Source organism: Sceloporus occidentalis, unplaced genomic scaffold (genome assembly GCF_023333645.1).
Source record: "Sceloporus occidentalis isolate IW3139 unplaced genomic scaffold, rSceOcc1.0.p SCAF_110, whole genome shotgun sequence".
Classification (NCBI taxonomy): Eukaryota; Metazoa; Chordata; class Lepidosauria; order Squamata; family Phrynosomatidae; genus Sceloporus; species Sceloporus occidentalis.
Genome location: NW_028317090.1, coordinates 1,387,992 through 1,443,140, shown reverse-complemented (window position 1 = coordinate 1,443,140; position 55,149 = coordinate 1,387,992). Strand labels below are relative to the sequence as shown.

Sequence of the window (55,149 nt, the reverse complement as noted above, 5' to 3'; positions counted from 1 at the left end):
ATGCAATCTGAAATATATTGTATGGAGTTGTAGCATAATTGCCATATCGTTTTCGTCACTTTGCATTTGATTTTATACACATAGTTGTTTAACCCCTTCGCGACCTTTGCCGGTTCAGGACTGAACCGTCAAAAAGTAAAATAAGCTTAGAAAGTGATCAACGATCACCTTCTTCGCTTAAATGGCGTTACTGTAATGCCTCGATGTCGAGGCATTCAGCAAGGCCGAGATCGGCATCGGGGGCCATGTCTGGCCCCTCCCCGAGGCGTCAACAGCCGCCATACATTGTATGGCGGCGGACGCCCGTTTTAAAAGCGTTTAGGAGGCAAGTCAATGGAACCATCCAGTACCAGCAAAATGTGTTAAAAAATATATAAAAAAAAAAAAGTATTAAAAAATAAAATAAAAAAATAAAGTTTATTATTTTGAGCAAGTGCTAAAATTTCTCAAAAATCTCAACAAAGAGTTAAAATGAAAGCACTTCAAATACCCGAGGGGTGTCTAATATAAAAAAAAAATGGCTGATGGGGTAAATTGGAGTGGCTGAGCTCAAAGATAGGGCATAGGTACAGACTTTCCAAAATGGACAAAAAAAGCGCACTTCCCAAATGTGGCATTTTAAATCTCAAACAACACGACAAATCCATGCATGTCGGGTATCACTGCACTCAGGAGATGTTCCTGAACACACATTGGGGTGTTGTTTGACAGTGGCATATACCAGGACCTGTATATCTATAACTAAAGTACAATTTGTGTGAAAAAAAATAAAAAAAAATTACTATTACAAAGTTTGACAAAGTGTAGTTGTATAATTGGTGCATGGAAAGGGTTAAAATAACAGCATCTGGAATACCCTGGGGTATCTAGTTTTCTAAAATATATGGTTTGAATTGGTTAAATTGAGTTAACCGGCTTCAAAGATGTTCCAAAGAGGAGATGGAGGCAGACTGACCAGATTTGTTAACCCCTTAAGGACCAGGCTGTGTTTTACCTTTTGTACCATTGGGACCGAGGCTGTTTTAATACTTTTGCGGTGTTCGTGTTTAGATGTAATTTTCTCTTCACTCATTTAGTGAACCCACACAAATTATATGTTGTTTTTTTCAGGACAAGAAGGGCTTTCTTCAGATACCATTGTTTTAATCATATTATCTAATTTCCCATAAAAAAAGTAATAAAATATGATGAAAAATGTAAAAAAAACCCACATTTTCTGACTTTTACCCCAAAAATCTTTTACTCATCCAAAAAAGCTAATGAAAAACCCTACTAAATATATTCTACTATTTGTCCTGAGTTTAGAAATACCCAATGTTTTTATGTTTTTTTGCTTTTTTCTGCACGTTATGGAGCATTAAGTACAGGTAGCGTTTTGCTATTTCAAAACCATTTTTTCCAAATCTGGTAATTCTTCCCCCCATGTGCCATTTCGGGTATCTTTGAAGCCGGCCAATGCAAATCATATATTTTTGAAAACTAGACACCCCAAGGTATTTCAAATGCTAGTATTTTAACCCTTTCCATGCATGAGATTCTACCACCAGCCTTTGCCACACTTTGTGTTAGTATTTTTTTGGTATTTTTTTTTACACAAATTGTACTTTGGGTATACATTTATAGCTCCAGGTATACGTCACTATCAAACAACACCCTAATATGTGTTCAATAACATCTCTCGAGTACAGTGATACCACCCATGCATGGGTTTGACTGCTGTTTGGGGTTAAAAGGCCACATTTGGGAAGTGCGCTTTTTTTCCCCTATTTTGGTTAGTCTGTGCCTATGCCCTATCTTTGAGCCTGGCCACTACAATTTACCTCATAAAACCATATATTTTTGAAAACTAGACACCCCAAGGTACTTAAAATAGTAGTATTTAACCCTTTCCATGCATCAGATTCTACCACCAGCCTTTGCCACACTTTGTGGTAGTATTTTTTTTTTATTTTTTTTTCACACAAATTGTATTTTGGGTATAAATTTATAGCTCCAGGTATACGTCACTATCAAACAAAACCCTAATATGTGTTCAGGAACATCTCCCGAGTTCAGTCATACCCCACATGTATGGGTTTGTCTGGTGTTTGAGGTTAAAATGCCACATTTTGGAAGTGCGCTTTTTTTCCCCCCCATTTCGGTCAGTCTGTGCCTATGCCCTATCTTTGAGCCCGGCCACTCCAATTTACCCCATCAAACCATTCATTTTTTTAAATTAGACACCCCTTGGGTATTTGAAATGCTTTTATTTAAATTTTTCCACGTCAGGATTTTTGGGAAGATACAGCGCTAATTTTAGCACTTGCTCATAATAATAAACTTTATTTTTTAATTTTATTTATTTTACTCTTTTTGGACTTTTTTTTTACATTTTGCTGGAACTGGATAGTTCCTCTAAAGCATAATAATTTTTAAATGTTACCATGTTTTTTTTAAGCTTTTTCTTTTTTTCTTTTTTTTTTTTTTAATTTTTTTTTTACTAATCACATAGTGATTAGAAAGCTGGCCTCCATTGACTTGTATGGTTGAATGCAGTACCTGTATTCAACCAGCAAGTGGAGGCAGAGTTCTCTAGAAGGTCAGGAGACCGTCTAGCGAACTTTTTCAACTTTATTATTTTTTTTCCCGGGCCGCCGCCATCTTGCGGATGGTGAAGACTGCGTGCAGCTGCGGCTGTGACCGCTCTCCGGAGCGGTCACAGTCCATCAAGAGGTAAGTGTTTGGTGTCGCTGGATGCCTCCTGATCGAGGCATTCCAGCGACACCATTGAAGTTTAGGAGGTGATCATTGATCGCCTCCTAAACGCTTTTAAAACGGGCGTCCGCCGCCATACAATGTATGGCTGCTGTTGACGCCCCGGGGAGGGGCCAGACATGGCCCATCATGCCGATCTCGGTGTTGCTGAATGCCTCGACATCGAGGCATTACAGCAACACCGTTTAAGCTTAGAAAGTGATCATTGATCACTTTCTAAGCTTGTTTAAGTCTGATGACGTGTCAGGCACGTCATAGGTCGTTAAGTGACCGTTTTGCATGACGTGCCTGACCCGGCAATGGACGTTAAGGGGTTAAAAAAGATTTGGAAATCATAAAACGCTGCTTGTACTTATTGCCCTATAACTTACAAAAAACAGCAAAAAAACATAAAAACATTGGGTATTTCTAAACTCAGGACAAGTAGTAGAATCTATTTAGCTAGTTTTTTTACTTGCTTTTTTAGGTGAGTAAAAGATTTTTCAAATAAAAGTCATAAAATGTGTTTTTTTTCAATTTTTCACCATGTTTTTTTAATTTTTTTTTTATAGTAAATAAGATGATACGATCAAAATAATGGTATCTGAAGAAAGCCCATCTTGTCCTGAAAAAAACAATATATAACTTATGTGGGTACACTAAATGGGTGAGGAGAAAATTACAGCTGAACACAAGCACCACAAAAGTATTAAAACAGCCTCGGTCCCACAGGGTACAAAACGAAAAATGAGCCCGGTCCTTAAGGGGTTAAACTTAATTACTCTTATAATTAGTATAATCTATACACAAAAACATATACACATTAACTTAATTACAAACAAGCAACTATTTTACTGTGTGAAGAGGCAAAGGGAAAGAATTATGGCTTAAACCTAGAGATCCGGCTTATTGTGGCCTCTTTGTAGATGGCTTGCTATTTTTTTATACAAGGCGAAATGGGTACTTGATGTGCTTATTACTTTCTCCATTTCTATGTGATGTTTAAGTTGTTTTTTGAGTGCAGGCCATGTAGGACAGATGTGTGATTTCCAATTTCTCGCAATTGAGATCTTGGCTGCCAGAAAGGTATGAACTATTAAAGAATATTCTTCTTTTTTGTATCTGGACCAGTCTAGCAAAGTAAGAAGCGTAGCTTCTGGTGTTCGGATTATCAATATTTTAAGTTGCCTGTCCAGCCAGTCAAACATAGTTTTCCATAAATTATTTAGTTCCGCGCATCCCCACCATATGTGGAGATAGCTACCTTGGGACTTGTCACATCGCCAGCATATCGACGGGATGGCTGGATACATCTTTTGCAGTCTTGTTGCCAGTGGTTTACCTGTTTAGTTTTTTGAAGCGATCTGCACCATTCCTCAAGGGTTATTATTATTCCCAAATCTTTTTCCCATGAAGTCTTTGCAGGGAAATCTTTTGGTTGTTTAGATGACCTCAGTAGTTTTGGTTATGAGGAATTTTTGGGGATTGTTGTTGAATATTTTGGCTAATAAACAAAACATTTTTGGGTTCTCTTTCCATAAATATTTGTCTAAATAGGATTCAATCCTAAGGAATGTAAAGTGTTCGTTATTTGTGAGATTGAATTCACTTTTCAAGTCTTCAAATCCCTTCAGGGATCGCAGGGTAATTAGATGTGCAATAGTATTGATGCCTTTTTGTTTCCGGTTATTTAGATTTAGATCTTGGATATTTAATTCCAGAGTATCTATATTGGCAAAGGGTGGAATCTTGTTCTCCAGGCCTATTTCTTTTCTTATTTTTTTCCATGAATATACCAGGTGGGATAGGATTAGGAGTTGCGGGGATTTGTTATCTTTGAGAGGCACGGTGGACCATGATAGTTGTTCCAGAGATGTTTATCCCATGTACTCCAATTCTAGTCTATAGCAGAGCAGGGTGATCTTGTGGGCACTGCAGGATTTCAGTCCTTTATGGCGTAGTGTGTTACCAATTCTTTTCTTGGTGATTATGGTCCCAGCTACCTTGAGATCATTGACAAGATCCACCCATGTAGGTCTGTCTTGATTCCTCACCGTTCTCATGATCATTGAAACTCCACGAGGTGAGATCTTGCATGGAGCCCCAGACCAAGGGAGATTGACAGTTATTTTGTGTTTTTTTCATTTGCAAATTACTGTTGTTCTATGTGATGTTTAAGTTGTTTTTTGAGTGCAGGCCATGTAGGACAGATGTGTGATTTCCAATTTCTCGCAATTGAGATCTTGGCTGCCAGAAAGGTATGAACTATTAAAGAATATTCTTCTTTTTTGTATCTGGACCAGTCTAGCAAAGTAAGAAGCAAAGTCCTTTATGGCGTAGTGTGTTACCAATTCTTTTCTTGGTGATTATGGTCCCAGCTACCTTGAGATCATTGACAAGATCCACCCATGTAGTTCTGTCTTGATTCCTCACCGTTCTCAAGATCATTGAAACTCCACGAGGTGAGATCTTGCATGGAGCCCCAGACCAAGGGAGATTGACAGTTATTTTGTGTTTTTTTCATTTGCAAATTACTGTTGTTCTATGTGATGTTTAAGTTGTTTTTTGAGTGCAGGCCATGTACCCTTCCCACCAAGCTGCTTGCCGATGGTTTTGTAGCCCATTCCAGCCTTGTGTAGGTCTACAATCTTGTCCCTGACATCCTTGGACAGCTCTTTGGTTTGACCATGGTGGAGAGTTTGGAATCCGATTGATTGATTGCTTCTGTGGACAGGTGTCTTTTATACAGGTAACTAACTGAGATTAGGAGCACTCCCTTTAACAGAGTGCTCCTAATCTCAGTTTGTTACCTGTATAAAAGTCACCTGGGAGCCAGACATCTTGCTGATCAAATATTTATTTCACTAAGTAAAATGGAAATCAATTTATAATCTATTTGAAATGCATTATTCTGGATTGTTTTGTTGTTATTCTGTATATCACTGTTCAAATAAACCTACCATTAACATTATAGACTGATCATGTCTTTCCTTCACTGTAGTGATTAAAACTGAATAGCTTCAAGGTTTCAGAAAGAGTTAGATAGATATACAGCGCAAGTACATGATACCCCCACATTGTCACTGGTATTTATTATTTTTTACAATAAATATGTATTGTGCTGCATAGTATATTTTTGGTAAAATTTTGTTTTGGATTTTTTGTACACTCAGTTTACATTCTCTTGCATATTCAAGCTTCATTGACTTCTCTCCGATCACTGTAGCATATCATCTCACTGGCAAGCACTTTTTTGTATCTAATTTTTTATACTTGTCTATAAAACTATACGAAAGCTGATATATACTTAAAATTGTAAAAGAACGAATTGAAAAAAAACTGAATAACTTTTAGTTTTATCTTTTTTTAAATTTATTTAAAATAACCATTAGTTGCTGTTTCATATTCAGAAAATAAAGTCACAGACCAACTATTAAAAAGACTTTAAAATATATTTCAAGTTACATGCTTCCACCATCTAATCACCATCACTCAGCAGTTGTCATATACCTTGTGATAAAACTAGGAATTCAAGTATTAGTGCTAGTGCTTCTACTGTATGGTTTTGTAAACATAATAACAACATAAAGCAGAAAAAAACAAAAAGCATTACATTGCAAAGATCAACCTTAGCAGTGTAAATGTAAAGGTTTCATTTTTCATATTCTCGTTACAGCGATACAAAAGCCATATGGGCATTTAGAACAGTACATGCTTTATTTGGAAACAAGACGCCACAAAAAGTATGCTTTGGCTCTCAGTCTTTAGTATAGCTTTTATGTGTGTGGTCTTGGTTCAAAGCCAATGATTACAAGTTTCTCTCCATTGTGTAGCTAGGTTTTAAAGATTACTGTAAGAGAATAATCTTTTTTATGTTAGCATTTATTAGAATAGGTGTTGGATACAATATTAACTCTAGGTTAAAAGAAAAAGGTTACTGCTTAGCAGCAGAAAAGAGAATGTAAAGAGGACTTTGGGCATTAAATAGCATATATATTGTTTTTTCTGGTTGTGGCTAGGACATTGTAAGTTTAATCAGATCATTGTAAGACTATATTCAATTAAAAATAACATTCAGCAAAATAGATGAAAATTATTAATCTGCACAATTCTAAGTTACAGAATAAAGAAATAAATTTAAAAATATTAACTAATATACTAAAATTATAGCAATACAGGGTATATTCTAGAAAAATGTCTAAATAAGAAACCACGCTTGACTACAGTCTTAAGGTAACTGGAAGGATTTGTGTTACCAGTTGCATGGTGTTTTACAGCTTGAAGAGTGGATTGTGAATATAGATAGGAAGTGCCTGGCTAAAATTACCAACTGTTAAGACCAGACTGATAAATATAATGTGGTATATCTCTTAGCATGTTTATAAAATATGAGCAAAGTGACAAAACTAATGTGAGTTATAAAAGTCAAACAAGTCCCTGTCCTTGTCCGGCTGGCCCGACAATGGAGCCGAGTGGGGCAACTGCTCCAGGCGGCACTTTTGAAAGGGCGGCACTTTGCCGCCCCAAGCCCCCCTTTTTTTTTTTTTTATTAAAGCGGGAGAGAGAGGGGCCCCGAGTGGTTTTCGCTTACCAAGTTGTCAGAACCTGGTCGGGGCGCCTCTCTCTCTCCTCTGCGGTGAGTCTCCCTGATGACGTCATTTCCGGCGCTCAGCATTACAAGCCGGCACCGAGACCGAACAGGGAGACTTGCCGCAGGACTGCTGAAAGGTAAGTACAGGGGGGGTAAGGGTAGATAATAGGGAGGGAGAGTAAGGGTAGATAATAGGGAGGGAGAGTAAGGGTAGATAATGGGAGGGCGGCAGGGACCGAGGGAGAGGAAGGGTAGATAATGGGGGGGGCAGCATTTTAAACTTCGCCCCAGGCGGCATTTTGTCTTGGGCCGGCCCTGCCTGTCCTGCAATACTTATACTAGTGTGGCTGGTCACAGTGGCACTTGTGTAATACACCATAACTCCCTCTAGTTTGTAAGCTTGTTTTAGCAGGGCCATCCTCAGCTTTTGTTCTGTATTATATGGCATTATATGAAACAATAAATAATATTGATAACACTGTAAAATGTAAATGCGGGCCATTTTTACAACTGTCCTTACCGCCTTGTTCATTGAAAACATGATTATAGGGTATACAAGGATCCCTCTATATTAACAGCAAGAACCATATTATTACTGAATTTAGATACATTTTACAAAATTATATTTTGCAAAGATGCTGTAATTTTTATGTACTTTCATAGCATATTGTACCCTTTTTTTTATCTGTTAGCTTCTTGAAAGGACATATTGCAGATCTGATGGCACAAATCCACGTAATGCTAATGCTTGTATCAAGTAAAAGTCCTTTTTTTCATTCTAGATCTTTGTAATTGTCTCTGCTTTTCAAGTTCTTCAGCTTTGCGTAGCTCTTCTTCCTCTGCTTTCTTCCTTTGTTCCTTCAGTTCCTTGTACCTCCATTTTGGAATCTCTAAGAAAATGTTGCTTCGATTGTTGCTTTTCCGTACCTTTTCAGGATAATATGTAGGTGTGGAAGCTTTAGTAATACGGACTTTAGGAATAACATATCCTGGCCTTACACTACTTCTTCTTAGCAGATTTACAGGAAGAAGGCTTGTTCTCCTTGTGTCTGTTATAATAGCTCTGTTTGATAAGTTAGTTTGAAGGCTAGCTTTTCTGTCTTTTTTCTTTGGTACCACAGTAACTCTAGAATTCTGGAAAAGTTTTTCATAACTTTTCGTATGGTTTTGGTCTAAAGCTTTTATTTCATGGGCTCTTTGTTTTTTGAGGATTTCCTGTACAGAGTATCGATGCTTCCCCACACATGGTGGACTTCTTGGACATATAGTCTGACAAGTTACAGCAACAAATGGGCTATGCATACTTGTGGTTATTTTTACCATATGATCAATGACTCCATCCTCTTGAGGCTCATTGAAATAATTAAAAGTAAATGCTGACTTCATACAATCTGACATGCGTTGCACACATGACTTGGGTTCTGCAGCTTTGGCTAAAAGCTCCTTCATCTTAGGCCATTCCATATTAAACCCCTCAATGAATTGCTCTGGAGACGGTTTGTCTAGTAATTTGTGCATAAGGTACGCGGTGTCATATCGTCCTGTAAACCTTGCCCATTCTCTTGGAGTGTAACCCCGACTTGGATCCACTGCATGGATATCTGCCCCTGAAAAAAGAAAGCATGGTGATCTTTTATGAGTTGTAGAACGTTGTTGCATAAATTCTTGCACAAGATAAACATCAAGCACCCAACCTCTTTAAAGGCTGTTACCTTAAAATCTATTTTAATTGTTTCAATTGAATATTATATAATATGCTGCTCTTTTACAGCATCCTCCTCAGATATTGTTAGTTGAGAATGATGCACAGCATTCATATTTAACCCTGTAGGTGCCAAAATAAATGAACATTCCAGGCAAATAAGGTGTTTCCAAAAACAGGACAAATACCTAAATACACTTTTGGAGTGTATTTGAATATTTTTCACTTGGGAGCATTTTTTATACAGAAATTGGCATTTTATGTATATATTTGTATATTTATTAAAAGTATCCATTACGATTTGACTCTATCATTTTGGGTTTGATTCGATTGATTTGATTTATCACAATGGTGGAGACTTTGGTGGAGTTTTCTGGAGTACATTGTATTTGAATTTATGTTTCAGCACAATTGTTTTGTGCATCACTCATTTACTTATTTATATTTTGTTCCAATATATATATGTGTATATATATATATAATTTCATATTTTCATAAGCATATATTTAGCTAAAATTGTGTAAAGAAAAAGTGCTATACAACTCTGAGTTTCGGCAGAGTAGTTGGATGCCATGATATGTCTTAATGAGATAGGTTTAAACAATAATAAACTCTCTACAGCTTACAGACAACTGTGGGCAAGAGTACAATACCATTCCTCCCAACCTTCCCATTTCCCCCAGGACAGTCCTGATTTTCTTTGCGAGCTGGCCCATTTGCAGGCAATGGCAATCATACGACACCTGGGGAGATCCTGTGATAGGTGGATGTACTCAAATAAAGAAATTATTGGTTTTATTTTGTGGAGAAATAAAGATGTACTTTTAATCTAGTCTCCATGTAGCTAGAGGAAGCATACTATATCATTTATCTGATTTCTTGGCTAGCCTACACTATTATTGTTTAGAACTTAAAATAAATATACACTTTTACATATAATTTTTCTAATATCACTCATTGTGTTATGCTCTAAACCTTGAAATAGAAACTAGAAAACATCTATCATTTAGAAAGCCATGCCTCACATAATAGATAAGTCAATCTGAAGCCTCTATGATCCAATTCTTTACGTTTTGCATGCTAAAGAAATTTTCATGGATTTTTAGGCCTAAAAGAGATATATTTTTATTATCATCTGGGAAACATTCTCTTTACCAGTAGAGCATAATGCTGCATTTATCATTTTGCAGACAACCCCACTTACCTGCTAGCATTAAAGCTCTGACACATTCTGTTCTGCCCTGAATCGCTGCTTTCATTAATGCTGTAAAGCCATGGACATTTCTCCTTTCAAGGTCCAGACCAGCATAGTAATTCAGCAAATAGTTTGTGATAGTAATATGTCCTAACATACAGAAACAAAGTAAAACACTTAAAATACTTATTTTATTTTTTTTAAACTGGATGCTCAACATTTGCAACACCTGAGATACGTCTACTAAACTTTAATTATGTCTCACAGTCTAAGAAAAGCCTAATTTCGTCATTTCATAAAACATAGGAAAAAGTAGTACGATTGTTATTGTTATAAGCACACTGGATGCCGTAAGCACCAGTCTGTTCTAACTGTTAACTATTGAAATGGCCATCTAGTCCTGTCTACAGATCTTCCCACCTGTGTTTTCCCTTTTTATTGAGTGCCTGTCACTGTAGCAGACACTTGGCATGCGCCCCCGCAAGTGTAGCTTGTGGAGGCATATGGTTGGACTTCTCGACGTCCTATAAGCCCACATCTCCAAATGGACTTTTCTATCCATTTAATATATCCATATGTTTTCCTTTTCTTCTCCCAGTCCTTTTTCCATTCTATTGTGTTTTATTCTTGTCATTCTACTGTATTTTGTATTCTGAGAAATTTTGTCTGTATGAGTAGACATCGATGTGTGGTAGCTTAAGATTTTTACTGAGTAGGACACTTGAGCGAATATAGTAAGAAGTGTCATTCAAATATGTAACCTTGAAGATGAATATTATTTACCTGCTTGTGCTGCTGTTATTAGAGCAGTGTTTCCTTCATTATCCTGCCAATTCACATCAATGTGAGGGCACTGAGATAAGGCGACAACTATGTCCACATAACCTTGATAGCATGCAACAAGAAGGCCAGTCTGAAAAGAAAAAGCTAAATAATTACATTTAGCGTTCTGTTCTGGCAAAAAGCTCCAATTATAAAAGTTAAGCATACACGGAACAATTTTATTGTGTACAAAGATAACAATAAACTTCTTTATTATGAAGCAGGGAATATTTTTCATTTTTTCCCAATTGTAAAATAAATTAAATCACATAGGCAATGTTGAAAACAGGCCAAATAATGTAAGTAACATAGCAAAACAAAAGGCAAAAAGTCAGAGGCATACTAAGATTTCCAATGTCCCAAACTGAGGCATGTGTACCTGTTATATGTGGGAATCATCGTGTCCAAATTCTTCACCCAATTTTTTGATGGGCAGAGTTGTGAAGTCAATAGGCATTCCATGTAGGTGAAAAACGCCCTGCAGAACAGAACACTTATACCTGATCTACTTGTGTACTTTTGATATTTTGATAAACTAGTGGTCGTGGCTGACCCCCCTGTTTAATTACCTGTCTCTTACATCTACACCAACAACCATGCCATGTTCAAAAATACGTAAATCCCCTTTATTCCCCATTCTGATGATTGGTTTGAACTTCAGCAAGTTGTCTTGACCACGTCTACATGCCTAAATGCATTAAGTTGAGCTGAGATGCGATTGGCTGATTAGCTATTTGTGTTAACAAGCAATTGAACAGGTGTACCTAATAAAGTGGCCAGTGAGTGTGTGTGTGTATATATATTGTGGCATTAAAAAGTGTGTATTCAGCACCAAGAATAATACATAGTTTTTACCCTGCAGGGTGTGAATTCACAGCCCCAAGGATATTTAAGGTTCTTGTATCTTGCAATCATCAAGTGTGTATTTTGGGTCCCTTCCCCTGGGGCGTTCCTGCTGACGTCAGTGGGAGTTCCCGCTGACATCAGTGGGCATTCTCGCTGACGGCAGCGGAAAACACACCCATTTAAAGGGAAAATGGGCGGGGAGCAGGGCGTGTCAAGACCCCGCTCTTGCGACCGTTAGGATTCGGGTCTTGACCCGGAGAACAGGAGAAGTGGTCCAACCCGGAGAGTTACCAGGTATGTTAATCATACAGGCTTCAGGTGATGGAGGGAGCCTGGGATATAATGCCTGTTGATTAGGTCAAGTACCTACAGTAAACCAGTAAACCAAACAGCAAGCTGTGGAAAAGAGTTCAACTTCATGCAGACCTCTTAAAGGGGCGGCCTCCCCTGGCAGTTTGCAGGGCTGGGGCCAAATCATGACAAGAGGCCCAAAAACTGAGCCCTGAGAGACACCAACAGACAACAAGTACCAGAAAAGGAGACAGTAAATGCACGGTCAGAAAAGTATGTTGCCCCTGCAACAAAGTGAGGTCGTACTGGTGTGTCTTAAGGGCAATCTTGCCACAGCATTTGTGGACATATCTGTATGTCTATGGGGTAATTAAGGGGTTACTTTGTTAATATGATTATTTGGTGGATCATTAGCTAATAAGTAAGTTCCGGTTTCCGGTAAGTTAATACGTGTGAAATTTCATTACATTAACAGAATTTGTTATAATATTTGGTGTCACGCCCCATCCAGGCTGCATATCTCTGGTTTCCCCTGTTTTGCTACAGTTCCGCTGTCTCACTATACTCCATTCCTGGATTCCCCCATGCTCTATACTGATTTCTGATTCTTTGATTCCAGTACCGCTCTTAGCTTCAGCTTCTGTTTCCTTTATAAGTTGTGCCCCACCCGTTCTGTTTGTTTCAGTCTGCAGTCTTTCTCTGATACGTGTTTAGATTAAATGTTTAGTTTGTTTATTAGTAATTCGGTAGGCATGGTTTAGTGTTAGGACCCACTGATATATTGGAGTACTTTGGCGTAGGGTGGGCTAAGCATGCTATGGCCATAATACGTGACGGAATCTCCAATCTTATCTTAGAAAGGGGTTCTATTCATGTCCTTATATTTTAAGTGTCTAGTCTATCCTGTTTAGTCCTGTTATTTCTGTATAGTCTTGTCATGTGTAACGTGGTCAGTCTTGTCAGCCCTGTCCTAGTATGTATCCATAGCTCCCAACACTTCAAAATGTGAAAGAAATACAGTTTTAAAAAAACCAAACAAAACAATACAAGCAATTGCACTTTACAATGTCACACTTGCATCTCCACTTAAAATACGCTTCATTTTTGTCAGCACAGTCATGCATATTAAAAATAATCAAGATATTGAATTGAATTCCATGAGGCTCAGCCAGACATACTGTTTCAATGCTGGCTGAGCATCATAGAAAGTGCAGTGAACAGTAAAGCTACAGATGCTAGCTGTGAACTACAATTCCCATGATTCTCAGCCAGCCAGGTGTCCCCCCATAATGCTGGCTGAGTATCATTGGAAGTGTAGTCCACAGGACCCTTACACACTGCCTTTACACACACCTGACCATAAACACACATATACACATACACTGCCTTTACACATATACATACATACACATACACTTCCCTTACACACCAGCTTACAAATACCTAAACAGCCACTTTTTCCAATCATAGAATCTATTCCATTTTTAGTCTTACATCAGTGCATTAGACACATGTAAGACTGTTTAAATGTAGTACATGAAATATTGGAAAATATTGGTGAATATAGAATAGTCTTACTTGCACTGCTTATTAGAATGTTTGTTCTTTATTATGATCCTTGGAAATACACCCTACAACACATTTTTAGCATCAATGGTTAAAGTGGTTTCTCAAAGCAAGTCTTTCTATATTTAAACATATATATTCTGGCGCTTTCGCACCAGAAAAGTGTGGAGCGCTAAAATAAATGTTTTTTTAAAACTCACCGTTTATAAGTAGTCGCTGGGTGGTAACATGTAACAGAAAAAAATGGAATCCAGATTCCAGATTGATAAAGCCAGAAGGTGAAACGCGTATTTGGAGGACTACCAGGACTTTTAAAGTACACACTATTTTATTGTATACTTTGTTGGGTTGATTTTAACATAAGTTTACAAAATAAATGTGATTTTACTGCATCCTGGGATTTCCAAACATTTGGTGTGCTACAGCTGCTACCTGCTTCAAATAAGGGTCTGCCTACCCTGTATTAGGCACAAGCCACAACACTCAGAGCCAGGTAATTTTATGGCTCAGAGCAAGGGAGGAAAAAAACACAGAAAGACGTTTAGGTGAAGTGCCGGCTTAAAGGCACAGTCATTCTATATACAGACATACTGCACTATTATTTTTGTATTTCTGTTTTTTCCGTTACATGTTACCACCCAGCGACTACTTATAAAGGGTGAGTTTTTTAAAAATATTTATTTTAGCGCTCCACACTTTTCTGGTGCGAAAGCGCCAGAATATATATGTTTGCACTTTGTCACTTTGTGGAATAGGGGGTCATTCCACGTGTGTTTTTTGAGCTGCTATCTTCTAAACCTTGCACCACCATCACTACTGTTTGCTTTCTTTCTATATTTAATTGTGATTACATTTACCATAAAGTAAATATTTTAAAACCGACACATTATTTTTCACTCAAATACTCATTTTTTCCTTTAGGAAATGATATAAATATCTCAATGATGTGACTGGCAGAAAAGGCACTGATTTGATTTAAAAGGATTAGGTTAGCCTAATATACAGCTCTGTGTGTAAATCACACGGCAAATAAATGGCTTTAAGCGAAGTACACCAGCCATGTGAAGACTATTGATTTGTATCTTAAAACAGAATCTATAATAGTTTACAATGTAAAATTCAGTTCCAAAATGTAACATTTTAAGTGGCATTAAAAACACTATAGATATAGCGATGAGTGATCACGTTTTTTGGAATGGTTGGCAGCAATTACAAGATGGGGTCATACAGGCTTAAAACGAGCCCAAAAAATCTGACAGGTGTTGCTTATTAAGTATTGGCAAATACAAACTCCTGAGGAAACAATCAAGGATCCTTGCTTAGCCAATTTTTCCTGCTTCTAACACATCAACATGACATGTTCACTTGCTGCCTAATATCTCCCACCTACTGACAGGTGCCATGATAACATGATTATAGGTTTTATTAACTTTGCCTGTCAGTGGTCATAATGTCACGGCTGATCGGTGTACATTGTTTAGATATTAAATGTATTAAAATATAAACACTTAACCAGGGGCTCCATAAGAAAATGGCTGGGGTACCACCTTCAATGTTTGCCTTAGTATATAATGATAACAGTTATGCTGTACCAATGTCAATGTTTGCCTCAGTATATAATGATAGCAGTTATGCTGTACCACTGTCAATGTTTGCTTCAGTATATAATGATAGCAGTTATGCAGTACCACCGTCAATGTTTGCCTCAGTATATAATGATAACAGTTATGCTGTACCACCATTAATGTTTTCCTCAGTATATTATGATAGCAGTTATGCTGTACCACGGTCAATGTCTACCTCAGTATATAGTAATAGGTGTCTTGTAACAAACAACTAGTTTTAATTAAGGATTATTTATGTGCAAGTGCAAACAAGTACGATAATATATAACTGGAAACACTGTTAACAATAATACACATTACCATGAAAAAACAGCTCATCTTTGTAACACATTTCTTTTTTAAATATTAAAAAAATTGGAGCATAGAAAGCATTTACTTGGGCCCCGCTCCACGCTCCCTAGCACACAATCACTCCCTCCACTCCCGCATCAAATTTTTTTATTTTTTTTTGCTGGCATAGATCAATTGAAAATGACATGTTAACTCAGCATTGAGGGTATAGATCAAATAAACAGAATCAGACATACAAATCCTGAATGTGCAGGTATACAATAATAATGTATGGAAACATAGGATATCAGATACAGATCAACAGAATAACACAAAAACCCAGCTTTGCAAGTATAAATCAATTGGAAATCACATATAAACATTATATATCACATTATAATCACATATCACATTACAGGTATATAAAAAACCTAAATTAAAGACATAGATCACAGGTTGCACACTCCAAAAGCCAGCCCTGGTGTCCACATAGAACTTGACCAGCACCCAGATTACACACAAAAATTACAGTCCAGCCTGAGCCAAAACAGCCCAGCATAAACATCTTTGTCCGCAAACATCTTTGTCCCATAAACACCCTGCAGGGGCGGGCTGGGCCGGGGGGCAGGGGGGCAATTGCCCCCCAGGCCGCCCTGAATCCGGGCCGGTAGCGTACCTGGCGGGGGCGGCCTGAGGGGTGACAGCGCGGCAACTGTGGCTGTGCGCCGGGATTTGAAGCCACGCCCACCATCTTCCGCACCGGAAGGACAGGACAGAGAAGAAAGGAAGAACGAAGAGGAGGAGGAAAGTGACAGTGACAGAAGAAAGGTAGGACAAGATTCAGGGAGAGTGGATAGTGTGTGAGAGTGATGGGTGTTATGCTGAATGTTTGTGAATGAGGGTTTCAGATAGCATGGATGTGTAAGTGTTGGGTGATAGCATGGCATAGGGAGGCTGTAATCACATTCCTTTCATGCCCAGAAATGATAGGAGTGTGATTGCTGTTATCAATTTTTTTTTTTGGTCCAACTTTGGTGTGTTAACACTTTTATTGGACAGAATAATTATATATATATATATATATATATATATATATATATATATATATTGCAAACAGCAGTCACACTCCTATCATGCTAAGTCAGCCAGCACATGCTAGAACCTGGGCATGATAGGATTGTGATTGCTGTTAATTATATATATATATATATATATATATATATATATATATATATATATATATATATATATAAATTAATTAATATTGTTGTTGATTTTTTTTTAGTCTAATTTTGGTGAGTTGCTTTTAATAAAGTATTTTAAAGTTTTTTTTGTTTTTTTTTTGTTTTTGGCCAAGTGAACGCTGAATTTTCAGTTTAGGTCCAGAATTTTCATTTCTGTGCATCCCTACTATATACTAAGCCAGTTACTGACGTGGTAGGCCTACACCACATCAATATTTGGCTTAGTATATAGTGATAGGGGTTGTAGTACAGTATTGTCAGTGTTTGGCTCAATGTATAGTGATAGGCACGCATTGACGTCAATGTGTGCCTCAGTATATAATAGTTATGCTGTACCCCTGTCAATGTTTGCCTAACCATAGAAACTATGCAGTTTTAAAGTGTGTGTGGGGGGGTGCCACATACAGTATATGCCACAGGTGCCAAATACTCTCGGTACGCCCCTGCGTCATGCGGCAGTCAGACCCAATGGCTGTGCCTCAGCTCTTTGTCCCACATCTTAAAAGGGGTGGGATGAAGAGATGAGGCACAGCCATTGGGCGGTGCGTGCACGCCGGCCGCTTTGATTTCATTAAGCGCCGGTGGAGTGACTGCCGCACGACAGCCGCTTTCAATGTCGCTCGCAGCCGCTTTGGTGGTGCAATGGGCCAGTTGACTAGACTTGCCCCCCAGGCCTTGGGCTGCCAGCCCTCCCCTGCCTGCATGTGCCATCTTTGCCCATCCCCAAATCACTTAAACATCCATGATACACACACGTATACAGTCTACCTACTCTGCCCACTTTTCACTATCTATTCCCACTTTCTCACTATGTACCCCCCTCCCCACTTCTCACTATCCACTCCCCCTTATAGTTCACTTACCTTGATGAAGTCTTGTGGTGGGAGCGCATGGCCTCTGTCTTGCTGCTCTGCTCCAGCTTCACTGCTGAGCGCCGGGATTTGTTGTCAGTCAGGACAGCGACGACACAGGTGGCGGTAGGGAGCGGAGGTGATAGAGGGGCGCCGAGTTGTTGCTGAAAACTTTTTCATGAGCGACCGCTCGGTGCCCCTCTCTCGCCTCCGCTCCCTGCTGCCTGGGTGCACACCATGCATCCGCCTCAGCACGGCCCTGGCTTTGGTAATAGGACGGCGCCTGACGCCTAACGTGACCACATTTTACTTCTGCTATTCAGGGACACACTATGAAGTGCATGAGATTACACACAAAGGTGTGTAGATATATATATATATATATATATATATGCATTAGACATGCATTTTTAACTACATAATATGTACTTATCTCTTTGAAGTAAAGACCGTGATTGAAATATGATTTCAAAATAACAGCTGAATTGGCAGTTTCTTTAATATTAGCCCCTGCTGCCAATATATATTAATATTAGACCCTGCTGCCGATATATATTAATATTAGCCCCTGCTGCCGATATATAAATATATTAGACCCTGCTGCCAAAATATATATTTATATATATATAAATATTAGCCCCTGCTGCCGATATATGTAAATATTAACCCCTCTGCCGGTATATATAAATATTAGACCCTGCTGCTGATGTATATATATAAATATTAGACCCTGCTCTCACTCATTCACACACATCATCCACACACTAATTAATTCATTCTCTCACTAATTCTCACTATTTATTTCAATATTCTTACTACCCTCTTTCTCACTATCTACCCCCCCTTTCTGAATATCTACCCCCTCTCCCCCTTTCTAACTATCTACTCCCTCTCCCCCTTTCTGACTATGTGACCCCTCTCCCCCCATTTTGTAGTTCATTTACCTTCCAGAAGTCATGTGGTGGGATTGCGAGGCCTCTGTCTTCCTGCTCTGCCATGGTGCGCTCTGCTTCACTGCTGAGCACCGGAATATGACATCATATTCTGGCGCTCAGCTTGACATGCTGGCACCGCAACCGAGCCAGATGTCTCGCGGAGGAGAACAGAGGGGTGCCAACCGTTTCCTGAAAACTTCATGAGCGAAAACCACTCGGCACCCCTCTCTGTCCTCCGCGTCAATAAGGCTGCACGGAATCCAGGCAATCCGGAACATGCAGTCACCTAGTGGCGCCCCTGCTGCCATGGTGCCCTGTGCTGCAGCACGTTGCGCACACCCCAAAGGCCGGCCCTGAATACCACAAATATTCCATTTCTTATTAGAATCCTTTGAAAGCAAAGTGGCAATTCAATGAATTAAATATATATATAATAATTATATGGTATAGCGTTTATATGTTATGTTACAACAACTACATCCCTTTTATGTGTATAAACTACTATTAAGTAAAGTCCAAGTCATTAGTTAATTACTATTCATCTATAAAGTGGCTGAGATTTGATAAATGTCAAGCGAGCAAAGAATGGTTCAGTTCAACATATTAAGAAAAATATATTGAAAGCCCAAAGCTGGGTTAAGAAAGGGTCATAATATTAATTTAAAATGTCTAAAATTGGACTCGAGGCATTTTGTGAAGTAACAGGATTAATAAAGACTCAAGACTCATTCATTATCCTCACATGTTGCTGTACCTATTAATAGAATCTCCTTAGCTTGCATGCTTAAGCTAAGTGAACCATAGAATTGTAACAGAGTTGCAAAACAAAGGACTCATCATACGCATAATACAAGACTCAATTGTGCAACCACCTCCGCATCGCTAATATAAATGTAGTTGAGAATGCAGGCCCAATCCCAGGCCAAATGACACTCAAAACAAAGAGTATCTTTTGAGCCCCCACCCATCATAATATACTACCGGGATTTACAGTACCATGCAGCCTCACCAAAAAAATTTCACTACTTTCTTGGAGAGTATAGTGCATGTACACAGTGACAAGCAGAAGCGTTTGACCAAACGCATCTCCTATAAGCAAAGAAACTTGTGGAGAATGAGTCATATGCTTGGGGGGATTTTTTTTGAGTTTCAGTACATCCACAGGCACTTACAAACCAGAACACAAAGCTAACATTTTTTGTGAACATAGTTTCTGGGGTGCACAAAAGGTTACCCAATATGGAAGCACGGTATCTATCAGGCCCAGGAGGATTCTGGTGCTCTGCTTCTTGATGGGACGGTTATAAGAGATTCTCCCAACTGGCCCATTTTGCACTATGAAAGACTCTGCCTAATTGGCACCCGTCCATAGAACTATGGTGCCACCCATACATAAGAGGTAGGGTGCCAGGATATGATGTCATATCTCAGGGCTTAAAAGTAATCAAAGGGTCAACTGGGTGGTTTGGGTCAGCGTCTAACATAAAAAATATGTAAATGTGTTACGGTCAGGTAGACGATGGATCCAACAATGCAGGTAAGCACAGCTAAAGAAAGTCCAGAACACAGTCCGAGGTCGAGGGCAACAGCAGGCAGCAAGGTCAAAAACAATCCGAGGTCAGGGCTGGTAGATCAGGTGCAAAACGGTAAACAGGTCCGGGTTCGTAGGCAGGCAGAGAAGAATCGTGGTCGTATAAACAGGCAAGAGGTTGGTACACAAGGCAGAAATCAAAATAGAATGAAACCTATAGCACACCCAACGCTAGAGAACGTTTAGAACGGGCAAAGACGAGGCAAACGAATGGGGTTTAAATAGAAAAGGAAACACTCACGTCATCAGCCGCGCCGTAGAGCGTGTCGCGCCCTAAATTGATTTTAGGTGCGTTATCTGGAACCACCACCAGATGACGCACTTCCGCCGTGTTCCTGGCGTGTGCGCGCGGCGACGCGTCTGGAGCGTGAGCGGGTGCGCGCGCCCGACGAAGAAGGACCGCAAGCCCCCCGAGAGACCGCGGCAGCACCGGAGGCGGAGCCGCCGACGTCGGGGGACCCAGCGTGAGCGGCCAAGGTACGTGCAGCGGCGCGTGTAACCCGTCGGCAACCCGCGTGCGGGACGGAGGTGGGGTTGCCGACGCCCGGCGAGCCGGCGTTAGCAGCCGGAGAGGGAGCCGCGGCGGCGCGCGTAACAGTACCCCCCCCTCCAGGAGCGCGCACCGAGCGCGACGGAGCGGGACGAAGGGGGCAAAGCGCATGAAAGCGAGCGACGCAACGGGGAGCGTGAACGAAGCGAGCAGGCACCCACGTCCGCTCCTCAGGACCGTACCCCTTCCAGGCAACAAGGTACTGGAGACCGTTCCGCACGCGACGGGAATCGAGGATCCGGTCGACGACGTACTCGTCATGGCCCCGGACGACAAGGGGAGCAGGATGCTGGAATGGAACGGAGTGACGGTTGGAGACGAAAGGCTTGAGCAGGGAGACGTGAAAGGAACGAGGAATCCGCATGGAAGGGGGGAGGTCAAGGGACACGGACACGTCATTAAGACGTTTACTGATGCGAAAGGGCCCGATGTAATGGGGTCCCAAGGACCTGGACGGTTGGCGCAAGCGGATGTTGCGAGTCGACAACCATACCCTGTCACCCACTTTGTATTCCGGGGGAGACGATCGTTTGGCGTCGGCCGCTCGCTTGCAGCGATGCTGGGCACTGGAGAGAACGTTGCGAAGGGAACTCCAATGTTTCCGCATGTCAGCCACTCGACGGTCGACTGCCGGCACAGAAGAGGAGGAACGAGAAGACGGAGGAGGCAGGATCACCGGGTGGTAACCCAACGCAGCAAAGAACGGGGTACTGCCGATGGATTCGTGCAGGGACCCGTTGTACGTCATCTCAGCGAGGGGAAGGAGAGATGCCCAGTTGTCTTGACGGACATTGCTGTACATCCTCAGGTATTGCTTGAGGGTTTGGTTCGTTCTCTCCGTTTGCCCATTGGTCTGTGGGTGGTAGGCAGACGACAAGTGGTGTTGTATGCCGAGCTTACGGCAAAGGTGTTTCCAATAGCTGGATACGAACTGCTTCCCCCGATCGGACACCATGTGTAGAGGAAGACCATGTATGCGGACAATGTCTTTGATGAAGATGTCGGCTAGTTGCATAGAGGAAGGCAGGCGCGGCAAAGGGATAAAGTGGGCCTGCTTGGAGAAGCGGTCAACAACCACCAGGATGGTGGTGTTTCCTTGGGACCTAGGTAGATCCACGACAAAGTCCAGAGAGACGTGTGTCCAGGGAGCCGTAGGAACGGGAAGTGGATGCAGGAGACCCTGTGGACGCGTCCGGGGGGACTTCTGTCGTGCACATGTATGACAGGCAGCGAGATAGGACTGGACATCCCTGGCCAGGGACGGCCACCAGAAGGAACGACGGATGAGGAACATCGTTTTCCGGAAGCCAGAGTGACCCGCCAGCAGGGAATCGTGACCCCAGCGAAGGACGTCCGTGCGATATTTGGGAGGCACATGGAGACGACCTGGAGGAGGACGTTCATTGGCCGGGATGGTCCTTTGGGACATACGGATTCGGCTCATCGTGTGGGTAGACAAGCTGGCGATGAGCCGCGTGGAGGGTATGATGGGGTCGTCGCAGCGCCGATCGTTTTGATAATCAAATTGACGGGATAGAGCGTCAGCCTTGATGTTCTTTGTTCCTGGCCTGTAGGTGATGTAGTAGTTAAAACGTGTGAAAAAGAGCGACCACCGTGCCTGGCGAGGACATAACCGTTTAGCACCTTCAATGTATGCAAGGTTCTTGTGGTCTGTCATAACGACCACGGGTTGTTCGGTACCTTCTAGTAAGTGACGCCACTCCTCAAATGCCATTTTGATGGCCAGGAGCTCACGGTTGCCGACGTCATAGTTTTGTTCGGCTGCGGAAAAGCGCTTGGAGAAGAAGGCACAGGGATGGTATTTTGTGGTTTGTTCTTTGCGTTGTGACAATATAGCCCCAGCACCGGTTTCAGAGGCATCGACTTCCAGGAGATACTGTTTTGCTGGATCCGGACGTAGAAGGACAGGAGCCGAGATGAAGGCTTGTTTCAGGTTGTCAAACGCCTTTCTGGCTTCTTGAGTCCATAGGGTAGGATCAACTCCCTTTTTTGTCATGGCGGTGATGGGAGCCGCTATGGTGGAGTAGTTCCGGATGAAGCGCCGATAGTAATTGGCAAAGCCAAGGAACCGTTGGATGGCTTTGAGTGTACGAGGGAGAGGCCATGCTGTGATGGTCTCGAGTTTAGCCGGATCCATGTGGAGACCGTCGGAAGAGACGATATATCCAAGGAAGGGCAGACTGGTTTTTTCGAAGGCGCATTTCTCGGCCTTGGCGTACAGGCCGTTCTCCCGTAGTCTCTGTAACACGGCCCTCAGATGAAGTCGATGGGATTCAAGCGTAGGAGAATACACAAGGATATCGTCTAAGTACACGATGACGTAGGACAGGAGCATATCCCTGAAAACGTCATTGACGAAGGCCTGAAATATAGCAGGGGCGTTGCATAACCCGAAGGGCATAACGGTGTATTCGTAATGCCCGAATCTGGTGTTGAACGCCGTCTTCCATTCGTCCCCAGACTTGACACGGATTAAATTGTACGCACCCCTGAGATCCAACTTGGTGAAGATCTTCGCTCCTTTTAGGAGGTCATAGATCTCTGTGATGAGGGGAAGCGGGTAACGATTCTTTATAGTGATGCGATTCAATCCCCGGTAGTCGATGCACGGCCGCAATGAGCCTTCCTTTTTGGCCACGAAGAAAAACCCGGCACCAGCAGGGGATGAGGACGGACGAATGAAGCCTTTTTCCAGGCTTTCTTTGATGTACTGTTCTAATGCCTTGTTCTCAGGTTCAGACAGCGGATAGGTGCGGCCCCGTGGTGGATCGGAGCCTGGCAACAGGTTGATGGCGCAATCGTAGGCCCGATGTGGAGGTAGTCTCTCCGCGTCTTTTTTGGAGAACACATCCAAATAGTCCCAGTAGTGTCTTGGGACGAGAGACCTGGGGTCAGTAGGAGCGATCTCGAGTATGAGATTGAGGCGTCGACAGGGTATGATGCAGTGCTTGTGACACAGGTGGCTCCATGATAGGATCTCGCCTCTTTGCCAGTCTATGATCGGGTTGTGGTGACGGAACCACGGATATCCCAGGATAAGAGGGGCGTGAGGTGATTTGATCAACTCAAACGTGAGTCGTTCCTGGTGTGTGACCCCTACTTGCAGGGTCAATGGTTCGGTCTCTTGAGTGACGATCCCTGTTCCCAAAAGAGAGCCGTCGACAGAAGCCACCAGAGAGGGTGCTTCCTTGGTGCGGAGTGGTATGCGATGTGTCAGTGCCCATTGCTGGTCCATAAACACGCCAGCCGCTCCGGAATCGAGGAAGGCCCGTGTGGCCATGGAGTGGTTCTCCCAACGGAGCGTTATGGGTACTGTCATGCGTGTGTTGGGAGGAATAGGGAAACGGCATGCGCTTAGGGAGCTTCCTCCTGTGATCCCTAAGCGTTCTCTTTTACCGGTCTGAGAGGACAGGTAGGCAACAGGTGATCGGCTTGACCACAATAGAGACAGAGTCCTTGTATTCTTCTGCATCTTTTCTCGGCCTCTGAGAGTTTGCGGACGGTTCCTATTTCCATGGGCTCATCCGAAGCGGAGACGGACGGAAGAGGAGACGAAGAAGGTCTTGTGGGGCCTGGGATGCAGGACCCAGGTCTTTTTCCTCTGTTGTGTTCTGATGTCCTTTCCTGGATCCGTTTGTCCACCCTGAGACAGAGGGCGATGTACTCTTCGAGATCCATAGGTGTGTCGTGGTACACTAGGGCGTCTTTGATTTTGTCGTTGAGTCCTTTTCTGTAGGCGGCCTTGAGGGCACCTTCTTCCCAGTTGGTCTCATGGGCTAGGGTGCGAAACTCCACGGTGTATTGGGCCAAGGTTTTACGGCCTTGCTGGAGTTCAAGCAGAGAGGACTCGGCGGTCTCCTTACGACCCGGAGCATCAAAAACAGTTCGTATGGCTTCCATAAAAGCGGGACAGTCCTCAAGCAGATAGGATTCTTGCTCCACCAGAGGCGAGGCCCATAGCAAAGCATCACCCTTAAGTAGGGATATGATGAATGATACCCTCTTGGATGATGTTTGGAACGCCTGGGGATGGTTTCGGAAGTGGAGCATGCACTGGTTGAGGAATCCGCGACATTCCTTCGGGTCCCCGGAATACTTCTCGGGTAGCGGGAACCTAGCAACAGCCCCCATGCCCTCGTGGGAGACCTCCCTATGAACCGACGGGAGGGCGGTCAGAGAACGCAGAAGATCGGTCATGGCGTCGACCTTTTGTTCCAGCGTTTGGAGCTGTGTAGACTGCGCAGCAAGACGCTGGTCTTGGAGATCCTGCCGAGCTTGCAGCCGTGCCATATCCGCGGGATCCATGTATGGCCCGTTCTACTGTTACGGTCAGGTAGACGAGGGATCCAACAATGCAGGTAAGCACAGCTAAAGAAAGTCCAGAACACAGTCCGAGGTCGAGGGCAACAGCAGGCAGCAAGGTCAAAAACAATCCGAGGTCAGGGCTGGTAGATCAGGTGCAAAACGGTAAACAGGTCCGGGTTCGTAGGCAGGCAGAGAAGAATCGTGGTCGTATAAACAGGCAAGAGGTCGGTACACAAGGCAGAAATCAAAATAGAATGAAACCTGTAGCACACCCAACGCTAGAGAACACTTAGAACGGGCAAAGACGAGGCAAACAAATGGGGTTTAAATAGAAAAGGAAACACTCACGTCATCAGCCGCGCCGTAGAGCGTGTCACGCCCTAAATTGATTTTAGGTGCGTTATCTGGAACCACCACCATATGACGCACTTCCGCCGTGTTCCTGGCGTGTGCGCGCGGCGACGCGTCTGGAGCGTGAGCGGGTGCGCGCGCCCGACGAAGAAGGACCGCAAGCCCCCCGAGAGACCGCGGCAGCACCGGAGGCGGAGCCGCCGACGTCGGGGGACCCAGCGTGAGCGGCCAAGGTACGTGCAGCGGCGCGTGTAACCCGTCGGCATTCCGCGTGCGGGACGGAGGTGGGGTTGCCGACGCCCGGCGAGCCGGCGTTAGCAGCCGGAGAGGGAGCCGCGGCGGCGCGCGTAACAAAATGGAGGCTCAATTACTATGACACTGTTCGTCATCCCCATTTTTCTGCAGGTTTCACTCCTCCTCAATCTATTTCAGTTTCCTGTTCCACTACCATCTGTATTTAAGTGTGCTGGCACAGGGTTATCATAGATCAAATGACCTGTTGTGAGCCCTGTCAAATGGTATAATGTGCTACCAGACACTTATCAAAAGCTTCTGTCAACAACAGTGCAGACACATCTTTGCTGTGCTAATGCCACTTGCTCAACATATACCTTTGGTGTTATATGCCAGCCTGTATCTAATCTAATGAACTAACACAATGAACATTATGACCATGTGTGATTATTAAAGATAATGTTGTAGCTTTCAAATCTTCAGGTAACTTGCCTGTAGCCTCTAAGTAGCTCACTTTAACCTGCTGTTATCTTCCCCAGGGAGGCCAATGCACTCCATAAATGAAAGGGAGATGTGTGATTATACCTGTTGTTAAATATCTAAATGGAAAAAAGTTAAAGGTAGAGAATGTTGGTCCTTTATTATCTGAAACCGGAAACTTGATTAGTTTGGACAGAGAGAAAGCCGACGTCGTAAATACCTTTTTTTCTTCTGTTTATGCCAAGGAAGAACCAATGATGGAGCCCCTGTTGCTTTTTATAAGGAACCATTAGAGCAAACATGGGATTGGCTGACACAAGAAAAAGTGCTCAAGCAATTAAATGCTGTAGACAAGGCCCCTGAACCGGATGGTATACACCCAAAGATACATAAGGAGCTAAGCCTAATTCTGGCCCAACCATTATTACTGATCTTTAGGGATTCTTTCAGTTCAGGCATTGTTCCATTAGATTGGCGCAAGGCGGATGTTGTGCCCAAATTTAAAAAGGGATCAAAATCTCAACCGGGCAATTACAGGCCAGTATGCTTAACATTGGTAGTGGGGAAATTATTTGAAGGGTTGCTCATTCAAGAACATATCTTGATCCAGAATCCAATTAGTAGAAGTCAACATGGATTTGTGAAAGACAGGTCTTGTCAAACCAACCTACTAGCATTCTATGAAGAAGAATGCTAGTAAGTTGGTTTGACAAATATAGATCTGAGTGTGGCTGTAGATGTGACTTATCTGAACTTTGCTAAGGCATTTGATACGGTTCCACATAAAAGGTTACTCTACAAATTAACAGAAATAGGCTTAGGGGCAAACGTCTGTATTTGGATCGGAAATTGGCTAAAAGATAGGATATAGAGAGTTGTTGTGAATGGATGTTTCTCAGACTGTAAACACAGGTATTAAGTGGAGTGCCTTTAGGGGTCTGTCCCGGGTCCTCTTCTTTTTAATTTATTTATAACTGATCTCCCAATCTGCATTGAGAGCCATGTCACAGTTATTGCTGATGACACAAAATTAGGAAAGGTAATTCAGACTAATTTTGATGTTTCTGTTTGCAGGAGGATTTAGACAGAGTTGGGGACTGGGCATGCAAGTGGCAGATGAGGTTTAACATATATAATTGCAAAGATATGCATTGTGGTAAAAATAATAAAAATGCATAAACAGTGCACAATGCCAGCAAGCAGCTGCAAGGGCCAGTAAATGCCTCTTTACAGGTCAATGGTAAGACCTCACCTTGAATATGTGGTACAATTCTGGGCACCGGTCCTTAAAAAGGACATTATGGAACTAGAAAAAGTGCAAAAGAGGGCTACAAAATTAATAAGGGGATTGGAAGATACTAGTTATGAAGAGAGACAAAAAAAAGGTAAAATTATATATACTAGAAAAACAGGATTTAAGAGGGGATATGATAACAATATATAAATATATGCACTGCCAGTATAATGAGCTCTTCAGTGACCTGTTTATTAACAGAAATGTACAAAGAAAAAGAGGTCACCCTCTGAGATTGGAAGAGCGGAGATTTCATAGGACAATATGAAAGGTATGGAATTCACTGCCAAGGGAGGTGGTGTTATCAAATAACCTTCAAAACAGATACCTTCAAAAGGGGTCTGGATATTTTTTTTAGAAAGGCATGACATACAGGGCTATAAATAGAATTAATATTTTAGAGATTCTTGATCCAAGGAGAAATCCGATTTCCTTTTGGAGTCAAGAATGAAAATTTTCCCCCTGATGGCAGAATTCAAAGTAGCTTAATTAGGGTTTTTTTTCCCTTCTTTTGGATCAAGAGTAGGAAGGTTAGGTAGAAGGGTTGAACTTGATGGACTTTTGGTCTTTTTTCAACCTCATGTACTCGGAAGCTAAAGACATATTCAAAAACTCAAAACATAAATCAAGATTACATTTAAAAAGTAGAAGTAACTTTGCAAGATTTTCATTAGTCAAATATGGGTCTCATCATGAAAAGATTGGCCTAGACCAGGAATGTCAAACTCAACACCTCGAGCACCAGAACCAGTTCAGATTTTGTGGATATCCCAGCAGCGGCAGCTCAATTGTAATGGTTGTAACTAATTAACTCACTTGTATTCAGAAGAAGGGTTTACCTAATTCCTGATCTGTTTGTCACCCTTGAGTTAAACACCCCTGGACTGGGACGGGAATTTTGAGGCAGCAGCAGGCAGTCCAAAAAACAAATGTCAATAATCAGTCCAGTAAGTCAAGGGCAGTCAGTACAGGATCACAAAGGGTTAGCAAGTTTAGGTCATGGAGCAGGAGATAGTCAGGCAAACTGTGTAACAAGCAGAAGGTCAAAAGACAGGAGGTCATGCGAGATCAAGCAGGTTCAAGTAGGGTAACATGAAAACGAACACGAAGAGTGCGTTTTCGTGTTCATTCCGAAGACACGCCGAAGAGAAGACAGCGGCGGTAAAACGTAGGCGAAGACGAAGACACACACCACGAAGATCTTCGTGATCGTCTTCGTCTTCGTCTACCATTCTCCCCCCTTCTAACTTACCTTGTCTTCGCGGCATCGCAGCAGTTCCCGGAAATCCGCAGTGGAAATCCGCAGGTTCGCCGTCATTTAACTAATTGAACAGGGAGGGAGACCAGTGGGATGTGCCGGGTAAGTTGCAGCATTGAGGTTTTAAAACCCCCATGCTGCAACTTACCCTGCAGATGCCACTGGTCTTTAACTAATTGAACAGGGAGGGAGACCAGTGGGATGTGCCGGGTAAGTTGCAGCATTGAGGTTTTAAAACCCCAATGCTGCAACTTACCCTGCAGATGCCACTGGTATCCCTCCCTGTTCAATTAGTTAAAGACCAGTGGCATCTGCAGGGTAAGTTGCAGCATTGGGGTTTTAAAACCCCAATGCTGCAACTTACCCGGCACATCCCACTGGTCTCCCTCCCTGTTCAATTAGTTAAATGTCCGTACGAGCGACCAATAAAGTCGCTCGTACAGACATTTAACTAATTGAACAGGGAGGGAGACCAGTGGCATCTGCAGGGTAAGTTGCAGCATTGGGGTTTTAAAAGTCTGCACGAGCGACTCTGTTGGTCGCTCGTACAGACTTTTAAAATCCCAATGCTACAACTTACCAGGCACATCCCACTGGTCTCCCTCCCTGTTCAATTCGTTAAATGTCCGTACGAGCGACTTTATTGGTCGCTCGTATGGACATTTAACTAATTGAACAGGGAGGGAGACCAGTGGGATGTGCCGGGTAAGTTACGGCACCAGGAGTTTAACAGTCTGTACGAGTGACCCTATTGGTCGCCAGCAGGGGGCTCGTCTGCCATCAACCAATGGCAGACGAGCCCCCTGCTGACGACCAATAGAGTTGCTCATACGTACATTTAAACTCCTGGCGCCAGAGCTGCGTTAACCCCGTATTAACCCCTTAACCGGGAAAACGAAGAAAAACCGAACATGAAGAATGTCCACGAATATTCGCCCGAAGAGAAGACAGGAACAGGCGAATATTCGCAGAATACGAAGATTTTTTTCCCCCCGAAGACGAGCACGAAGACGAACACGAAGAGCCCCCTGGTGCCCAAGTCTAATAATCATTCAATCTTGAGAACATGGAGTTAAGTTACTCGCGTGGCAGGACATATTTTCCACAAGTTCCCAACCTGACTCATATTAGAAATAATCTGACAAGAGTCGTGCTGGAAATACTGGAATATATATACATATATATACTTGTGAATCATTTAAAGATGAATGGGTATATCCATAAAAGTTGGCTTCCTTCGCTACTCCAACTGTTGAACCTCTCGCTTACTATAGGACAATGTCATAATATCGGCCGCTAACGCGTTGCCCTAAAGAGACATCAGCCGAGACTAGTTGCTTCAGGGTAAAATCAGGAACTTTGGTAATTGGGGGAACATGGCACTCTGTACCAGGGGGAACTAGTCCCAAGGACCCCTTGTACCCATCTCCCCAAAAACAAAATCTCTTCCAAGGCCAGTGTACAGGTGGCCTCACCAATCTACCTATGAATGACTAAATATATACATATAGCTGTATATAGATACATGCTGTGCATTAGCAGGCCATTGGCTGCTCAATGAAGCTCAATTAATACATTGCCATTCTACAGTTCACCCATAAACAGTCACAGCACTATTCAGCCTAGGAATGGAAAACTCCAGACAGTCCAGGACTAAGATTCAACAAAAGCACAACAATTTTATGTTTGAAGGTATGTACTCCAAATTCTTAGTATGGCAATGGACACCTGTTTTGTCCCTCATATATAAACATTTACACGGGATACTGGAAAGATCACCATGCGTTTGCAGACAGTAACTCTTATGCCGAAGGGTTTTTCAGTAGGGTAAATACATTGATGACCTGTTGTTCATGTGGAAGAGTAATGCAGGTCTCAGTGGTTTTGTTTGATATGTGAATGAAAACGATATGAAGCTTATATTTACATACACAACACATCCAAATTTCTTTTTGGACTTGTTATTAACTTCTAATGAACAACAGGCAGCTGGCAACACTCTCCTGCATGCCTCTTCGTGCCATCCTTTCCATACTATAAGAGCGTTCCAGTGGGCAAATTTATTAGCCTAAGGCACAATTCCACAACATTACATTAACAAAAAACAGGCAATTTTGTTAAAGGGAAGTCTTACTATTACTGTTAACAATGCATACTATCTGGCAGGAGTACTCTGGTTCAGGATAATTATCCAGCACATGGGAGCTCGGATCATGGGAATGTTACCTTTGTTACCTCCTATAGTACTGAGTTTTAGCATATTAAGAAAAGAATCTAAAAACATGAATATCTTACAAACTGAAATGTGTAAATTCTTCAACAACACAATCCTTTCGTTTCAAGGAGAGACAACGCTACAGGGCAAAGGATATCTCTCTATGCTATATGCTAACACAGTCCCTAAAAGAATGTGGCTCAACAATATAGTTGGAATGTTTCCTTGTGGCAATTGGGTTTGCAAATGTTGTAAACACGTTATTAAATCTAGTGACTAGATCTTCAGTTACTGGCAATACATATAATATAAGACAATTTATCACTGTACTAATGTAATCTATTTAATATACAAAATGTGGGGTTCAATACGCGGGGTGTACCACAAGACCCTAAAAAGATTTTATACATGAGTATATTTTGGACATACAAAATTATAACAAGGCAGTTTCCAGTTCATTAGCCGCACCAATGACAGGGAAAAACCAGAAGGTTTCTCCTATTGCTAGGCACTTTTTGCCCTAGTAGTAATTTGGACCTTTTACTTTTTAAGTCATTGAAAAGATAAGTCCACCACGGCAAGGAGGTGATACCTTCAACGTATAATGCCAGAGAGAAACCTACTGGATTTTCAATTTAAACACACAGTCCTACATTATAATTATGATGTAACACTTCTTTTAAGCCCTCGATTGGGGCCTGATTCACCCACAGGGACTCCAGACAACAGTATAAAACTTAATGTCTTTTTGGTTCTTATTAAATTTGGAATAGGATAAGAAGGCCCTAGTAACAAATACATTTATTTACAATAAATAGTTAAGGATAGGCTCTTGTTATATGTACAATTTACATGATTTCAGGCCACAGTAACAAATAACTATAAGAATATATTAGAATATTTATTATGGGTTTTTCTGCAAACAAGTATCCTCTTATCACATTTTATTATTATTATTTTTGCTCTCTTTGATCAACTCTAACTGCAATCTAGGCAAGGGTCATTTTAGATTATTTATACCAATGGTCTCAGGATCCAGAGTTCTATATTTTGGCATATTAATTTGAATACCCTTACTAGGCTCATCAAATATCATCCTCACATTTGTTTATACTTTGGGTCTTTTACTTTGGGTCTTTCATTCCTTATGTTAGTTTTTATACACTATGTTATTATTACTACAAATAACTATTATATTAGTTTAATATGAATTACACATTGACCGTGTCACTGAAATATTTACTTATTTAATTTAATATATTATTATAACTATTATACTAGTCAAATATAGATTGCACAATTAAATTAAATTTTTTATTGATTAATTTTAATATCCACTAGCTCAAGATCACGCCATACAAATAAGACCCGTCATATTACCGTATTTGCTCGATTATAAGACTTTTTTCAGAGCAAATGCTCTTATATTCAATGTTGTCTTCTAATCAGATCTCAAATAGAGGTCTGACTACAAAACTAAGATCTAGATCCCCTGCAGCGCTGCAGGGGACCTAGATCCTCCTCTCCGGCAGTGGAGGTCTGTGCGATGCACACAGGCAACCTCCGCTGCTGCCGGGTTTTTGGTCCAATCTCAGGGTCTCAGGATGAAGAGACAGCTTCTCAGGGTCATGCAGGCTGGAGCTGACTCATTCATATACTACTGTGATCTGATGATATCTAAATTGCCTGATTGGTGCGTTTCTACCAAAATTTCATGGATGATATCCCTGTTTTAATGCATGTTAAGTTAAGTGTTAAGTGCATCTTTAAACAATGACAAGTCAAAGTTTCCATGAGGACAGGTATTAAGAGTCGCTTGATTAACATATTTCATAAGATGCTACATAGAATCTGCATGATGGGCCATGAAATGGGTAACATTTCAAGAGTTTCAGGTCAGCTCATTTAGAAAGTTCCCAGGTATGGTGAGTCACCGTCTGGGCTCCCACATCACCCAGTACAAGAGGTACTGTATGCATGCTGTGCAATGTAGACACATTTAAAAATTACACTGCAAGTAACACCAAGTGGGGGCCCTTGTCACCAGGGGTCTTAGGGCAATTGCTGCATTGTAGCAGGTTATCCATAAGATAGGGGCATAACACAGGTCCTTGCAGCAGCAGGGGGACATCAGGTTTTAGGGCACCTTAATGTTTTAGATAGAAAATCTACCCTTCTGGTGAAAACAAGGTAAAGATTTAATGGAAAAAGGGGAAAAATCAAGGTGTTTACTCACCCTGTTGTTCCGGTCTGTCTCTTCAACTTCATCCTTATTTAAGCCTTGTCGCATAAGGGCCTTAAGAATAATCGTATTGTTACTGCTGCAGGCCTTGAACAAAGTAAATGGTTCAGGGTTCTCAGTACTATCCCAGCTTTTAAAACTGTCATCATCAAACCCTTCACTTTCATCGTCTTCTCCATCCTCGCCATACACCCACCTCCCCTGGGTCTCCAGATCAGGTGGGTAGAAGGAATCATCCGATGCAATGCTTCTGGTATCTGGCAGTATTGAAAAATCATCATACTCCTCACATTCTTCTTCCTCAAGGCTGGGTACAACTGCAAGAAGTTGCGGTAGGGGGTCAGCAGAACCCCCTAACTGAAGTCTGTCCTGTTCAAAAATAATATTTCCTGCTTCTGCCCCCAGATCTGGAACATCCTTCATTGGATTGTTTTCACTTACTACATCTTCAGTAGAGTGAATATCTCCTTTCCCCTTTCCACCCCTAGAGTCTCCTCCTGTATTCTTTGAACCAGAGAGAAGCACCATGATTCAGGTCTAGATCAAAACAATTAATAAAACATTACTAACCACAATACAATTTTAAGATGAAAAAAAATTGTAAAATCTATTTGGAAAAAACGTCTTAAGTGATTTGATTTGCATAACGCACCATGATATCTTAACTTCTTGCTTTCTTTTTTTTTTTTAACCAAAACAAGAATCAATTTTTTTGTATTCAAATTTCAATTTCGTGTGCCCAGATCTATTCACAAACAAGACAATAAAATGTTAAAGATGCATTTCTTTAAGCAGTTATGGAACATTCTGTTTTTCTTCCTTCCTTTTAAGCTACATGACCCCCTTAACTGTGCCGTTGTTAAAAAAAAAAAGTTTTGTTGTAAACTTTACCACAAATTAGAGGACAGAAATGAAGGCAATTCGTAACCAGACACCAGGCATTCTTAAAACAAACAGTCTTCATCAAGGATCAAAAGAAAAAGAATAATGTAACAGAAAATAAAAAAGCAAGTAAATCTGAAAATAATATAAAATGGTTTGGCTGGTTTTTCAATCCAGCAGTTTTGTTTTTCAAATGTCTAATGCTTTTAAATTGTATTCCAAATGGGACTTTCCTTCAGAAAAAATTCTTGAAAGGCCCTTCATTTAAAAAAAAAAAAAATTAACACAAATAATCTAACATACTGAATCCTTGTTTCAAGACTGGCATGTAATCCTCAGATGAGCGCAAAGGTCTTGTGTGTATATTCAAGCAAGAATTTGTAGAGTCATCTAACATTTCAAATGACTGTTTTTCCTCTTCTCGAAATTAAAAATATCAAAAAGCTGTGGAATAAAAAAATATTGATTTAGATTTAGGAAAAAAAACCAACATTGTGCATGGAGTACAAAAGAGGTCCTTGGCATCTGATGTAGATTGAGAGAAAGACATTTGGAAAACTCCTACTCTCTAATCCGATCATCATTTTCTAAGAAGATTGAGGAGCCAGCTTAGTGTGTTGACATCAGGGGCACATTTTAAAAAGAGATTTAAATGGGAAATGTACAGCTGTCAATGTTAGTTCTTGCAAAACAGAGACATAATCACGCACAACTAGCAGGTGAGAATTTGCTTTCTTTTTTTGGTAAACATTGTGACATGCATTGTATTGTGAATCTAAAACAGGAGTTTGCAGAAATTAATTATGTGTTCTGTTTAAATAGGGACATAAAATGTGTATACCATGTAAGTATGCGTGGATTTAATAATTATATTTATTAATTTGTTTTTTGTCTATGGTAGTTTATTTTTTTATATAAATCTAGAAATAATATTTTCAGTCTGCTTGTAAAGTGTGAGTTTTACTTCAGTAATTAAACATGTTCACTTGCATTTAAATTTATATGAAACTATAGAGTATCCTATGCTAAAAGTAGAATAAAGTTACAAAGGTCACTGAAGTCGTTTTGTGTAATTAGCAACTGAAAGATTTAATGTAATAGAGTTATGTAAAATTGTTAACTGTGCATGTTATCTGTTTCTCAAGATCGAAGGAGACAAAAAAACCTTTAAGCATCAGTAATTCTTATTTGGTACCTATACTTCACCCCATTTTCAACACAGCCTGTACCGCTTTTTGTTAGACTCAATGTTGAATGCTTTTTTTATACCTAAAATATTCAGTTCATTATATCAATTTTGACAAAGTATGGCAGAAATTATATTTTAATAATATCATTTAAACAATATCATTGGTTTGTCATAAAGACTCCACACAAAAGAGAAAAAGAACAGGCCAAGTCACATTAATATTTTATGTTAATTTATGTCATACTTGTAATAGTGCTACAGCATTTGCTAATATTTTGTTTACCAAATAATAAAAATAACTTTTAATTATCTTTTCTTTTTGATGATGTTAGATTCTTTACTTATTTCATTGTTTGTGGAATAATACTTATTATGTAATATGAGATAGAAGAATGTATATCATGATACTTGTCTGTCTATAAAATCAAAAACTTTTTTCAATAAAGAAGAATTAAAAATATATATATATATCTTTTCTTTTTCAGTTATTTCACAGTTTGCCGGGGTTTCCTAACCAAAGGTGTACCAAGCGTAGACAGAATTTGACTGGTTCTGCAGGTGCTAACAAAAAAGGGTATAGACCTGTTGAGTGTTTTCTATCTATTATGACCTTGTGATAACAATCTAAGATTTGCTTTTTCTAGTAGGACAAAATTGTTCTTTCACCAAGGGGCATTTGCATCGTTAGGATGAAAAATAAGAAGATAAAATAGTGTAGATAGTTTTGTTACAACAGAAAAGACAATGTATATAATTTATGCACACACAAGTCAATAAATGAAAACAGGCTCTTCTCATGAGATGAATCCTTTACTTCCACAATATCTAAAATCAAAAAGAGAGGACACCATGGCACAGTACCCTCACAGCCAGAAAGGGGAATAAAAGCCAAAACACTTACAAGAAGTATTGCACATAGCATGTAATGTGCAAACAGAAAAGTTATGATACTCAAAGTCCTTATAAAGTGTGTGACGAAGTGTGTGACGGAACTGTCCATCACTGGGGCCCCTGGAGAGGACTGAAAGCAAGCCCGCTACCCACAGATTATGGACCCTGTCTTCCTGGTCCATGGTGAGTAGGACTGTTGTCCTCGCCTGGGACCCGAACTCCCCAGTCTTCAAGTGCACCCCAGTACTGGTTAGTGGGACAGGTGCCTCTTGCCAGCTCCCCTGCATCCACAACTCTAGGAGCGAAGGAGCTGTACTCCCAGACTGAACTGGTTGCAGACCCGGTTGGGGACCCAGTTCAGTCTTCTTTTTAAAGGGGAGATATGTGACAGAATCACCTGTCATACAGGGCCCCCAAGGTATTCAGAGATGACTCCAGCCTGGCTGCAAAACAAAGATAGCACAGGTAGGAACTCCATTGTTTAACTAATCCCATTAATAAGATTGCTGCCAGGGGAATTAAAGGTTGGGTTTTATACATGTATCTGTTTATCTATGTTAATGCAATTCTGTGGATAGATGAGGCTATGCTCTACAACAATAAAATGTTAATTCTTGCGGTACTCAATTAAAGGTAGTTGTGTCTACTTATTGGGTACACGTGGCAGGGTTCCAAGGTATGCATGCTGACTGCTGCTGGAAGTGATTTCAGGGACAACAGGAGGATACATCTGGGAGTGACTACAGCTCTCTTGGTGAACCCGTTACAAGGGGCTTTTCAGAAAAGGGCTTCTTAGAGTGCTTTAATAATCCAAGGTGCTGTGTGCCAAATCCAAAAATTGAATCCACCTATTGATGCCTTTAGCTGCAAAGGCATATAATATAAATAAATGCAAATAAATATAAATATGACATTAAAACAAAAAAAAAGAATAAATATCTCGCAATGAAAAGGTCCTATGATAGTCCTTAATGTGTTTCCCCAATTGTGTGGCTTCTGCAGGAGGAAAATATATTTGAAATGAATATAGCCAAATAATAGCCAAAAAATAGGCAAAACTATCTTATTGCAAGATATTTATTCTTTTTTCTTTTTTTTATTCTCATATTTCAGTCACATGTTCAGAAAAGAATATAACATCTATAATTCATTAATTTTAGATGTGACAGAATTGCAAAATATAGTAAGTCACTAGCCTCCAGACTTACCGTATTTGCTCAATTATAAGACGACCCTGATTATAAGACGACCCCTCAAAATCTGAATATCAATTTATGAAAAAAAGAAAAAGCCTGAATATAAGATGACCCTATAGGGAAAAGTTTTACCACTAAATGTTAATTCATGTAAACTATGTGAACATTTTTTTTTAAATAAAAGCTATGATTGAGAAAAATATTTTGTTTTTATTTCCTTTTTTTTTTTTCAACCTGCCCCCCCAGTTATGCACATCTGCCCCCTGGCTTGCCACTCTGCCCCAGAAATGCCTTATACCCCCTATATGCCACTGTGCTCCATGATATGCCTTTTGACCCCCTATGTGCCACTCTGCTTCCAGAATTGCCTTATACCCCTATATGCCACACTGGCATTTAGGGGGTTAAAGGGCATATTATGGGGCAGAGTGGCATATAGGGAGCTATAAGGCATTTCAGGAGGCAGAGTGACGTATAGAGGGTTAAAAGACATTTCTGGAGGCAGAGTGGCATTAAGGGGATTAAAAGGCATTTCACAGAGCACTCTGTCTCCAGAAATGCCTTATGCCCCCCATTTAACACTCCCTCCCTCCTCCAAACTTACCGGAGCTTCTGAGTCCCCGGTGCGTAGTCCGGGCAGTGTGTAGAGCTCTACGTGATTCGCGTAGACAACTTCCGCTGCAGCCGGGAGGAGGTGCGGTTAGTGGAGGGGGTTGTCTGCGTCCATCGCGCAGACCTTCCCCGGCTCTCAGAGATCACGGGGAACTCTGATCTCTGACAGCCTGGGAAGGTCTGCTCGATAGACGCAGACAACCCCCGCCGCTAACCGCACCTCCTACCGGCTGCCGCGGAGGTTGTGTACACGAATCGCGTAGAGCTCTACACGCTGCCCGGACTACGCAACGGGGACTCAGAAGTACCGGTAAGTGGGGTAGGGGGGTGGGTAGACAGGAGGATCCAGGTCCCCTGCATTGCTGCGGGGGATCTGGATCTTAGTCTCATAGTCAGACCTAGTTGAGGTCTGATTATAAGACGACCCCGATTATAAAACGAGGGGTCTTTTTCAGAGCATTTGCCAACAGACATTATTTGCATGTGGAAATATCCATGCTAATATAGCGGGAACATAATATCATCTATTTATAACTTTATAGTGAGTTTCTATTATAGATAGATCGTGTACCCACTTTATGGGTTTCTCAAATAAGGTGTACCATTCTTCCTGTGATATCGAAAGATTTTGTTCTTTTTCCCATTTTGCTATTGTCATGCCACTCTCACCCTTACCTGCTCTCCCCTGCTGTCCTCCGTTACAGCATCCCATCCACAAGCTCCTGCAATCGCGATCGCGGTAGCGCGGTAGGCCGAAACCGCGGCCTAAAGTTTCAGCAAACCCCAGGAATGACTTCCAGGTGTTGCCCAAGCATTAACACAATGCAGTACACCTGTAGCAGGGTGGTAACACCAGTAATCCCCATTAAGCATCCACCAATGAAGGCCACATACAACACTAAGGAATCAGGTGCTATGGATTTACCCCTGCCTAGCAACCAATCCAGTAAGGAGCTTGTTCAGCCCAGGGGAAGAGTAGATACCTGCCGCACTATAAAAACCCCTCCAATTGTGAACACTTTACTCCAGTGTTCCAGAACTTTGGTTCCTGTATGTCCATGGACTTCAGCTTCCTGTTCTCCTGCTACAGACACTCTATTGGATTCTTCGTTACCTGACCTTCGGGTTCCCTATTGGACTACCCCGTTTGCCTGTTACCTGACCCTTGCCTGGACTACCGTTTATTCTGCTCGCCGCCTGCCCTTGACCTATTGCTTGTTTACTGACACCGCCTTGGACAATCCTCTGCTCTTACGCTCCCAGCCCAATCCTGACAGCTATATTTAGATTTGTTGGTAGAGGGATATCTTTTAAGGTTATACACTTAACACACCTGGCATATGTTTTTTTGATATAGGGTTTTTGAAAAAAATGTAAGAATTCTTCTTTCAGTTCTCCACCAGAGGAATCCAGATGATTATTTAAACATGTTTTTACCCTAAAATACTTAAATATGTTTGAAATAGGGAGATTATAAGGCTTACATTTAAAAAGATTACTTATGATTAATAAACAATTTCAAACACCTCTAAAAAATAACATGTTGGGGATTGTTTTTTTTTTATTTATTTTGTTTTTTTAAATTAGCTTTTCTTCTATGGGTTGGTTCTGCTACAATAACTCCATACACAGTTACATCTAAGCATGAGATGAGCAGGTTGCATGAGAGCTACTCAGCTTGTGAGCTACCTGTTGGAGACCCCTGTAGTGAATGAATAAAAAAGTATTCATTATTTACTCCTTTTTTATCGTTGACATATTTTTGATTACATTTCCTTCTCCAATGACAACTTTATTCTGTAGATATGCAATTGAAGATCATGTATAAATAAAAATTATATAGACCTTTCACAATCTGTTTGGTTTCTTAAGGCACACTTTTAGCAGAGTAAAATGAGAAAATAAACCACTTAGCCACACAAGCCATTTCAGCTCGATCCGATTATCCATCTGCTAAAGCAGACAGTTCAGGCTTCACCAATGTCAGATTAAGGTCAAAGAACAATCACTTTATCCAAGCAATATTTTCTATTTACATTTATGTTTTTCTCTATGCATACACTAAATAGATGGATGTTTTAATATTTATTATCAACTAATAGTTACCCTGTATGTATTCCTATATAAGACATCATAAAATCCAGATTTCAGGACTTGAAAAATGTTCTAATTAGATAGTAGGGCTTTATGTAATTCCTATGCCTAGATAAATATGTGGGATCATTCATTTTATGTCATTCCTGGTAGCATATCGAGATCCACCTAAATCATTTACTAAGTTCCCGACCATACTCTAGATGTTTTTTCATCCCCTTGGTTAGGAAAGCAAGTCTCCCTCTGCACCACTTTCATTGTATTCTAAGAGGCCCTTGTAGCCTTTTGCCCCATATTCTTGTCCAATGTGAGTTAAGAGTTTTGGTCCCTAATTTTATTTTGGGAGGGATGTTTAGCCATAGCACAAAATATATATATAACGTAGAGTGCACAACCTAAAAAGGCATAAAAGGCATATACATTCAGATTCCTAGGTTGCTGCTAGAATAATAATGGGCAATAAGTACACAAAACAAAGCAAGATTTTAATTTCTACCCAGCGAGTACCATCTTAAATATTGGGGATTGGTTTGTTTTAGGGGTGTTTAACCACCATGGATTATTGCTCTCTCCCACTCTGTCACTCTCTCTCTCACACTCTCTCATGCTCTCTGTCAATGTCTCCCTATCTTCTCCATCAAACACACCCTTTTCCGCAGCTGCCTCTTCTCTTGCCTCTTCTTGTTCTTCAGCCTTCTTTCTTAATCGCTTTTCCCTGGTCTAACGTACATTAAACAGGCCTCCCAGAGTGCTTTTCTTCAAAAGGGCAGAACCTCCATGCACACCCTCTTCCCTGATTGCAGGAAAAGGGAGAAGATGTCCTCCCATTTGGAGCAAATTTGGTCCTATGGCGGTGCTACATTGATGACATTATCTTTGTTCGGATGGGTTCAGAAACAGAATTGGAACTTTTTAAATCTTATTTGAACTCTAATGACAAAAACATTGCTCTCACCTTCCAGTTTCATGCCAACACTATACATTTTTTAGATGTTACTCTTTATATTGAAGACCCACATGTAAAAACTAAAACATATTTTAAAGATGTTGATAGGAATAGCTATATTAATCGCAATTAATCTTCCACGATGGTTAAATAATATTCCTACTGTAGAAGTTGAAATTGTACCCATTTAAACACATATTTTACACAGAGTCTAGTGTTAAGACAATGTTTTAAGGACAAAAATTACATAGAGATTGGTCTCATTAAAATTGTGAACCCAAAGCTTCTGGATTTTCAATTTTCTTTTTTCACTCTATGTAATATTGAGGCTAGAAAAATTAGATCTAAATTGAACAAGTATTGGGGTATACTTGCAGCAGATCCCAACTTGGGACCAGGTTTACCTGATAAACCCCAAATTATTTTCAGTAGAGCTCCTAAAACCTGATTGCCCCCAGCTTCCCGTTTAATTTAGAAAAACGCCCTATGACTTGGTTGGGACCCAAACCAAAAAAAAATCTTTTACCTCTCATATCTCTGGTGATACATTCCCGATTAAAACATTTATAAACTGTAACACCACACATGTTGTCTATACAATTTCATGTGGCTGTGGTATTCAATATATAGGAGGAACTAATAGACCAGGGGTGTCCAAGTTTTTTCTGCAGTGGGCCACTTCATCAGAATTGTATACGTGCGAGGGCCGCACTCATTTTTCACTGTGTGAAAATATGGCCTTTAATAAGATATGCAGATTAAAATAAAGTAAATGACACAAAACCTTTACTTTTCCTCTCACTGATTTCTGGGCCTAGAAAGTTTTGTGACTACAAATTCAGGATTCTGGATAAGTTAAAATGAAATAGTTCTATTTATTTTAGGGATACACCGAAATGAAAATTTTGGACCAAAACCGAAAATTCAGGGTTCACTTAGCCAAAACTGAAAATGACCCCCCCTCACATACTTTTAATAAAAGTAAGTTGCACACCAAAATTGTACAAAAAAAAATATATATTATGATTGTTAACAGCAATCTCTGGCATACCCAGATTCCAGTATGTACTGGTTGGCTGGGCATTGTACCAGTAATTTTTGTCCAATTTTAGTGTGTAACCACACTTTTATTAAAAGTAACACACCACAATTGGACAAAAAAAAAATCAACAATATGACTTGGCATGATAGGAGTGTGATTGTTAACAGCAAACACACTCTTTTCATACCCAGGCAACCAGTAAATGCTGGAACCTAGGCATGATGGGAGTGTGATTTCTGTTAGCAATCACACTCCTATCATGCCAAGTCAGCCAGTACATGCTGGTACAGGGTGGCTGTAAGTGCAGACCCCATACTGCTGGCAGCATCAATACACAAGGGGGGCAGCTAGCCAGGTTTCAGCATGTACTGGCTGACTTGGCATGATAGGAGTGTGATTGCTAACAGCAAACACACTCTTTTTATACCCAGGCAACCAGTAAATGCTGGAATCTGATGATGGGACTGTGATTGCTGTTAGCAATCACACTCCTATCATGCCAAGTCAGCCAGTACATGCTGGTACAGGGTGGCTGTAAGTGCAGACCCCATACTGCTGGCAGCATCAATACACAAGGTGTTAGGGATATTAATGAGACAAAATAGGTAAAACCAATATTTTATCACACACGCAAAATAACGACGCTATCAAATATTGTAGTACCACATCCACAATATTAATTTAAGGAGATACCCTATATTTTATCTCCGATCCTAAATCCTTTCAGATCGCCGAAAATTATAATTCAAATTAGATATATATCACCACGATAATCAATCAAAATTATTATTTATTGTGAAGGCAATTTATAAAATTTATATATAAGTCACACAGTGCAGAATACAAAATATAAAGTTCTTAAAACATGTCAAATTGCAGTATATCCAAATACGGTATATTATCGAAAGTTATCAATATGAATTAATACTTTATGAGTCTAACACAGCATTAATTTCCATCCCACTCAGCAACCAAAAATGATAATCAGGGCGGTAATAAAAAGATCACTAACTCTATTATATTAGTTTAACTAATATGACAATTTAAAATAATTTAATAATGTCTAAGAGTATTTAGTGAAATTCCTAATAGATGCAAATAATGTCAAACTTCATCTACAGGTAAAAATACCTTTTCATTATTGTTATTATCACGGGTTATAAGCTGCAGTCTCACAAGCCGTCATATACAATAATGCAATATACTATTTCCCAGAAACAGGGAATTCTATACGAAGAAGACAAAATTCACCTCTAGTTAGAATAATAAAACAATTATATTTACCACCACTTGTTGCTGTTGTCCAACTGGTCCTTGTAGAAGTTAATCCAGGTTCAGTGGCAAGAAATTAAGTGGAAAGAAATATAACTTACTAAAAGTTATATAGGTTGGGACTCAAAGTAATTCTAAGAGTAAGATTATGGTGCCAGGATCTTAAAATTCCAATTTTCTGGGGTAAATTTAAATGAGTCCGTCAGGGTCTGTCTGTTTCAGGTCCGTTTCTTTTTAAGGTGAGCCTTACGGTCCGTTCCTTTTTAAGGTGAGCCTTACGGTCCGTCCCTAATTATTAAAGACATAAGCTTTTAAAGACAGGGCTTATTATCATAGCCTCCACCTCTTGATTGGAATTATCCAATCATAACGGTGGGTTTTACCCATTATAATTAGGACTTCCACTCATTTTTACATCCTTGTAATTTCTTAATTTACCTGCGAGAGACGCTCTGGTCTAAGAATTAACTTAAAACCATTACATATGTGTTTGGAATTTATCCTTGGTCACCCTTATCGCCAGGTGTTACCTCCTAGATAGTAACTCAGGTCTTGGTAGTCTTACCATGTATCCCCCATTCCAATTTACATTCCTAAGGATATGCAGCGTCTACTCCTTAACTTTCTCATGGAAGATAACATTAATTGTATCATATATACGCTGAAACATCATTATACATGAATACTCCTTTGTTCTCAATTATAGAGGGAACAAAGACACACAGAAATAACCGTTATATGATTAAATAAAATAAAATGGCTCTGACTCCATTTTGTGTTCATGTAAAATACAGAATATATAGAATACATCTTTTCTAGCATAAAATATCTGACAAAGGGGGGCAGCTAGCCAGGTTTCAGCATGTACTGACTGACTTAGCATGCTAGGAGTGTGATTGCTAACAGCAATCACAATCCCATCATGCCTAGGTTCCAGCACTTACACACTCATTCATTCATATACTCATTCATTCACACATTCATTCCCTCACAGGCATACTCATTCAAACAACCTCCCCCACCCCCTTACCTACTACAGCTCTCGATGCCGCTCACAGAATTCAGCAGGGGGCGCGGCCTCCCTCGTTCTCCCCACAGAGGAGGCAGGACTGGAGCAGAGAAAAGACCCTCCCACAAGTAAGCGGCAGGGCTTGTGATCCTGGCTGCCGATCTCACGCGGGCCGCACCTCGAGGTCGAGGCCGCATGTTGGACGCCCCTGTAATAGACCATTAAAAGTCAGAAATTTGGAACATATGAATCTTATTTTAATGAAAAAAATGACCATCAAGTTCCATTACATTTTAACACCTGTTCTAAAGGAGATCTCAAAAATGTTACATTTACATGGATTGAATCTATACATTCTATGTGGAAAAGGGGTGATAGTACCAATAGACTTTTGCAAAGAGAAACATTTTGGGTCTATAAAATCAAACCCCTTCCCCATTAGCAGGGCCGGCCCAAGACATAATGCCGCCTGGGGCAAAATTTAAAATGCCGCCCCCCCCATTATCTACCCTTCCTCTGCTGCTGCCCCCCCCCATTATCTACCCTTACTCTCCCTCCCTATTATCTACCCTATCCCCCCCTTTGTACTTACCTTTCAGCAGTCCTGTGGCGAGTCTCCCTGCCTGGTCTCGGTGCTGGCTTGTAATGCTGAGCGCCGGAAATGGCTGCAGCGGAAGGAGACGTCAACCCGCTGCCCCAGCAATACAGCAGGAAATTGGAAGTACCGGTAAGTGTGTGTGTGTGTGTGTGTGTGCGTGTGTGTGTTAAATGGGGGCATAGGGCATTTCTGGAATGCCTTATACCCCTATATGCCACTCTGGCACTTAGGGGGTTAAAAGGCATATTATGGGGCAGAGTGGCATATAGGGAGGTATAAGGCATTTCAGGAGGCAGAGTTGCGTTAAGGGGGCATTTAATAGAGCACTCTGCCTCTTGAAATGCCTTAAACCTCCCTATATGCCACTCTGCCCCATAATATGCCTTTTAACCCCCTAAACGCCAGAGCAGCATATAGGGGTATAAGGCATTTCTGGAGGCAGAGTGCTCTATACAATGCCTTTTAACTCCCTTAATGCCACTCTGCCTCCTGGAATGCCTTATACCTCCCTATATGCCACTCTGGCCCATAATATGCATTTTAACCCCCTAAATGCCAGAATGGGATATAGGGGTATAAGGCATTTCTGGAGGCAGAGTGGCAAATAGGGGGTCAAAAGGCATACCATGGGGCACAGTGGCATATAGAGGGTTAAAAGGCATATCATGGGCCACAGTGCCATATTGGTGTGGCAAGCCTGGGGGCAGATGTGCGTAACCGGGGGACAGGTTGGAAAATACAAGGAAATAAAAACAAAAAAAATATTTTTCTCAATCATAGCTTTTATTTAAAAAAATAGTTTACATGAATTAACATTTACTGGTAAAACTTTTTTCCTTTAGGGTCGTCTTATATTCAGGCTTTTTCTTTTTTTTTCCTAAGTTAATATCCAGATTTTGGGGGGTCGTCTTATAATCAGGTATTTATATACTGGGTATTATTTAATTTATTTTTGAATTTCATTTATCTGTATTCATCATTTTTATATTTATTGTAATTAATATTATCATCATTATATTCATTTCATTATTATTATGGATTTCATATTTATAAATTTTTATTAATCATTTGTTTATCTATATATTTGTTTTTTATGTCTCGTGACTCCATACTTTGTATATAAGTGCATAGGTACCAACACATTACCGTTACCGAAGTCCGTTCTGTGATGAAACACGTTGGTTTTATTTCGGCACTTCCCAGCTTGTGTAGCTGACTCTATTGCTGCAGCCGGAACGATTTCCACCACTCTACGGCGAATGCTTCCCCCAGCATTTTGTATCTCAGATCTATGGACTGCCGCTTTTTAATCATCTATTATTGGATCTGTTAAATTTTATACCCAAGTAAGTTCACATTATTTTACTATTATATGGGTTTGTTGGTCATCCTTGCGCGAGGTTTATCTTTTTTTGTTTGCATCTTTTATACATTTGTTTAACCCCTGCTGCTTTGTTTGATCTTTGTTTGAGGGAGTTAAGTAATGTAATAGACAGACCCCTATTTCTAATATTCAAGGACTCTATAGTGACAGGGTCTGTTCCCCAGGACTGGCGCATAGCAAATGTTGTGCCAATATTCAAAAAGGGGACAAAAAGTGACCCGGGGAATTATAGGCCTGTTAGTTTAACTTCTGTTGTGTGTAAACTGTTTGAGTGTTTCCTAAGAGATGCTATTTTGGAGTACCTCAATGAAAATAAGTGTATGACTCCATATCAGCATGGGTTTACAAGGGATCGGTCCTGTCAAACTAACCTGATCAGCTTTTATGAGGAGGTGAGCTCAAGACTGGATCGGGGTGAATCGCTGGATGTCGTATATCTTGATTTTTCCAAAGCATTTGATACGGTGCCACATAAAAGGCTGGTACATAAAATGAGAATGCTTGGGCTGGGGGAGAATGTGTGTATGTGGGTAACTGGCTCAGTGATAGGAAACAGAGGGTGGATTAATGGTACATACTCTGAGTGGGTTACTGTTGCTAGTGGGGTACCACAGGGGTCAGTTTTGGGTCCTATTCTTTTTAATATATTTATTAATGACCTTGTAGAGGGATTGTATAGTAAAGTATCAATCTTTGCAGACGATACTAAGCTCTGTAACGTGGTTAACACAATAGAGGACAGTGCACGATTACAAATGGATCTGCATAGGTTGGAGGCTTGGGCTGGGATGTGGCAGATGAGGTTCAACACAGATAAATGTAAGGTTATGCACATGGGGAAGAAAAATCCAGGCTGGGAATATGTATTAAATGGGAAAACACCGGGGACAACTGACATGGAAAAGGACTTAGGAGTTTTAGTTAACAGTAAATTTACCTGTAGCGACCAGTGTCAGGCAGCTGCTGCTAAGGCAAATAAAATCATGGGGTGCATCAAAAGGGGCATAGATGTCCACGACAAGGAAATCATTCTACCACTGTACAAGTCACTAGTCAGACCACACATGGAATACTGTGTACAGTACTGGGCACCAGTGTACAAGAAAGATATAGTGGAGCTGGAGAGGGTTCAAAGACGGGCAACCAGAGTAATAAGGGGAATGGGAGGACTACAGTACCCAGAAAGATTATCAGAATTAGGGTTATTTAGTTTGGAAAAAAGACGGCTTAGGGGGGATTTAATAACTATGTATAAATATATAAGGGGACAGTACAGAGATCACTCCCAGGACCTATTTATACCCAGGACTGTATCTATAACAAGGGGACATCCTCTACGGTTGGAGGAAAGAAGGTTTCTACACCAGCACAGACGGGGGTTCTTTACAGTAAGAGCGGTGAGATTATGGAACTCTCTGCCAGAGGAAGTGGTTATGGTAAACTCAATAAAAGAGTTCAAAAGGAGCCTGGACGTGTTTCTTGAAAGCAATAATATTACAAGTTATGGATATTAGATTAATAGGGACAGAACGTTGATCCAGGGATTTATTCTGATTGCCATATTTGGAGTCGGGAAGGAATTTTCCCCCTGGTATGGGGCAATTGGCATCTGCTTCATAAGGGTTTTTTTGCCTTCCTCTGGATCAACACAGTAGGGACACAATATGTATATAGGTTGAACTTGATGGACTTTGGTCTTTTTTCAAGCTTATGAACTATGTTACTATGTTACTATGTTACTATGATCTTATTCTTGGTCACCCCTTATTTCTTTGTATTGATCTAACATAAATACAGACTGGTTTTCTAATGATCAATTAGCCTTTTCAACTTAAACTTGCCTTTCTTTGAAAAACAAGGAAATGTCTAAGTGACTGCAAACTTTTGAATGGTTGTATATACGGTATCTGTGTGTGTGTATATATATATATATATATATATATATATATATATATATATATTCACTGCTCAAAATAATAAAGGGAACACTTAAACAACACAAAGTATCTCGAAGTCAATCACACTTCTGTGAAATCACACTGTCCACTCAGGAAGCAACACTGATGGACAATCAATTTCACATGCTGTTGTGCAAATGTAACAGGCAACAGGTGGAAATTATAGGCAATTAGCAAGACACCCCCAATAAAGGAGTGGTTCTGCAGGGGGTGACCACAGACCACTTCTCAGTTCCTATGCTTCCTGGCTGATGTTTTGGTCACTTTTGAATGCTGGCGGTGCTTTCACTCTAGTGGTAGCATGAGACGGAGTCTACAACCCACACAAGTGGCTCAGGTAGTGCAGCTCATCCAGGATGGCACATCAACGCGAGCTGTGGCAAGAAGGTTTGCTGTGTCTGTCAGCATAGTGTCCAGAGAATGGAGGCGCTATCAGGAGAAGTGGAGAAGGCCGTAGGAGGGCAACAACCCAGCAGCAGGACCGCTACCTCCGCCTTTGTGCAAGGCAGAGCAGGAGGAGCACTGCCAGAGCCCTGCAAAATGACCTCCAGCAGGCCACAAATGTGCATGTGTCCACTCAAACGGTCAGAAACAGACTCCATGAGGGTGGTATGAGGGTCCGGCGTCCATAGGTGGGGGTTGTGCTTACAGCCCAACACTGTGCAGGACGTTTGGCATTTGCCAGAGAACACCAGGATTGGCATATTCGCCACTGGCGCCCTGTGCTCTTCACAGATGAAAGCAGGTTCACACTGAGTGCCTGTGACAGACGTGACAGAGTCTGGAGATGCCGTGGAGAACGTTCTGCTGCCTGCAACATCCTCCAGCATGACCGGTTTGGCAGTGGGTCAGTAATGGTGTAGGGTGGCATTTCTTTGGGGGGCCGCACAGCCCTCCATGTGCTTGCCAGAGGTAGCCTGACTGCCATTAGGTACTGAGATGAGATCCTCAGACCCCTTGTGAGACCATATGCTGGTGCGGTTGGCCCTGGGTTCCTCCTAATGCAAGACAATGCTAGACCTCATGTGGGTGGGGTGTGTCAGCAGTTCCTGCAAGAGGAAGGCATTGATGCTATGGACTGGCCCGCCCATTCCCCAGACCTGAATCCAATTGAGCACATCTGGGACATCATGTTTCGCTCCATCCACCAATGCCACGTTGCACCACAGACTGTCCAGGAGTTGGCGGATGCTTTAGTCCAGGTCTAGGAGGACATCCCTCAGGAGACCATCTGCAACCTCATCAGGAGCATGCCCAGGCGTTGTAGGGAGGTCTTACGGGCACGTGGAGGCCACACACACTACTGAGCCTCATTGTGACTTGTTTTAAGGACATTACATCAATGTTGAATCAGCCTGTAGTGTGGTTTTCCATTTTGATTTTGAGTGTGACTCCATATCCAGACCTCCATGGATTGATACATTTGATTTCCATTGAGAATTTTTGTGTGATTTTGTTGTCAGCACATTCAACTATGTAAAGACGCAAGTATGTCATACGCAGGGGCGTACCTAGAGTATTTGGCACCCGGGGCGGATCCTGTAAGTGGCACCCCCCCACCAAATGTAAAGACATCTACAAAGTAATGTTAAGAATATTTATTGCACCAATTAGTAAACTGTATGTCAACTGTAAACAACAAGAAATCTGAAAAAATAAATTTTATAAATAAAATAAATTAATAGTGCTTTCTTTAATAACCCTCCAAAAAAAACAGCATCCACATTGCCCACATAGAACCTGACCAGCACCCAAATTACACACACATAGGACGTGCCATCTTTGCCCCCAAACAGCCCAGCATGAGTCAGCATTGTTCCCAAACAGCCGAGTGTACGCCATCTTTGTCCCATAAACACGCTACCTGTGCCATCTTTGTCCCATAAACACCCTGTCTGTGCCATTTTTGTCCCATAAACACCCTGCTTATACCATCTTTGCCTTTTTGACAAATCAACTATACACCTATGATTAACACAAACACTTTTACAGTCACTCACTAATTCACTTTCATTCACACAATCATTTATTCTTTCACACAGATTATTTACACATATTTATTGATGCATTCTCACAAATTCATTAATTCTCTCACTCATTCACACAATTCATCCACACATTAATTCATTGATTTTTGCTCTCTCATTCTGACTCTTTATTTCAATATTCTTGCTACCCTCCTTTCTCCCTACCTACCCATTATCACCCCCTTCTGCCCTATCTACCCCTTCTCACTCCCTTCTCCCTATCTACCCCCTATCCCCCATCTCACTCGCTTCTCCCTATCTACCCCCTCCTAACTATCTACCCTCTGCCCCCTTTGAAGTTCACTTACCTTTCAGGAGTCCTGCGGTGGGGGTGCAAGGCCTCTGTCTCCCAGCTCTGCCATTGTATGGAACAGTATAGAGTGATGGGAGTTATGATGTACTTTAGAGCATAATTATAATGAAAAAGACATTGGAAATGGTACAGCATAACACCCATCACTCTCACACATATACCAATCCACACATATACCAATCCACACGTATACCAATCCACAGATTCCACACATACCAATCCACAGATTCCACACATACCAATCCACACATACCAATCCACAGATTCCACACATACCAATCCACAGATTCCACACATGCCAATCCACACATACCAATCCACAGATTCCACACATATACCAATCCACACATATACCAATCCACACATATACCAATCCACACATATACCAATCGACACATTCCACACATACCAATCCACAGATTCCACACATACCAATCCACACATATACCAATCCACAGATTCCACACATATACCAATCCACAGATTCCACACACATACCAATCCACAGATTCCACACATATCAATCCACACATATACCAATCCACAGATTCCACACATAACAATCCACAGATTCCACACATAACAATCCACACATATACCAATCCACAGATTCCACACATACCAATCCACAGATTCCACACATACCAATCCACACCAATCCACAGATTCCACACATACCAATCCACTCTCACTGTCACTCAGTCTTACTGAATGATTTCCTACCTTCTTTTCTACCTCTTTTCTTACAGCAGTCTTTTCTTCTTACAGCAGTCTTCCTCTTCTTCTGTCTTCTTCCGGGTCAGAGGGCACTGTGGGCGCGGCTTCAGTGCCGCCGGGATCTGACAACAAACCCCGGCGCACAGCAGCAGTTGCGGCGCGGATCGCAAGGGAGCAGTATCGGAGGTCTTTAACAGACCTCCGGCTCCCTTGAGTGATTTTAAGCCGGTTCAAGGGAACCAGCTTAAAATCACTCAAGGGAGCCGGAGGTCTGTTAAAGACCTCCGATACCGCTCTCTTGCGATCCTGCTCCTCCAGCGGCGGACATTACTGTCCGTCTCTGGAGGGGTGCCGGGTACCGGCAAGTTGGCACCCCCCTGATGAGCGGCACCCGGTGCGGACCGCCCCCCCCGCCTCCCGCTAGGTACGCTACTGGTCATACGATTAGTTCATTCATTCAGATATAGGATGTGTAATCTTAGTGTTCCCTTTATTATTTTGAGCAGTGTATATATATATATATATATATATATATATATATATACATATATATTTAAATGTAACTTTATACATGGTATGAATAATGTTGATATTTCTTCTATTTTTCCAGTTTGATTATAGATTTCCTTGATAAATTCCCTATATGGGAACTTTTAACAATGCACTATTAGGGCTCATTAAATATGAATGTTCTTGGCAATGTAATCATAATTACTTTATTACCGGGGTGTTAACTGTCAGAGAAATTGATTTATATGCAATAGTCTTTATAGATATAGTTTTGATGGAAGAGGGCATATAGCTGCATAGACTGCATATTCTGCAGTTCTGTTCTATGCATGCCTAGCAAGCATCAATTTAAAAATTCATTAACATTTTAAATGAAGCAAAGAAAAATAGAAATGTCACAAAAAGTTTTATTTGGATAAATGTTTCAACTTTAATGGACTTTTAATGTACCTTGTGATATTGGAAAAAAGAAGAAAAAGTAACAGTCATTTATCAAAGTCTTTCTCCAGTTCTTCACCAGGAGGGAATAACATCAAAAATGCAGAGGGAAATATTATTTTCTGTTCAAGGGATTTTGTTTTTCTTGTAAATTTTGTGAACATTATCAAATGTGAAATGCTGTGTGGGATGAGAACATGTGGATACATCCTACATTTTTTTAATATTCTCATCACTTCAACAACGCTTCTACTGCAGGAAAATACTGGGCCTGATATTGTCCTGGATCTTGTCTTGTGGCCAGGGTATCATATACCTATCCAGGAGAGGGCTGGTAACACTATCCAGTCCTGCCCAAAACACTTTTTAAGAAAAGTAATGATTAGAACACTTTTTAAGAAAAGTAATGATTAGAAAATGCATAAACGGAGCTGAGAGAAGATCCAGCTATGATGTAAAAGCTGCCGGAAGTCATTGTTACTCAAGACCTCACACTGGACATGTGTGAAACTGCATATGGAACACGTGAAAAGGCTTTACTATAGTGACCTAAATCTTTTATTCAAAGCAGCCCGGGGGGAAATGCCTCCTTTTCTCCCTTGCCAGCCTTACCCTCTGGCTGTCCCATGGTGAAAAGTCTATTCCATGTATCCACTACCTTCTCGGTAACATTAAACCTTCTCATTTTGGACCTAAGCTTATGACCCTCGAATTTTGTTCTTGGTCTAGCATTCCCCTGCTTTGAAATAAACGTCCCACTATACTTTTTAACCAAGATAATATCCACAGAACAGTACTATACATAAACATTTTTCCTGTGACTTATGGAGCTACTCTTCCTGTCATACATAGGCATTTATTTTTTAGAGCTGCCATAGGAGGCAAAAAAAGAGTAATTAAATGATGTCCCCAATCAATTCGACCTCTTCACCTGCTTTTGTCCATGCAGTTTGGTTAATCTTGGCCCTATGCTGGCTTTAAAATCTAAAACTTGACAACAGATAACAACCATTTGGCCCATCTAGTCTGACCCTTACGAAAAATTACTGCAGTTTTTTCTGAAGTAATACTGCAGTTTTTGGACATGGAAAAACTGCAATACTGCACTTTTACTACAGTATTACTGCACTTTTACTGCACTTTTACGGGGCACACAGTCCCATGGAGGAGAGCACAGAGCAGGTGGGAAAGTGAGGAAAAAAGTAATGATTATCATACTAAAAAATAGGGTCTGTCTGGGGGCATGACAATAGGGGCAACAATACACAATGGGGAGAAGGCTGAAGCATGACATAAATCAATATTAAAGGGGGTGCTGGCTGAGGACATACATACACAATGGGGGAAGGCTAGACACAATACACAAGGGTGTGGGGGCATCAATACACAAAGGGGGGCAGGCTGGGGGCATCACTTAAATCAATACTAAAAGGGGAGGCTGGCTGGAGGGCACAAATACACATGGGGGCTGGCTGTGGGCAATACACAAGGAGGTGGGGGTATCACATAAATCAATACTTAGGGGTTCTGGCAGGGGGCATAAATACACAAAGGGGGCTGTCTGCCAAAAATACAAAAGAGTGTGGACATCAATACACAAGAGGGGCAGATGGGGCCATCAAATAAATCAATACTAAAGGGAGGGGCGGGCTGGGTGCGATTCACAAGCTGGCATAAACGCAGAAGTGGGATCAATGACAAAGCAGTGTGGAAAATACATTTTTTTTATTATTGTAGCTTAGCTCATCCAGATGTGGGTGTCAGTGTGGCAGAGCCTGTCCTGGTGTGTGTGTTTGGGTGTCAGTGTGGTAGAGCCTGTCCTGGTGTGTGTGTGTTTGGGTGTTCGTGTGGTAGAGTCCTGGTGTGTATGTTTCGTCATCTGTTTCCTGGCACTTAACTTTCTGTAGGAATAAATTAAACTATAAATTTTTTATTTATTCAGAGATAAAACGCCCTCCTGAATTTGTAGTCACTTCAGAGGACAAGCCTTTCTAGGCCCAGAAATCAGTGATTGGAAATGTAAAGGTTTTGTGTTATTTACTCAATTTTCAATCTGCATATTTTATTGCAAAGGATTAGTCGCACTAAATTGTGGCTTCAGGCACCCCATATATCATGGCTTTTTAGTGTACTGATGTACTCTTAATCCCATTACATAAGATTCTATCTTTTACTGTCTACCTAGCACTGATGTCATCTTTAGCCAGTACACATGGATGCCAAGGTGTTAAGATTCTGTCTATTCCCAGGTACTTATTTGGACCTTTTCACACTTTTGGTTTCTGGATTTTTTTTATAATAATGAGGTATTCTGTTATTGATAAGAAACAATTTAATATCATTTTAAAAATAATTATTTATAGCTATTTGGACGGTAAATAGTGTGACATGTGCAAGAGGTGTTGCATGTAACCAAGAGCTTCACCATGTGAAACAATACATGGGGCTGGTGTAAAGCCCACCTACCAAGAAAACTGAAAAGTTAGTTAGCACAAGAGAGACCAATCAGGATGTGTGCTGCGTCACTCGCTCTCCCACTGTCTCCAGGGCACAGGTACCAGGGGCGGGAAGACCATAATACATGTTTGGTGGCCGTGGGTGGGGGGCAATGGCTGATGAAGCCACCTCCCTGAAATGATTTTTTTCAGGTTAGGATGTCTGTATTAAGGAAATATTTATTATAATTTTTAAATGATTTGAGTTCTTATAGTACTTGGTCCAAGATTTGTATAGGATGTTATAGGATTGTATAGGATTATAGCCCTTTATTTACATATTTTTATTATTACATACATCCCAACATTTGAAATGGCTGAAGAGTGAAACGTTAGGGGCATGGTCAGTGGGCTTTATATGACC

General features: G+C 41.1%; 1 protein-coding gene across 1 annotated transcript; it reads right to left on the bottom strand.

Moving 5' to 3' along the window:
- Positions 1-8,077: 8,077 nt before the first annotated feature.
- Positions 8,078-33,740, bottom strand: LOC149283178 (ankyrin repeat domain-containing protein 33B-like). Its single transcript, XM_089497906.1, has 4 exons — positions 33,207-33,740; positions 11,005-11,134; positions 10,231-10,371; positions 8,078-8,931 (listed from the first exon to the last, which is right to left on the bottom strand). The coding sequence occupies exons 1-4, from the start codon at positions 33,738-33,740 to the stop codon at positions 8,078-8,080; spliced, it is 1,659 nt and encodes a 552-aa protein (XP_089354032.1).
- Between the last annotated feature and the right edge of the window lie 21,409 nt (positions 33,741-55,149).

Coding starts and splice junctions, on each gene's coding strand:
- LOC149283178 (XM_089497906.1), bottom strand. CDS start 33,740: ATGGTGCTTCTCTCTGGTTCAAAGAATACAGGAGGAGACTCTAGGGGT. Junction 10,372..11,004: donor AATAACAGCAGCACAAGCAG/GTAAATAATATT, acceptor TCTGTATGTTAG/GACATATTACTATCACAAAC. Junction 8,932..10,230: donor CAGAGCTTTAATGCTAGCAG/GTAAGTGGGGTT, acceptor TTCTTTTTTCAG/GGGCAGATATCCATGCAGTG.